The 72,089-nt window shown below is 45.1% G+C and overlaps 2 protein-coding genes across 2 annotated transcripts; both read left to right on the top strand.

Moving 5' to 3' along the window:
- The first annotated feature begins 21,148 nt into the window (after positions 1-21,148).
- uqcc1 (ubiquinol-cytochrome c reductase complex assembly factor 1) lies at positions 21,149-32,458 on the top strand. The gene is made up of 9 exons (XM_020612217.1): positions 21,149-21,581; positions 22,922-23,029; positions 23,465-23,572; positions 25,403-25,475; positions 26,225-26,282; positions 26,705-26,813; positions 29,450-29,527; positions 29,775-29,888; positions 31,543-32,458. The coding sequence occupies exons 1-9, from the start codon at positions 21,507-21,509 to the stop codon at positions 31,675-31,677; spliced, it is 858 nt and encodes a 285-aa protein (XP_020467873.1). The 5' UTR covers positions 21,149-21,506; the 3' UTR covers positions 31,678-32,458.
- A 16,933-nt stretch (positions 32,459-49,391) lies between these two features.
- On the top strand, positions 49,392-67,672 carry fam83c (family with sequence similarity 83 member C). The gene is made up of 5 exons (XM_020612170.1): positions 49,392-50,352; positions 54,235-54,402; positions 57,911-58,035; positions 63,350-63,598; positions 64,225-67,672. Exons 1-5 carry the CDS (start codon positions 49,843-49,845, stop codon positions 64,991-64,993), a joined length of 1,821 nt encoding a protein of 606 aa, XP_020467826.1. The 5' UTR covers positions 49,392-49,842; the 3' UTR covers positions 64,994-67,672.
- The last annotated feature ends 4,417 nt before the right edge of the window (positions 67,673-72,089 follow it).

The following is a 72,089-nucleotide window of genomic DNA, read 5'->3' as shown; positions in this document are numbered from 1 at the left end:
TGAGTTCTGAATCTCCAGTGGCAACACCGTGTGCTTCCTTGTGACTCTCGACGAGGTAATTAGCACAGACACGATGGAGCTAGCTTTAGCGAATCAGGAGAGCAGGAGGATGAGGACGGACAAGTGAAAAAGGGTAGCAAAACAAAAACCGAAAATCAACAGCACAGGGACTGTCAGCGTTGATATATCGATACGTATTGCGAAGTGATAAGGTCAAGTGAAATCTACAGCACAGAAACTGTCAGCATGGAAATCCAAAAGATGTATCTGTATACATAGTTAGTTATGTAGTTATTTCAGTAATGCTCCAGCGATGATGAAGCATCTGCCAGAGGTATAAATAAGGAAGGAGTCAATCATCGGGATGCACCCCAGCTGTGTGCACCGACAAACGAGTTGCTAATTACCAAATGCGGCACAGCTGAGGAGCAGATCCCGCAGGTCGAGAAAACAGAGGAGAGAAAGGCGGAGGAGAGGCAGGTCGCGCCGAGCGGACCTGACAGGGACGTCGGGACTTACTGATCCTGCTGGCGCTGTGACCTGACCCTGGGTAAGTGGAAGGTAATGAATGGATGGATGATGGAAGAGAATATTAGGAAAAGTCATGGTATCATCAAGGTCAGTGGGATTCATCCTCTGGGGACTATGAGTGTCTATAGAAAATTACCTTACACTCATTCAGTAGTTGTGGGCACAGAACTAGTATCAGAGGGGCCAAACCGCCACCCAGCGCCCAGCAGGGACTCGTTAGGGCCGAGTCTCCAGAGCAGCATCAGGTCTCCTCTGTCGGAGGAGGAAACCTCCTCCTTCCAAACCAGATCCCCTCACTGTGTCCAACCCACTGTTTCGCCCTCATGAAGCCATTCAGTGACCTAGAGCTGCAGCCATGAGTCAGTTCACTGGTAGATGAATATAAGCATGAATGTGCATGTTAAATTTAAAATAGTGTGTTGACAGAAACTGTGACATGCAGCAAAGGTTTCCATCTCAGACGACTGACGTACGTGACACGCTCCATAACCTGCTGAGTCACTGGGAGACTCCTAATCATGGTCTTATTTAAAAGGGGACAATCACTCCTATAATTATCGCTTCTATATTCAGGCCATCTGGGGTGTGGGCCGCGGTGGCACAGTCCTACACACTACCACAGTTTATTTCAGGCTTTTTCCTTGTTTAACCAGGGCAATGAAGTGTGCACACAGATCAAAAGGCCGTGTCCACTATCCTGAGGTTTCCATAGACAGGTCAGGATTAGACTGCTCCCCTGCCAGCACATGTTTTATACACACAGACATACATTAAATAGATGCACACATAACTTTATTCTGTACCGTTTCCCTGACTTCAAACACTAACACTGAAATAAGTCCAGCAGATTCTAACACACCTTCCTGGTCTGTCTTTCTTGGTCCTCGTGCAAAAACATCTTTGTATTTTCATCCTAAATCTCTCTGAACGTTTTTCTGAGATTTGCTCGTGCAAGTATTGCAACAGGGCTGCAACTCTTGATTGTGTAAACTGCACGTTTCAACCTGATGAGCACCGCTTGTGGGTGTGGAGGTGCACGTTCCTTAGCTAATCAGTGACTGCTGTTGTGCCTCCTTTCTGGACAAGCTGTGTTCATAAAAATGTTTCCAGTAGCATAAAGGTGATTTTTACAGCACAAAGCTTCATCAACAGACAAAAATGGAACAGTGTCAGATGTTGTGTTAGGGGACCTGGAAGTGTCAGACATAAACAGAGGGCTGGTTTACATGAAGTCAGGTGGCAGGACACAGTCAAGGAGAGTCACAGAGGTGGACAAGATAATATGAAGTAGGTGATGTTACACAGTTCACCTGGACAGACACCTGCATGTAAAAATGTATCATGCACATCACACTGGTACAGTCAGTAATTATTCATTTAACATTATGTCAGTAATTTATCTCTTTGTTGTTTTGTTGTTGTAACATATTTAAACTTGTTGCCTGCGGTGGCAGGACTCATTCAACAGGTGGGAAAGAACCAAAGAATCGAGTTTGGGTGTTTAACACTTTAGACTTCATCTGACAGAACAGAACCGCTACAGTGTGTAAGCGTAAACAGCCTGAGGAGAAGTGACGGTAACCAGAGGGCGCCAGCAGCCCCTCCCAGCATCTATACACTGCATATCGTTGAAGGTAAGGCTTCAGAACCAACATGACATAGCTCTGATAGCAGCACTGTACTGAGAGTGACTCCACGTTCAGCTCAGACCTCCAGGTTTATACATCTGACAGCAGAGACAGCCAAGTGCTCCGACCACATGACAGGACACTAGATTTTAACTAGACTTTATGAGTTTCCTTTATCATTTACTGCAGCAGGACGGCATGGTGATGCAGTGGTTAGCACTGTCACCTTGCAGGAAGAAGGTTCTGGGTTCGACTCTGTGTGGAGTCCACATGTTCTCCCTGTGCCTGTGTGGGTTCTCTCCAGCTTCTTCCCACAGTACAGCGACATGCAGCTCAGGTTGACTGGAGACTCTAAACTGCCCATAGGAGTGAGTGTGTGTGGATGTTTGTCTACATGTCAGCCCTGTGATGGACTGGCGACCTGTCCAAGGTGGACCCCGCCTCTTGCCCAGTGTCAGCTGGGATCAGCTCCAGCCCGACCCTCTTCAGGGTTAAGTGGTATAGAGATGTTCGCTGGTTAACCATCTGTGTCCTACTGTCACTGGTAGCTGTGGTTCACAACCAGTTTTAGGTCTGACTCACCTGAGACTTTCTGGAGTACAAGTACTAAAAACCTGGTGAATGCCCCAAGTTTTCTTTATCACTCCTATGTGCCATGATCTGTTCATATAAATGACATAGACTTCTCCTAAGTAGAGACTAGAACACCAACAAACAGATTCAGAGACACACACAAAGCCTCAGCATGGCACTTTTTATTTTCCAGACTCCTACTCTCCGCTGATTGTGTAACATCGACCACTGAATACAAAATGAAACAGAGTGTTCTGGTTACATCTACCCACACAGCGTCTTCGTTAGTGGACCTTTAACCTCACTGAAGAATTCCATCTCTGGTTTGTGTAACTAAACCACAGCTGTTTTGTCTCTCTCAGCTGAAATGTGACCAATTTCTGATAATGTAATTTTGTAAAAATGTTTTCCAGCCTTTTATTTAAACCCATATTGTATGGATCCTCTTTGCTCATTGCTCAGCTTTTATAACCCTTAATCCTCCCAAAACCATCCAACAATAAGTTGTATAACATCAAACGTTCTTTGGTGACATGAGAAGATTTTTTCTGCAGCGACAAACATACTACGACGTACATGTGAAGTCACTTAAATGTGGAGTCTCACAATATTTTAAATTAACTACTGTGTGTATGATGACAGTAGTGTCATTGTGACACAAGTGGACTAGAGAAATTAAAGAACGAAATTCAGGATGGAAGAAAGAGTTTTTAAACATTTGCCAATGAAACAGCTGAGAGTGTAAGTAACAGATGAATTAAGACAGAGACATGGTAACAGCTGAGAGTGTAAGTAACAGATGAGTTAAGACAGAGACATGGTTGCTGCTCTAAGTGTTTATAACTTTAAAATCATCATCAGGAACAAGTATAAAGAGACAGATAACCAGTTCCAGGTGTGTCAGCTGTTAGGCCGAAAACATCACAACGGACTCACCTGAGGAGCGAGGACACGTGACATTAACGTCCAGAGGGTGACGTCCAGCCCGCACTGTGCTCTCCTGTATATTGACCATCATTACCATTAAATCCACTGAAAGACTGGCAGCATATATTTCATTTATATCACTTAATTATGCTAAATTCTCTTTTCACCTGTCTGTGTCACTGGGGATCACCCTAGGTGCCAGCACAGGGAGCTGTATTACACATGACACCCCAGCACTTTGAGAAAAGGGAGCGTCTGCAGCAGGATCAGCTGTTGAATGAACTCTGGTGCTGCTTGAATCGGGACTTGAACTAAAATGTTTTGTTAAATTTTATTGCATGTGGCCCTCGAATAAAACCTAAGCTCAGTTGGTAAATAGGCAGTTTATGGCATTTTCAACAATGTCCTCCCATTACTGGCTGAATAACTGCCCAAAGCCATGTGCATAATCATGTGACTTCCTGCCGATGTGCCTACGTGCCCTCGAGCCTCACAGTTCAACTGAGTCAACGAAACACTGACGAACGTCTTTGACTTCACCGTGTGGCAACAATGGCAGGAGATCGTTTTCTGGAGCTACAGTGGCTTTAAAGCGTCAGGAAGCAGCTGAAGGGTAAAAGTTCAGCACAAAGCAAACAACTGAGAGCAAGCGGAGGTCTGCAGCAGGTACACCAGCATCCAAACAGACTATTCCTGCAACTGTGACTGTTCACATTTATATGCAAAGCAGAACCAATCGAGCAACAATAACTCAGATCTGAGGGAATGTTGTTTAAACTGAATGAACTCTGGCCTAAGGAAACGCCAGGAAAGATGGTGGACTGTGGGAAAAGCTTTTCAAACCCCATGAAAACTAAATTTCCTGACGTTTAGGAATATGCGAGTATCACTGCTCTCAAGTGAACCGAGACAAACCTGTCTGTTATTTACTGTGAGATAATGTGATTTATGGCTTCAAACGTTTGGAGAGGAAAAGGAATGAATTACACAAGTAAACACATCCACCTACACACACACAGGTATAATGAAAAGCCAGTATGGACACACACACTCAGAGTTGGAGCATGTGTTTCCTGGCGAGGAGCCTTCAGCCATTTACTGGCTCCATGTGGTCTGTGGAGAACCTGCGATGAACCCGTAACTTTTCAGAGAGCACTGTGGCGATCCTTCACGTCCAACAGTAAAGTGAAATGGCTGTTGTTATGAAGGGGAGACCTGAGCCCACCCACCAGGGGGTAACAGTTAAAGTGCAGGGTAAGTATGTTTCTATCTGCTCATCTGAACTCTGGCTGCAGCTGCTGTTCCTCAGAGCCTTAGCCCAGCAAAGCTCGCTCTAATCCTTTCCTGTCAACCTTTCCTCCTTGTTGCCCCGTTTCAATAACATAATGTTGTATTGTTGATTTCAGACCTCCGACATCGCGGCTGTTAAGTAGGGTGAACACGGTGTTACACCTGCTCTCACTCACTGGTTCACAGACTGGTTAATGTCACATTTTGATGTCTTCCTAAAGTCATTTTGTGTTTGTCCTGACTGTGCTGGCAGATCTAACAAAGCCCACTCTCTCCTTCACCATCAACCGGTGTGTCCAGGCACTGGTTCTCTTCTCTGCCCGCTCCATGGGTCCCTCTATCTAGGTTTATGGTCAGGGAAAGTTGGACTGATGCTTGTTATTTGTCAGCACTGACAAAATATGAGACAGACACAGAGAAGGACTGAGACTGGACTGAGGTTTGTTACTTGACAGCTTGTTTGAGTTTAGCGGATGTTGCCACATTTGAACAGCGATCACGGCTGCCTCTTTAAAGAGCCACGAAGGTTCTCAACATGACTTCAAGTGCAACAGCAGATGAGCTTGAGCTTCCAGCAGTCTCCGACCTCTTGTTTTCTAGCAGTGTGCTACTACAGGGCAACATTGCATTTTCAATGTGGTCACAGAGCCTGTTGCTTAGAGGCTCAGTGGTTAACGCTGCTGCACCAGTTTGAGTTTGCTTCATCGTGTCCATTTCAAGAGCGTTGTCTCCTGCTCTTTGATGAACCTGCAACATGTCCATCATCTGTCTGATCCATGACTCTAAAAGCAACTGGACACAAAAAGGTGATTTTTTGCCCTGAACTGCAGGTTTATTGATAAGCTGCTGCATTAAGCTTTGCTCTAAAGCCGGCTGGTTGTTTTCCACAGGGTATCAACAGGGAATCAAACTACAGACTGTCCAATAACAGACAGTATCAAACGGTTGTTGAGTCTTATGCTAAATTCATCTGCACTGTACCACGGTGTAATAATGTCTGTGGCTGGATAAACAACTGCTAAGATCTAAGTAAGGTTGCCTGGTTGTTGCTAAGCCACCCTGCCAAACACACACCATCATCACAGGCCGCCCTGCCGAGTGCATGCACTCTCACACACACTAACAAAACCCAATGAAGACAGATGTTCGGGTTTGGTTTGCTGTATCGTTCCCCGGGGATGCCTTGCACCTGTTTGTCCACTACGGTGACGTCTACATCCTGGTCATCGGTCATCACCAGCTACACTTTGCCCTCGCCATGGCAACACAAGACCCCCAAAGCAACTCACAGAAATCACAACAGACCAACAAAAACAACAAGAGTCAGCCTGAGTCATGGCTGCATAATGTGACCAGAGCCTAGTGCAGCGGTCTCCAGCAGTGACTCCCTTAGACGCTGGGTGACAGTCCACATACATACAGACCAACCTAACGCCCACTGATTACCCACTGTCACATCCACTGTCAGTCTTAAGCTGAGCAGAAATGTGTCCTCACTCTCCCGGTAATGTTGGCCTGCCTGTCCTCAGATGTGAAACATTCTCTGTTGTTGCTTCCTACTGAACATGACCCCTCGACTTTTACCCAAACCAAACACAGCGGTTTGTTTCCAATGAAAACACAAGCGGAACAATTCAAAACAGAGCTTTTCTTTGGTTTCATGAATAAGATGAAACGAGGCTGCGCTCCATCGGTTTCCACAGAAATCCCTGTTTCTGTTTCTCTCCTCTGTGTCTCAGCAGCGTAGATACACAAAAGACAGGGGGAACAAACTGAACATGTATCTGTGCACTGTATATCCTCCATTATCACAACACATTACTGCTAGTAACACATGGAGCTGTTTTATATGATGTCATTAATTGTATTAATTCTATCTTATTTACAGTATATTTTTTAGTCCTGACTTGTTTGTCTCATGTAATTGCATGAGGTTGCACATGCATGAGGTAATAAAGAAAGCAGCAATGAAGGCGAATACTGCAAGTTCATAAACATGGATGTTAACGATGCTGGAAGTGAAGCCCAGCTGAGATCACATGTAGTCCTCCCTACTTACAGTCTACAAACAGCTGCAGGGGCCTGTGCTGCAGGACTGTGTGAGCTGAGTCGCACGTTGGTGCTGAACAAAATGCTGTGTGAATGAGGCTCAGACTGTGTGTACATGCATGTACATGCATGTGTGTGTCTGTTCTAGTGTTCTGATAAAAGGGTCCCCATATTACTATGGGATGGAAATGCTCTCCTGTCAAACACACTTCAGTATGTTCAGTATGCCGTCCCAGAGCCACTGCCATCCTTCTCAGCAGCAGCACTGGAAGACACAAAGCGCATGTCTGTGTGTGCACATTGTTTGTATCAAGCTCAGCTGAGAGCTGGATAGGCAGATGAGAGGAATCAAACTTCAGCTGTAATGAGTTCAAGACTGACCGCTTGTGCCTGTTCATGCACATAAACAAAGTGCCCATCAAGCTCAACTTCTGCAGACAACATGTGCAGGAAGGTTCCTAAATATAAGGAGGCACTCTTATTTCTGCTGATACTTTTCTGGGACTTGTATGTTTTTGAGAACATTGTGAAGCAAGTAAATCAGCTCCTTAAACCCCGAAGCTGTAGTTGTACCATTTCTGTTAAGTTCTGGTGATGTGAAGGATGCATCTGTCACATGTGACTGGACGCCTGTGGTGGCTTCAACACGTTTCCAGGTTCTTAGCGTGTGTTCAGGAAGAATGCAAGGCAGGTACAATTGTATATAAAGTCAATGAAAAGTCACAAATGGGCATAACTTCTCTCGGTACAGCAGACACAGTGTGAACATCTGAAAATTCCCTTAATTGTACCCTCATTTCCCACATATGTCTTTTCCTTATGAAAAGAAGGAATAGAAAAGATGCAAGAAGAGAGGAATCAAGGAAACACTTTTATAGAGACATCCTTTCCTCCGATCCCTCATCTGAAGCATCCACTCTCCTACTGATTTCTGATAAAGGGGCGTGTTGGTCAATGAAAGACCTCTGTGAAGGATGCTCTCATGTGTCCTCACTATTTCAGTTCAACCCTGGAACCAGTCAGTGTTATCACTACCATCCGTGATGGTCCATGTCTGCTGTGACAAAGGTTTCTACAGCAACATTTCAATATGGACAATGAAACCTGTTAGAGGAAGCAGTCACAGTGTTGTATGCAGACTGAACGAGGCTACAAGGCTCCATAACAGCCAGTTCCCCCTTTTCTATCTCTTTTTCTTCCTTCTGATCAACCTGTCTCTCCTTTCCCCTTGTTTAGTTTGCCCTCCTCCTCCTGCTCCTCTTCCTCCTCCTCCTCCTTCATGGTAGAGAGAGTAAGCTTTTGCTCTGGCAAAGGAAAGCAGGCATCGCTGCCCTGTAGCTGTCATGATGTCACAGAGACCCTCTGCTCAGCCTCAGTTATCTGCAGTTATGACTGTTTGAGCACAGAGTGTGCGAAAGGAGAGAGCTGATGTTTTTGTGTGTTTTACGACAGGCCGGGGGCTCAGGGTGCTTACCTAACCTAATAAATCCTGACAAGCTCTCTACAATAATTTGGATGAGGTTTCTCTTCTCTCTCACTCACACACTGCTTCGCCTGACGGCCGGGCTGACCTCTGTGCTCCGCTGCATATTATACCTGCCACCAAGTGTTTCCTCAACTTCTGGACAGGAGAACACACACACACACACACACACTACACGTTATGTTGACATTCGACATGCTTAAGTGTTCTCACGTGCACTTTACTGCACAAAAACACACCCACAAACACCTATACATTAGTACACACATTTAGACAGCCATAAATATGTATGACAGGACAGGTGTTTACTGACTGAATGGGATTGAGCCTGCTCTCCTCTGCTCACAGCCAGCGCTGACTTTAATCACCAGACCTGGAGGAATACCACTGTGTGTAGACAGTGACTGATCCCCACTGTGGAGTTTTAACGTGTCAGACAGGCTGAATCATGTCGTCAGAATGCGCCACGATGCTCACGCTGTGTGCAGCTTTTGGCTCAGAAAGGCCCCATCAGTCAGTTGTACTGCAGCAGGCTGCTGCTGCAGCTGTGGAGCTGCTGAGTCAGACATATTTTATCACATATAGCTTGTAATAGAGAGCAGAGGAATGAGGTGGTCGGTCAATCAGCCTCCACTTTGGTCCAGACTGAAATATCCCAACAGCTACTGGATGGATTGTGATGAAATGTGGTCCAGACATTCACATTCCCCTCAGGATGAAATGTAGTAACTTTGGTGATCCTCTGACATTTTACTTACCTCAATCATCAGCTCACATTTCCAGTGCTTTGGGTTATGACCTGTAACCTGCAAACCTGATAACATTCGGCTTCAGTTGGACCCTGCGTTACTGCACATTGTTCTTTTTTTATGTCCCGGTAACTCATTAAAGGCACATTTTAGAGAGTTGGAAAGCCAGAAACCGAGACAATCGGCTTTTCCTCCATTTTATTTAAAGATTAAAAGTTTTAAAATTTCCTTTGTGTAGTGAATAGTCCTAAACAAGAGTAGTTAAACACCTGTGTGCTTCAGTTTCTGCTGCAATCAAGAGGATTGTGATTGGCCGTCGTGTGGCCGAGGAGACCGAGGACACTGGGCATATCTCCACAGAGCTAAACCTTTCCCACCCTCACCTGTAATGTAGCTGGGTGTGATTTGAGTCTGTTGCCTCCTGTTCTACTTCTGTAAAGCCACAAGCCTGATGCTGTTGATGAAGATGATGATGAGGAAGAGGATGAAGTAGCAGCCAGTATTTGTCAGACTGGCAGCCCTTCATCCTCTACATTATACCGTAGAACCGTCACGTTTGCCAGAACCAGCCAGTGTGTCCATAAGCAACATAAGGAAACACACAGTACTAGAAAGGAAGATGAAAGTCTTCCTTGTTGCTCAAAGTGTCCACTGAACTCCCAGTGGAAAGTGGGGTTTCAGACTGAGGTGTTCACTGCTGAGTCATCTGACACTGTTCATCATGAATGAATGAACAGATAAATACAAAGCAGTGCTGCGCCCAACCTTGTTCTCATCCTTCTCTAACATTTGGTCCTCTCCTCTGTCACGCTTCCTGTTTCTGCCTCACCCCTCTGAGTTTTCATCCATCTCACAAACAAACTCTTGTGCGCCCTCTGGACACAACCGCACAGAAAAGCAGAGGGATGAAGTCATTATCAGCTCTAATAGGTGACGTGTTGGCTGTTTCCACTGCACTGCAGGGAAATAACATGACGGCTAAACAAACGATGCCATTAGTCATACTTAACACCACCTGTAAATCAACTCTCTGCGTTTAAGTGTGTTTTACTGGGAGGGGTGGGGGGGTCAAGTAGTGAGTGTGTGTGTCTCACTAGTTATTTGCTCCACATCTGCAACCAGTGGAAAATGTGAAGCCTACAAACGACTGACAATGAATGATAAATGCAAACCTCTCCAGCACTTACAGCCATACACAAACCAATAGTGTCTGTGAGCTTTGCTGAACATTATTCACCCACTGTGACCAGTCCATGTTAATATATTCCACTACAGGACTAGACAAGCCTGGCCGAGGCTCGTTCAGCTGCTAATTTGTCATAGCTAGGGCCCACGTCGCCCACTGAACATACATTATGAGCTTAGGGCCAAACATCGTCTGCTGGTCATCTTGTTTATTACCAGCCCGGCACCGTGGCCACTACAGTGGGCAGCTGTTTAAAAGCTGGTTTCTTGTATGTGCATGGATTTGGACTGTATTTGCATATCACCCACTACAGTGGACGCTAGTGTGTCATCCCGTACTCTGCCACCCTTTCCATGCCCAAAACACCAAGGAAGGAAATCCTGACTGTGGCTTTCTTATTTCCTGAGTGAAAGGGCCAAAGAGTCAAACTGATCATCTTCTATTCTCTTACTGATGAACCCAGCTCCAGCTTACATCCCTAAATCCTGGCTAAAAACAGTCGAATACCCTAACAGCTTCAGGTTTTCCAAAAAAAAAATCTTTTAAGAAAACAAGATGTACAGTAAATGGGAACCCACTTCACTCAGTGGGGACATTACGACTGCAGGGTTACGTTGTTGTGTGGTTCTAAAAAAGGTCCTTTGGCAAAATGTGTCGGGTGAGTAAAGCGCTCTGTCCTCCACTAAGTCACTTCGTTCTGATATCTGATCTGTCAAGATCAACTGTGAAGTACACTGATGGCACAAAACCGGTGCATTTAATGAGATCTGGACAAAACAGCCGATTGTTTGCAACACACCTACTGTTAGCTGAGAAGTGGATGACGCTGCAGCACTTGATTTAAAGGTGATGGATAAATAAAGCTGCCACTGTGAAAAAAGTGTATATACAGTATAAATTGGTTTATAACGTGATGTGAAGTGTTTCTTAGTCAAAGGACTCAGGGTACAACAGTGTTACCAGAAGACCTCTTATCCATCAGATACAGTGTCTCTGGTCCTGTGCAGCTGGTGTTTAGAAATACATACAAAGTTACACACTTTGTTTTGATCAAAAACATCCAGTGGAAGTGACGTCCAAAACCATTTGTCATATCACTAACTAGCTCTACAGTTTTTGCATATCCACTGTGTAGTACTTCAGTATTTCTCCAGTCTGTAGGTCTGGATGCTCAATAACAACCAAAGACTTTGTAAAACCTTACAGCAGAGGATCACAGATCTCCTCCCGTAAACCTCATCGTGCACAGAGGCTCCCAGTGGTTGTGGAGCTCCTGTGAGCGTTACCCTGTGTAGCCGAACCTGCATGTGCACAAACATACTGTGAAACTGAGAGCTGCTTCGGTGTAAAGAGCCTGATGGGACTGTCAGTGAAAACCGGGCTGAAGTAATAAAGTAGCAACAAGGAGCCACGCAGACACACACACACCACGCTACACCCAGCTAAACAACAAAAACTAAAACAACACCATTGTCTTAATGTTGTTCGCTGGTGTCTTAACTTGGCAGTATTAACAATAGAAAGGACAGACGTGTTGTTTTACAGCGTAGACGATTTGTCACAGTCTGACAAGTCAAAAATAAAGAGATTCAGTGACAGCTGATTTTAAAGTGAAGAAGAAGAATGTGTCTGAGCCAAGGAGACAGAGAAGGAAGGAAACAGTTCTCAGCCAAAACACAGCAAATCATCGCAGACACACACGCCTCTGACACAACGATTTGAACTAGGTGAGGTTCAGACATCCAGTGTCCAAACTCTGTCTTCACACTGTGGCCACCAAGATAAACCTCAGTCTGAGAGTTTGAGTCCAAGAATAAAGTCTTAAAGTCTCAGTGTTACCAGAGAAGGAGCCATATTTGGAGAATAAAGTTCTCACTTTGGAAGGTAACAGTTTACTAGTTTGGAACAAAAGTCAATATTTTGAAAATAGAGTAATTTTACAAGAAAGTGTGTTTGATGGTTTGGTAATAAAGTTATCACATTATGGAATAAGCCACATTATTTTATTTACACTCATAAGAAATCATGAAAAAAGGGTTTAAAATTTAAAACACAAAGTCACAAGTTTACAGGAAAAGGTTTGTAATATTTCAGAAACATGGTTATAATATTTGGACAATAAAGTCACAATTTCAGCCTGATCCATCTCAAAGCTTTTCTTGTTTTCCATCACACCTGTTCTTTTTTTTATTAATATTTTATCTTATGTTATATTGCATGCACAACAATAGCAGAGGCTGACAGCATGTTGGTTGCAGGCTCCACTGTGGAGGGGTCCTTTTCACCCAAACGACAACTTGTGTGGAAGCAAACCTCGACATGCTACAACTGTCATCCAGAACCTGACACTGACCTCGAGTCGCTCGGGACTCGATTCAGCCCCGATGGCACGACGCTGTGGGTTCGAGCTGCAGTAGTTAATCACATTAGGCTCCACGTGTTTCTACATATCATAGGACTGGAGTCATTAAGGAGGAAGTTCTTAGACACTGTAGTTATGATTTGTAACAAGAACTAGATGAATGCAGCATACGTGCTGTTTTAGTGGCACAGTTACACATTTCCAACACTGCTGCAACGGTGTTGACAAGTAGCCAGAGCTGCCAGTCAGCTCTATGTTATGTCTGCTGGAGTTAAATAAATGTGACTTCATGAAACTGTGCAACTACATGTGAAAAACGTGGTTTCCAGATGATCACCAGAAAACCTTAGCGCAGCACTGATTCACCTCCAGACCTGCTGTTTGTGTTTAGTTCGCAGTAATTTGAGTTTGTGAAGTCATAAAGCTCCAGGTGATCCCTCACGTCTATAGGACAATAAAACATGTTTGTTGTTCTTGTTGTATGTGTGTGTGCTGTGCAGAAATGACAAGGCTCAGTAAATTCTAATGACCATCAGTCAGATTATGTGGCTGATGTAATGGCTGATTACAGGGTTGCTTTGGACATGCTGTTTTACTGCTCCCTCTGCTTTGTTGTGTGGTTGTCCTGCAAGCTGATTAATTCTTTCTTTCCCAGAGGACATTTGTGATTTGCATGTTTGCTGCCTTTTTATTTTTCCTGAATACAAAACTAGTGTTTGACCATGAAGCTGCCAAGTAGAAACAAATCTATACTGGTAGAGCTGTGGGCAGAGGGGTACCACATTCAGTGGCTATTACCAGGGCTTACCACACCCATAAATATGATTGAGGAGGTGCCTCCTGCATCCCAGCAGTGATAGACCTGCTGATGAGGTGGCCATAGTAATTATGACACAAGCAAACAAGGAGGTTTGGTGTGATGTATTATATAGGATGAGGTTGGATGGATGGGAGAACATCAGACTTTCTGACTCCTGTAAGAGACCTTGTGTTGTTTTCATGACTCATGACTGGAGAAATGATGCCTCAGTCCCTTAAATCTAACTCTCCTTGCATCCACCTAAGAGTCTACAGCCGTGCCATTCCCACAGTGGTGCTTTGAGCTAAATGCTAACATTAGCATGCTAACATGCGCACAGTGACAGTGCTAACATGTTGATATTTAGCTGGTGTAATGTTTGCTAATTAGGAATAAATTTCATCCTAATCCATCTAAAGGTTGTTGAAACATTTCACGCGGGACCAAAAAAGTCATTAGGGTTCATCCTCTGGGCACCTTGGGTTTCTGTGTAAGATCTTGTCCCAGCAGATCAGTGAAAACTTTGACCTGCTGGTGCTGCTGTAGAAAAAACCATGAGATCATCAAAGTCAGAAGATTCACTCCCTGGGGACCAAGTTTCACGGCCTTCCATCACTTGTGGAGATGTGTGACTAAAAACAAGAGCGTCATGTTGGCACTAGAGGAATCACCAGAATCAGGACTCATCCAAACGTCAGGTCAGGTTGGAATATTTCATCCTGGACCAAAGTGCTGGACCAGCCGCCTGTCAGAGACACACGCCCTGAGCCCTGGCCGCCAGTGTGGCTGCACCGCTGTAAGATTCATTTTTAAGGAGTCATCTTTGTCGGAAATGGAGCGGAATTATTAAAGGTCACCGCTTTAGTCTCTTCTCGTCCCTGTCTGCCACGTTTTCATTTTAGAGCTGCCTTCATTGGTTTCTGGACCGTCAGTGTGACCACGACAAAACGCACGCTCACACGTTCTCCATGTGTTTAGTTTACAACTAGGGTCGTCACAGATTTTGTTTTTCTTCTTCACACTGGCGCCCTCAGATCCCTTTGTTACTGAGCCTCACACTTCAGATGCTTTTAGTTCCCAGGCACTGACACACATGCACCCACACACACACTTTAACTATGAGTTTGTTGTGTGTATGTGCGTGCGTATGAGTTTTGGCTGTGATCCCATAGTGGCTATAATCAGGGGTGTCTTTGACATGTCACAGTTTCCCCTTCTAGGCATGACCTGCCCTCAGCCAGGAAACACTGAACAAACCAACTCTGCCCAGACGTGTGCGTGTGCGTGCATGTGCCTCTGTGTGTGCATGTTTCAGGGCAGACATGTTAGAATGTGGTCTCTGTGCATGAAGCCCTCAGGTTAGTGTGTGTCTGTGTGTGCGGTACTCTTGTGAGGAGATCGTTTTTGGTCATCACATGTTCACATGACAAGAGCTGCTGAAGTTTCAGAATAAGGTCGAAGCAAAGGTCAGGATGAAGTTTGGGATTATGGTAGGTTATGAGAGAACTGTACAAACCGGACTTTACCGCTCGCACACAGACACACACAGCTGTGCTAAACAGCTGTGACATGTGGCTACTGTCATTCTTTTGTTTGTGGCTTGTCCCCACTTTCTTCTTCTACAGCAGCCTTTCTGTGTGCTGGTCCAGGTCCACAGCATCTACTGTAGTGTCAGAGTGTCACAAGGACAAGGATACAACTCGCATGAGTACGTGCACATGAATTGCTGCAAACACACCTACAGAGGCAAGCCTGTGTATGTTTCCACGCTGTCCATGCTCAGTGGTGCCGGAGACAGACAGTCCATTAATAGCCACGTTTCTATCAAAATAAGCTCCTTCTGATGGCGCCGCTGAAACACTGTGACTGCATAAGTAAAGGAGCACCAGTCAAACCCACCTGCTTCTCAGTCAGTAGGACCCTACTTCACCTTCTAGTCAGCACAGTAGGTTATGTGCCAGACCTTTGTCATCGCGGTTACACTTATGATCACGGACAATGTTTAGACACAATAACTACTTGGGTGGGTTCAGGGAAGGATCCTGGGTAATGAGATACTAAGGTAACAACACAGACTATCACTTTGAAACAGGAAACCAACAGCTGTCTTCTGTTTCCTGTTGTGTTTTGTCTTCCACCATCCACCATTAAAAAATGTCACATTTATACAGTTTTTATGTGCCAATTGAAAATACACATACAAACCGGTTGGATGACAACACACCTACAGAGACTCCTGGCAAAAAACCAAAGTATATGTGTGTGTTTGTGACGCCTGTGGCTCAGGGAGACCTGAGCGTAGGCCAGTGAACATGTTGATATTCATAACTTCATAATTCACATCATGTCTCAGAAGGGTTAATCGTGTAGAGAACTCTACAAGCCTCCAGTGAAAATGTTTTACATAAGAATTCAGATTCAGTCGTTTGTCTTGGCCTAAGGTTTGTTATATGTGCGAGCGACAATGCCAGCTGTTGATTAGACTCAAAGCAGACTTCCTGCTTCTCGTCACTTGAGAGTCCTGCTGGTCTTGTACAATTTGGCCTTAAGTACATTTGATATTTCTCACTTCATGATGTAGCAGTAAAATATAAAAACCTACATTATGAAACCTACTCTTACTCCTGACATCATGCTCAGATGTATCTCCAGCACCTAGAAACCTAAATCATTAAGCTATAAATCACAAACCGTAGCCAAGATAAAATGCTACAATGAATAATAATTCATTTTATTCTCAGTGCTGATGTACAGATACAGTAAAACACTGAGTTGAAAACCAGTTTTTGTTTCTCTGTGCCACCGTCACGGAGCAGAGAGCTTTTCACTGACAGAAGCCGCCACAGTTCAGCTGTGCTTCGCTGTTCCTACGTTTTTTCACAGTTTGAGCTTTGATCGCAGCTTTTTGTGCTACATCATCCTTTTGCACCGTCTGTGGCACCCGACTAGAAAATCTGCACCACCCGCTGTTTATCTGGACAAACCAACTTCTACAATTAGCTGAATAGTAGTGGATGGAAAAACACATAAATTAGCATTTTATTTAGCTGATTTTCTTGAAATTTGGTTAAAATTTGTACTCCCCCCTTTCTCATCACACAGATGGAAGCGTTTCCAAAGCTTACTTTCAGCACGTTATGGCCACTACCTGTGTGCTGCTCCAAACATTCTAGTGTTTCCTCTGGTCTGTGTTTTCTTAACTAAGTGCTCACAAAGTATAAAATATCAGAGCAACTGCAGCCATGGTTTAGTGCAGGGGGGTTGTGAACTGCATGACATAAAGAGCTGATTATAGCCCAGATTTGGGGACGATGGCCGATCTGCAAAAAACAGTGCAGCTCAGCTCTGACCAGCCAGAACCGGACAGGGGGCACAGTCCAAAGACAAAATATGCCTGTGGTTGGCTGCATTAAGGGAACACCAGGCTCCAGTGTTTTTCAAGCTCCACAGCACAATGACTTTTTGAGAAACATGCCCATTTTGTTTCTTTCATGAGGACAAACAAGCATACATGACATGGGTGCTGCAGTTCACAGCCAGCTGCTGTTTTCATGCCATTTAGCTGAGAGCTGGTTGCAATAACATACAAAGATATGCAGCAATGAAGTGCACAAGGAGACTGAAGGTTAGCAAAAGTGTATGAAAACCAGTTCAGGATTTAAACTATTGAAAGTGTTTTCATATTAACAGTGAAAACAGTGTTCAGGCATCTCTGGTAGTGATGAAAGCTACAGAGAAGGATCTGCTGACCCCGCTCTCCTCGGCTCTTTGTGTCCACACCGCAACTTTGGTTCACTCTCATCACTTTCACAGAGTCCACGACAGGTCCACGACCTGCTCGGCAGCAGACAGAGCCAGTCAGAGACCAGCTGGGGAACACAATGGAGCGCTGAGCAGCTCCAGAACCAGAGGTTTCCCTCAGCAGGTGGTGCTGCTCTGGAAATAAGCAGCTGTTTGCTCAACATATTCAAGTTAAAGAGTGGTGGCAGGCCAGTGTTGAGTTCACAACTTGTCTTATGACCAAAAAATCTGTTATTGCAGGTTTAAGAAACAACTTTGCAAACTTCATGTAACAGGTTAGTTCACTCTAAACGAGGAACTCTACAGGGGACTTCATCACTCACACTTTCACTTGTGACGACTCCTCTGTCACTGCCTCCCTAAATAGCAGAAAGCATATTGTGTTTCGTGAATATACCTCCCCTCACATACAACATGCACAAGCACACACACACACACACACACGGAGCTGGGCTTGAACACACTCGCAGAGCAGCTGTGGCCGTTAGATCATCAGTTTAAACAGCAGGCTGGTACCCTGGCCTGTGTCAGTAGGTGTTACTGGTAGCATTAGCCCCTGGGGTGAAGGAAGAGCCAAGGCCTGGAGGAGGAGGAGGAGGAGGAGGATGGAGGGAGTCAGGGAGAAACAGAAAGTGAGGGAGAGGCAGTGTTAGCATAACCTAAGGCTTACACGTGTTATTTCTGTTGTTGTTTTAGCCCCACCACTTAAACGCTCAGGAAATCATGGTGTCTTAGCAGGAGACCTGCTCTGTCATCACACACTCACACACCCTGTCCTCTCCTCTTATATTTCAATGTCAAATTTTTCACCCTGTTCAGTCTGCATCCAGCTACTTATCCACTTTTCACCTGTTTTCTAATGTGTTGCTCTTGCTTCTCTTCTCCTCTCTTTGATTCATTTTGAAATAAGCGACAACATAGTGTGAAGACACCACCTGACACGACAGGACGCAGACAGGGTTGACCACGCCAGACCCTAGGATTAGTGGTTGAGTTTGGCGTCTGTCTTGACTTGGTTTGACGGTGAGTCTGGAAAGCGCTTCAGTGTGGCGGCTGCGTTTTCATCCAGTTACACCATGTTTGGCAGGTCACTAGGAATGTCTGTGCTCATGCCATTGGTCAGTGTTATTACATATGTAGGAGCTGAACTCTGAAGCTGCATGAGCTGACTTCGTTTGCTTCAACGTGTCAATAAATGTTCTGCACAAGCTGCAGAATTTAGCCTGAAGCAACCTTAGCCTTGTTTTTGTTGCATTCGCATTCCTTTACTGACACACACGCACCTTTTCTGCTGTGCACCTCTTTCCTGTTTGAGGGCCTGTCGCCAACCCTGTCTCCAAGGTCATTCTTCCATTTTGTTTTCATTTGCAGTGAGAAATGTGTTCTGAGGGAAACATGAGGCTACCTGGATTATGTTTTCAGTCAGCTAATTACAAAAGATTGCTAATTATCAGCTAAGTTGTAAAATGTTGATAGTGAACATATCAGTAAAAAGTGCATCCAAGGATAATGTGTGTTGCTGCCAACAGACAGTAGTTATATTACCAGTAATCAGAAATGAAAACTGGAGTTAAAACGTTATTTGAATATGAGGAGGGTCTGAAGACAATAAGAGGCCTGTGTTCCACCATCATTTATGAACTTCTGAATCTAATCTGAGTGCACTTTTATTGTTTTCAGGGTCCCATTAGTGTAAGAGCAGCATGAGGTGAATGCAGCCAGTTTCATTATGAGGTAAACTGCCTCTGAATCTAATCCGAAGCTGCGATAATCAGTTACAGGTCAATTTAAGGGCTTCGTGCCCCCGGAAACAGCTCTTTCACCATGTGGAAACAAGGTGCTTAACCAGTGTGGTGAGACATTTGCTGGCTCTTTGCCCTGTGGACGGAGCAGACGATTCAGCAGTCACACATAAAATACACACTTTAGTACTGTATGTGTCTTTGAGGAGAGACAGGGCCATCGCTCGTGTGTGTGCATGGGTGGTAAAATACATCCTTGACCTTTGTTTTCTTTGCACTTTTTCTCCTATGGGAGAAAAACAGAGACACACAGAGTGCAGTATTACGGGCAGGATGGTGGGGTGGCAGCCGTTATTTATGTCTGCTTTCTTTAGCGAGGTTTCTCACAGGAACAGGAGCAGCGCAGGAATCCAACGCTTCCTCTGAACACGCCATTTATCACGCTTTATTAATACAGCAACACACACACACACACAATGGAGATGAAAAACTCTTAAGAGATATCCACATAGTCAAAGGAGAAGTAGCTCACTTACATTTGTGTAGAGAGCTGGTGAAATTCAACAGGATATCCCTCAAACACTGATGAATCAAAGCAGTCAGAAAGGATAACTCCCTGCAGCATACATTCTGTTATATTCTTGTATATTTTTTTACTATATTGCTGCATCTGCGCTGCTTAAAGTGCCTTAGATTTTGTGTTACTTATTTATCTACTTTATATTTCATCTGTATTTTGTGGCATTCATGTGGACGGCAAAGTAAGAATTTCATTGTACAGGGAAACACGTTTCCTCACTGTGCATATGACTAATAAACACTTTGAACTACTTTCTATTATTGAATGAATTCTTCATTCTGGCGCCAGAGATGCCTGAGTTTGACCGTCAGCCTTATGGGCTCAAACATTTCTAATACTAATGACTACAGCCATTTTGGGGGATGTCAAGGTCGCAGGTGGGACACAGTGTGTGTTGTCAGGTGACTGACCGCTGAGGAAACAGCAGTGGCTAGATATGACATTACTCTTTGCCCCACTCATCTTTCACTCACTTCTCCAGTCATTAGTCCTCACCTTTTCTTCTTTTCATTAATCAGCTGTGACTGATTGAGTTGACAAGCTGTGACTCAGGAGTCACAGGGCTATGCAGGTCAAAACAGAAAAACACAATATAAAGCAGGAACATTTACTTCTGCGTGCACTGGATCTTCTTTCATTCATGGCGGGAAAGTTACATTTGATGTAATTTGAAAATGAGAGAAAATAGGTGAATTTTAGTAAGTCAGAATATATGAACTGCTTTTCAATGTCAGTAAGCATAAGAACAACATCAAGCTTTATCTTTAACAAGAAACTCACTTACTTGGACAGTGAGAGTAATACTAGTTGTGTATGTTCAAGATATGTTACAGTTAATGATGGCGACCTTTCTGACACGACTCTGAACTGGGAAAACATGTCACCTTGACACACACAAATGTACACTTTCTAAATGAGACACATGAAAAACAGAAAGCGATGCCGAGGTAACTTAAACATTACCTCACCTGTTCTGTTCAATCAAGAAAATACATCCATTAAAAACAGGCTGGTCCTGCTTTTAGTGCTTCTTCTTTATCAAGCTCTAAAGTGTTTGCATGTGTGTGTGCTTGTATGGTTTTACACTGTGAGGACTAGTTTGAGTTTCAGAACTTGCCAGGACATACATTCTTGTCTGGTCCTCACATTTTCAAATGGCTGTTTGAGGGTTCAGACTTGGTTTCAGGGTTCCAATTAGGTGTGACATGACAACCACTCACACTCACAGTGTGGCCTGTGGTAGGACGCCGGAGTAGGCTACTGGAGGAAACTGGAGAACATGCAAACTTCGCACAGAAAGGTCCTGGTCGGCTGCAAAGTTCAAAACCCCAAACTACTTGCTAAGGCAACAGTGCCACCTCCTTACAAATTAATGCTACATGTAAATGAGATTAAATTCAGGACAGGGCCAGTGATCATTTACTAATTATCACTAAACACAGACTGAGGCTGATGGGAATATCTGTAGTTATGCAGTGTAATTGAACAGTCCTGGAGGCATATTATTATTTTGTCCAGAGCTGCAGATTACATGAACGTTAGGGTTCTTGGTTTTAAATCTTGACAATATATAATGCGTTTGCAATAGATAATTAAGAAAACGTAGAAATTAGAACATATTTAAAATACCCAGGATAGCACCCGGAACCTTTTCTTCGCTGAGGCGTTTTTCCGGCCGACAGGATTGTGTGTCGGACAGATCCATTGACATTGCCGTGGAACAGGACTGGAGTTACCGAACCAGAAGGGAGGCCCAGTGCCGTGGCAGCCCGCTCCTCAGCTCTCGGTTTAGTGCATCACGGAGCCATGTATCGGCGGATGCTGCAGTTTTCCGCCAGAAGCTTTCTAAACGTGACGGCGCCCAGAGCCGCCTACATAGAGGTACCTGTGTTTCGGCTAACGTTAGCTTAGCTGCTAATAGGATTCACGCTAAGTTAACACGCCGCTTTACGGCCAACACAGACACAGAGGAGAAATGAAAGACAGGAAAGTTGTCTGTTTTGTGAAATGTATGTATGTGTGTGTTTGTTATATCATCAAAACGGCGTGCTATTAGTTTAATAAGACGAACTAACGCTAGTTAGCTGTGGGTTGGCAGGTGGACCGCTAACTGACGTTAATGCTGGTCTCTGGTGGACACATCACTGACCCAGCTCTGCTCAAACATCACACAAACCGCTTCTGTAGTAAGAGTTAAAACCTAGAACCTATTTAACAGAGTTGTCACTGATCTCCACAGATTAACGTAGTCCCTAAATCCCTATGTTGATCCACATAAAACTAACATGAAACCAATTAATCATCAGTATTTTTCAGTCAATCATGCAAAAAAGATGTGAGAATTTGTTGTTGTTTGACATTAAACCGACTATTTTGAGGTTTTGGTCTGATGATTAGACCAGAGAAGTGAACCGAAGCCATCACTGTGGACATTCTTCCACTTTTAAAAAACATTCATAGACTAAATGAAGACTTGGATAATCAGCAGATGAACTGTTTATGAATGACTATGACATGATCATTTGATGTATTGTTTTGTTGAAAAGGTACAAAAGTCATGCACGTTAAAGAAGAACTGAAAATAGAAATGTTGCCAGATCTTCTGATCTCAGACTGGTCTGCCTTGGCCTTTATCCTCCAGCTTCCTTTATGAACTGTGGAGGATCAGCCACAAAACTAAATCTTGGTTAGCAGCCATCTTTAAGCTCTCAGGGCCTTAATGGCCGTCACAGAATAAACATCAGTAACTGTCCCATGTACATATGCAAGTGTGTTAAAAACATCCAGACAGGACCAGACATGGCTGTGGGTGCTTGGGTCACACCCACAACTTAAACAGTTCTCACCTATTCCTTGAAACGGTTTTCAGGAGATGCACATGCATGAATGACCTTGGAATCAACACTACACCCTTGTACAAAGTGTTTTTTTCCAAGTTTCTGTCTATCCACCTGTTGTGTGGGGCTTCAGGAGACGAATCATAGCCTGCAGGTGAATCAGGGAATGTCAGGGAAAACTGTGCCCACTTTTTAAATTACCTGTCAGACATCATGGCTGTTTAATACTCTATGAAAGTATTTCTAATCTGTGCCAGGACAGCATTAGAGCTACAGTGATTCTGTCTGCTTAAGGCTTTGGGATTTTGCGCATGTTGTTCTCTCAGTGTTTGACCTCTCACCCCCGTCTTGTCTCTGTTTTCATCCTTCTCTGGCTCCATCCAGGCGTCAGGTCATGAAGCCTGCCTCACCAGAGCTTTAGTAGCCTGCCAGGTGACCAGAGTCACCCCTCCCAGTTTAACACCATGTCGGGCTCTGCACAGCAGCACACAGGTAACATGGCATGCACAGAAACACACACATACACTTTGACAGGGAAACAAATTTAAAACCCATGTGTAGGGTTGTGTTTGAACATGCAATGCTTTTACTCTGCATGCATCCAGATACATCATGACAAAGCTATCGGTGTTTGCTTATCAACAAAACGTTAATGATGTAAGATAACAACAGAGTGAGGGCTCCCCTCTGTCGTGTTTATTATAGCTTCAAGGGTGAGACAATGGGCAAATATAGTGTAAAGAGGTTTGAGTTTGCAGAGTCTGTAGAAAAGAGCTGTATAAGTGTAAGTTAATTTCCTTCTTTTCCTTCCTTGTTGTCACCTCTCACACTCCCTCTTTCATTCCTGTTTCCATCCTCCTCTCACTGTTTGTGTCCATCTTGTCCATCAGCTCTGCACATCCTCCTCTCACTGTTTGTGTCCATCAGCTCTGCGCCGTGAAGGAGACGCCCCAGCACACGGAGGAAGAAGTCGGGGCCTTCACAAAGCTCATTGAGGCCATGGGTTTCACAGGACCACTCAAATACAACAAATGGGTGAGTGATGGAGGGAAGCAGGAGGTCAGCGGGCAGGAAAATGATGGCAGATAAAGTGGAGTGTGTGGAAGCAAGGTTATACAATTAGGAACTCAACCAACAGGTTGTTGCGTACAGACATGTCAACAACACCCTGGGGAAACATTGCAGGGAGGGGAGAGAATAAAGATGAAGCTGAGAGATGTCAGCTTTAGTAATCACTGATGTGTAAGTGTCCTTTTAAAGAGAAATGTCTTAGCTAATACGGTGGTTGTTGGTTTAACACTCTGGTTACTAAGGCAGCCAGAGTGTTGGGTTTTCTGTGTGAGGACAGTGATATAATGATGGTCTCAGACGGGCAGAAGGGCTCTGACCCCTCATCGCCAGGACTGTTCCTCACAGCGCAGACTTGAACCCAGCCCAACAAATCTCCACTGTGGCACGCATGGCTTTAAAATGCAGAGACACAGGTGTGGTTGTAGGTGCCAACTGAAACACACAGTCTACTTACTGCCAGCCATTCAGAGGGTAGGTACATTTTTTTTCAGCTCTGTATCTCAGTCTTTTTCGTGCCAGATTCCCTCTTTGTGTTGGTATCCTTCTAATGTGACTCAGCAGGGAAACACTGACTCACTTGGTTTGGCTAACTCTCACTGCTGAAACCTAGAACGTATTTGGACACAGAGACCTGTGGATTTGTACCTCAGCACTCACACTGGAGTCGTTTTTGGAAGGGGTCTCTCTACAGCCAGTGTGGACAGGAGGAGCAGTGTGTACATGTGCACATGTACTGGACTCAAGGATGTGCAAACTGGCACAGTGACCGGCTGCTGGCTGAGAAGATGATGGGCATTACTGTCGCTAGAGGGAGCTGATGGTAGTGCTCTGTTGTTGCTGCCCCTCCCAGCGACTGAGAAACTGCATGAAGAGCATTGGCCAAAAAGAACAAGTGCTGGTACTGGAAAAAAAACAACCCAATCCCAGTATCACCATTAGGATTGGGCACTGAGAACTGGTTCAGCCTTTAACTGAGGATCTCTCAGGAAATGTGTCAGTTATTGATTCCTGAAAACAAAGTGTGGATTATTGATCGAGTTCAAGTTCGCCTCCAGGTACAAATGTGCTGTTGGTTGCATCGCAGCCATGGCAAAGTCTGGTCACATGGGCACTTTAGATCAAAGAGTGAAGCAGGTGTCAGTGTGCAGAGCAGTGTGGGTTGTGTTGGCCTAGTTTGGTGTGAGCGGTCACACATCACTGAGCCTGTGCCCTGTTTCTTTCTTTCTGTCCTCTCAGCCTTGTATTGATTACTTGCCCACTGCTGCCTTACATAAGGATATGTACATGCACACTGAGAGCTGCTGTACCAGAGTCAAATTCCTTGTGTGTCCGACACACCTGGCCAATAAAGCAGATTCTGATTCTGATTTCTGCTCAGATGTTGTTGCAGTTAACTTGGTTCATCATATAGGACACCTGTCAGTCATAAATGTAAAAAGACGTACTGTTCAAACCCTGGAAGGAGATGTGCAAAACGTACTGGGGGTTGAAACGTGGACGCGTTTTCCATCCTGGTGTTGAGCACATTCAGCCAATTGCTTTTGTGTTTGAAAGTTGCTCGACATATAAAGTCACCTCAATTTTCCAAGAACATTCATTCATTTGAATACTGTTGGGGTGTGACAGTGTTGGGCGCTCGCTAGTTTCCTATGACAGTTGTTGGTGTAGCAGCAGTGGCCCAGAGGAGAACTGCATGTCAGCACAATACGATGTTTATCTCAAGCACTTTAGCTGCATGCTAATGTGGTTTATTGGCTCAGGTTGTTACTGATGCTTTCCTCCTTGTCTTCCCAGAAAATCAAGATAGCTGCCTTGCGGATGTACACGTGCTGTGTAGAGAGGATCAATTATGACGAGTTCTTTGAAAGTAAGTACAGATCAAATCGGTAAACAAACTGTAAAAGCAACTAACCTTGTTGACAGGTCCTTTTGTTTTCACTGAGAGTTTGACTGACTGTTGTCGAAGCCTCAGACTCATTAGCTTCATTGTTGGTGCAGCTGTAAACAGCTGCTTCACTCTGGACATCTTCATGTGTTTGTTCCTGCTCTTCAGGTCGTTTCCTGTCCCCCAGCATCAAGACTTTTATTGTCATTCAGTTTGTGTAAGCACATGAAAAGGATGACATCAGGTTCTCAGGTCCTGGTGGCTACAAAGAAAAACCTAATAAAATCACCTAAAACAGTAACTTATCAATGCTAATAAATAGTCATTAAATAATAAAAACCACTGTTTTCATAAATAAGATGTCTGACAGTTTCATTTTCTGTGCATCATAAAAGCTCAATAAAATGAAGCTGCTTGTAAAAACCACTAACTCCTGCAAACACTGGTTCAGTGAAATAAATGGAATTGTGCGACGTGTTGTGGATCTAAACTTGACACTGTTCAGTATCTGTGTGGTTCCTGTTGATTGTGTGTTGGCTCGGCCGTTGACGTTCCTGTCATCCGGTTCCAAAGTTTGCTCAGATCAGTCCACGTGGTGGCGGCAGACAGGGTTGTTGATGTAGAACCTTTGGGCTTTGGTTCCCACATCAGTGCTGCTGCTTCTGTAAGTGAAGTGTGACTGTGACGCTCACTGTTTATTTTGTCTAAGTGGGTTCATGTGCTTGTTTCAGGGTGCTCCCTCCCTGACACGCTCAACTCTTGGTTCCTGATAGCGCAGCTGCACGTGTGGTGAGTCGCACACAAGCACCTATGTTGTGTTTTCCTGTAAAGTGTCACCTGCTGTCTTGTTGTTCACTCCTTCACTTGTTTATCTCCTGCCTTCATTGTGGTGCGGGACATTATGTTGTCATGCTGGTGTCTGTTACTGTGCGACTGTGTAGACGCTTTGTTTTGAACACAATAACTCAAGAACATTACATAATAGAAGCTTCACGCTTACGGCCGATATGGAGAAGATGTGATGTGCCTTACACATGTGTGTACTGTATAATGAGGTAAACACTTTTTGACTTTAAGTGTCTGACATTCTTGGGCACACGCTGTGACTTCTGTCAACATGCATGTTATTTTGTCATGGAGGTCTTGGCCGGACAGAACTCAGTCCAGGGGCCTTTTGCTGCCTCCTCACGTCTGATGCTCTCCTGTGTTAGGATGTGTTTGGTGCGGATGCGTCAGGAGGGCAGATCGGGAAAGTACATGTGCCAGTACATCGTCCACTCCATGTGGGAGGATGTGGAGCAGAGGAGCAGAATGATGGGGGTAGGTTCTGTGTGTGTGTGTGTGTGTGTGTGCGCACACGCAGCAGGATTAATGCCACAAGATCATTCAGCAGCATGAACACACACTGTATAGACATTTGACTGCACCTACAGCCTGGTGCCTGTGGTCTCACACACGGTTTCCTAGTTATAGAGTCTTTAGACCAGTGATGTCATGTGACAATAATTCCACCTTGTGTGGCATCACCAGCACAATGCGCAGAGTTAGGAACTCAGGTGTTGCAGCAGTGGATGTAATCAGAAATGCTTGTTGCTCTGGTGGTTAGAATGTTCTGAGTTTAAATGTTCAGTCTGTCTTTGGGTTTGTAACCAAACATTTCATTCATGGTTTGGTTTTTGCTTGGTCAAATCCTCGTCAGGCGTTCAGATTGAATGACGTAGAACCTCGGCTCCAGTTATTTTTATGACCAGTTCAACAATCAAGGGGCCTCTTGGGTATTGTACACATGGGCCTGTGTGGTGTTAATTGATTCTTTACTACGGTTTGTTAGTTTTATGTTCAGATCAGCAGGATGAAAAGGTCTTAAATCAATTTGGTGAACAGTGGAGAAAGTGTTTTCATTTGAAAAATGACCAGAACTATCAGTCACGTTTCTCTTTAAGACGCCGTGCGACTGCAGCCACAGCAGCTCAGTTTTCTCTTTGAAAAGTCACAAATCTGCTCAAATATAAAACCACAAACCTCCAAACTGTTTCTCTGCCTGAAAACAACAAAATGTCATTCTGCAGAATAAGTACTGACTATTTCAGCTGATGCCGTGTTGCACTAAGTTCTAGTCGTGCCCCTGCATGCTGCATAGGATGCAGGTTTTGTTTATTTAAACTTTTACATCAGCATAATTGTGCCAACAGTCCTCAATCAGAAAGTGGAGCTAAATCCCAGGAGAGCGTTTTTTTTTGTCCACAGAGTCGTTCTCTATTCTTCGTCAGTGGAGCAGCTCCAGGAAGTGTCGCTCGTTGACATCACATGCTCTGCTCTCACGCTCGGTATTACACTGCCGTCATCTCTCCAGGTTCATAGAGGGAAAACATACCGTCATGCGTTGTGTACTGTCATGTTTTACAGTTGCTAAACAGGAGTGAACAAATATATCGGCACCAATATATCTGTAGTCGTTTTTACTGACTCCAGCAAACGCCGTACTCGGTCGTGCTCTGCCAGTTACTGTGGCAGGTTACAGACAAACAGCAGCGCGTGACGGACTGTGGCTGACATCAGCTAAACACCAGTGAAATCACACTCGGTGAGGCTGCGTAGGACGGTTGAAGCGCAGACGGGGTTTAGCTCTGGGGCTTTAGCTCGTTTCGCTGTGTGTGACAGAAGGAGGTCAGAGATGAGGAATTACAGTGTGGTTTGTGAGGTCACTCCTGGTGTGTGCATGCATGCATTGGGCACAGCACGGTGATGTGTGTGTGCATGCTGCAGGTGTTTTCACAGCTGCATTTGTTAACTTTGGTCAGCGTGTGTACATACATGCACTGTCACAAGACGCGACTGAGAATTAACATCTCAATGAGTTTGACCCCAATTCAAAACCTAAACTTTCACTTAATCTGAAATTTAATCTGCACCAACTTTTGTTATATTGGACCGTAGGAAACTTTCCAACGCAGGAACCATCTGTTCGTCTCGGCACCACCAGTACAGACTGTGACCTCTGACCTCAGTGTGAAGCAGCCAACACATCATTTTCAGGGACCTTTACAGCTTCTTTAAGCCACAGAGGAGCGTTACACACCAGTTGTGTGTAGTTGGTCTCAAAGATGCCTCAAAACTAAAGACTTTTTCTTCCCTTCACTACAACAGACAGCGGCGTGCCCAGGTTCACATCCTTGTGCGTGCACACTGAAGTAGAGCTGCAGCGATAAGCAGCAAGAATCCTGCAGCTGTGACTTGTACGGCGTCTTCAGCAGATGCCCGCTCCTGCTTTGTGCGTTCAGCCAGATGTACTACAAACATCATGTATTAGTATCTTCTCTGTTGGGGATGTGTGTGTGCAGCACAGTGTTCCTAATTGAGCTCAACGTCAGCAGCACACAGGGGTTATTACACCAGGACCAGTGATTGCAGTTGCTCTTAGGTTTCATGCTGATTGTGCTAAGGTGCAGTAAAAACATTGGTCATTTTCTCCAGGTTCATAATTACTGCTGCATTCACTTGAAACCAACCCAGCTCTCCAGCGACCTGGCTGTCCTCCTCTTCCCCATGTGCTCACTGAACCACTGCTGCACTTCGCCTCCATCCTCAGCTCACATGGTCACAGGGCATCCGTTAGGTTCTACTGTAGCGTGGGCAAATTTACCTCGGTCTGCTTTGGTCGGTGGTGTGCAGCTCTGAGCACAACGTTACAAGTTAAACAAGTAGACTGAAGTTAAGGTATAGCTTTTAACAACAGAGGTGATTTTGTCCACGTTTGCAGCCGGTGCCAACGTGGCTGTAGGCTCAGGCTCGTGTTAATAAGACCTCACAGATAAAACACTGATGAATGTCTGCTCATCTGTATTACTGCCCAGACCACAGCTGGTGTTTGCTGGGTAGACGGTGTCCTGAAACCAGTGTTACATGTGTTTCTGCTGTGCTTCACATTGGTTCCTCTGTCTCTTCCTCTGCTGCAGATTGAAGCCTTTCGTAGAAAGGAAGTAATGAAAACAATGACAGAGACTTTCTATGCTTCAATATTTGGATACGATGAGGTGAGTTATTTGTTTTCCACAGGTCACAGACTTGGGTTTTTCAATGTAAAGACTGAGGACGTGGTGTTAATTAGACGAGTGAGTCTCGTGTTGGCCAGACGGATCCTGTAGATGTTCAGTCAACGTAAAAAAGACATTTGCTGTTTTAAAGAAGCTGTTGGTAGACTTGTTTCTCATCTCTGCAGTCAAACACAAACAGCTACATTTCAGCCTTGAGCCCTGTGTGATCTCTGGTCTGTGTCTGCAGGGGATCCTGTCTGACGACTGCGTGCTGGCTGCAGCTCTGTGGAGGAACCTGTTCTGCCGTCAGTGTGAGGACCCCAGACAGCTGGAGCTCATGGTGGAGTACGTACGTAAACAGGTGTGTTTCCGTCTTCAGCCTCGGTGCGCTCACCTCTCACACTTTCATCTGGATTTGTGTGTATGAAGTCCACTGAATTTTTCATCTGGATTTGTGTGTATGAAGTCCTGCTGTCTTCTGCACATACATGTGATCCACTGAATTCTTCTTTTGTGAACTTTATTTAAACCATTTACTGCTTTATTTGGGCTGGTTCACGTAGCTTTTACTACATCACCGCTCCTCCTCCTCCTCCTCTGCTGTCTGTGGAGGACGAGCCCGTCAGGTTCCAGCGTGGTGAAACCTGTGTGAGAGGAGAAGGCATGGAGGTAAAGCTGCAACGAGCGGGGCAAGAAAAAACAAACTAAATCCAAAATTCGTTCAAGGATCAAAAAAAACCTCTAAGACTAAACATGTTCCACTTCTCTGATGGTGAAACTGTCCTCGCTGTACTTCAGGACAGTCTTCAGGTATTTGGACGTGGTCTTTCCATTCTCTGCTCTTTGTACTTACATTATTTGACAGGTACAGAGTGAAGTCGTACATTAACGACACAACGCTGCCGCCGTTCACCCACACAGCTGTTTCCACTTAATCTGTCTGATTAGCACGTTTCTCCGGACGCAGCCAGCGTGCGCACGCTCTGCTTGATTGACACCTCCTTATTCTGGTTAGTGTTCTGTAACAGTGGGACAAATGACACCTTTGGCTGTTTATTTTATTAGTTAATCGACCGTGTGTGGGTTGTCACAGTGGTTCAGTGGTTAGCACTGTTCCATTTCAGTAAGAAGGCTCTGGGTTCAAACCTTGTGGCTGACCGGGGCCTTTCTGTGTGGAGTCGGCGTGGGTTTCCTCCGTGTACTCCGGCTTCCTCCCACAGTTCAGAGACATGCAGGTTAGGTTGGTTTCAGCCCTGTGATAGACAGGTGACCTGTCCAGGTGTACTCCGCTGATCGCCCCCCACCCACTGTGACCTCCACAGGACCAGTGGTGCAGATGGTCGATGGATGGATATTGACTGCTCATCCTGGGCCAATATTTCCACCTCGCCCACCCCCACTGAGCACTTTCCTTCCTTCCTCACCTCCTCCTCTCTCTCCTGTGTTTTCTTTCCCTCACACTCCTGGTTTGAGAAGCACCTGCAGGCTTCCTTCTGCTGTCAGGGCCCACATGGTCCACGGCCGCCTCTCTCCCTCCTTTCAGCTTCGCTTTCTTTCATCCCCTCCCTTTCTTGTAATGCCTCCTGCTCATGGTTTCTCAGCTTCACTGCTCCCTTTCCTTTCCACATATTTTCATCCAAAGTTCTACCCTACCCTGTCCAGTCTTGCATCTTTTTTGTCACTTATCTTGTCATGAGCTCAAACCAGTCCTGACTGCCCCCCCCACACACATAGATGCAGGTGGGGATCCTCTGGACTAAAGTAACACTATATAAGGTAAAACTGGCTCTACCTCGAGCAGCTACAACAACGTTACCAGTCTAATAATGGATTTCATAGCCATAGATCAGTCACATGACCCATATTACTGCAGAACGAGCACTTTTACTACAGAGTCTTTAAGTTTGGTTTGCTGAGAATACTCCTTAACTTTGACCTTATTACCATTATGAATGCAGGACTTGTGATCCGGTTGTACTGGTACTCGACTAAAGTAAAAGTTCTGTTGTGTGCAGATGCAGTACATCGACACCCTGGACGGGGAGGACCTGCTGCTGACAGGAGAGGTGACGTGGCGTCCCCTGGTGGAGGAGAACGCACAGAGCATCGTGAAGGTGGTCACGCCCACGTACAACGACACCGGACTGTGAGGCGAAGACGTGGACTCCTGTTTCCTCTTCGTTTCCTTGTCCCTGTCTTGTTTCCTGTCTCCTACCTTTAATTATGCAACATTCTCTCACTCCTTCCTCTTTGCTCTTGTCTCCTGTCCTGATTTTAAACAAGCTGTCGTTTCCCCATCGGCTCCTTTTGGTTCCGTCTCCTCTTGTGTCTGTAACTTCTTCCTTCTCTCCCAAATCAGTTTTCCACCAGAGGTCTGTTTCTGGAGGTGCAGTGCACGCAGGATAGTCAGCAGTGATGTTTCTGCTTCCACATTCACCCATCACCAAACCAACCAGTCCAAAACCAGAAAAGGTCACTCATCATCACCCTCATCATCATCCTGTTGGTTTGGAGAGCTTCTGCCACGTCCTCTCTGTAAACTGAGCAAACAAGGCACTCTGTACTTATATTTTTGTAGCTTTTTCCACAAATGCTTCACTGTATTTATAAAAAGTTTAGTCTACCTCCTTGTTTGCACCTTCCTTCCGCAGAGGTCTTAGCTATTACTTCTCTTACTGCTCCTTCATTCTGCATTCAAGTTTCACTCTACAGTGAATAGGTGGAGTTAGGTGACATGGAAATAATGAAAACAAGACTTCACATGCTAATGGACCTTGTTTTTGTCAGTGGTCAGTCGTCCTGTGAGGCTGCAGCTCTGTCCAGCTCCCATGATGTTCTGAACCAGGGATGAAGCTGAGCTGTCGAACACTTTGACATCATCACTGTAATACAAACAGAATAAATAAGATGTTCTCTGGATGTATAAAACTACTGAGCTTTGTTTTATTCATGCTCCACTTTCTGCCAAAACAGGAGAAATAAAAGCAGGTTAGCTTCACCTGCTCACTTCACTGTGCCAGAGAAGACTCCTCCCTGATGGGTAGATGTTGGTTTGGTTGCAGGGTTCAAGTCACTACTGTCCAAAATGCTGCGGCCTCCAGCACAAACCCACCTGAGTTCCCTCATTCAGGTGTTTGAGATCTCCCCATGTCCATCCAGAGTTCTGGTCAGTGTCGCAGTAATCCACTGACGGTTGTCTGACCATCCAGGGCTCCACCGTGCACGCGGACTGGTCCCTTCTACTTCTGCACACTTTTAATTTGATCAGTTTTGCTAAACAAAATCAGACTCCAAAGAAAATAACGGCTCCCATCTGTGAGCTGTACATGCTGGTGTGTTGTGTGTTTCTTGCCTGTGGATATTCTTGACCTTCTGGTTGTTAGATTCTGGGTAACTGGAAGTTTGTACTGGTGCATTGTAAGGTTTGCTGGTGTGAGCTGATCGGCACGACATTGTTAATCACTGCATTGTGGCTGCCAGCAGAACATTTGATGAGCATTTACAGGGTTCTCAGAGTATTGGCATGTTTTCATTTATCAAATACAAAATAAAGGGCATAGTCCCAGACAGGGTCGAAACGGGTAAGCAGTGTTAAAATCACGCCGCCTGTGTGTTTTTCAGTGTAACTGGCTCCACAGACTTGGATTTGCTCTCATACTATTTATCCTGCTGCTGATGTTTCCTCACTGACTGAGGGAGACCATGTAAAAATCCACTCAGTCACTTGGTCTGTAACTGTTTTAGTCGTGCATCTCTTTACTATATAGAAAGAGCTGTAGGATGGACTGAATATCCAACTGCTTCCTGTTTGGTCTTTGACCTGCAGAGGGCGCCACACTCCACCTTATTAATGCTGACTACACCAACCAGCTGATCCTGATGCTGTGTCTGCAACGTTTTGTACATGTTTGGCCCACGATCACACTGGAGAAGTGGGAACGGTCCTGAATAGCTGACAAAGCAGAGGAGTCTGTGTGGAGGGACCCTGCAGTGGAGCCTCTCCAGTGACGGGACCAAGCTTTGGCTGGATGTGTTTCTACTGCAGTGTCTAGAAATATTCACCCTTCGTTGGAAGTTTACATTTTGTTGTTTTAATAAAAGTGGATCTAATATGGCTTTAAGAAAAGACCCTTATTAATATAGATTAAGTGTTTTTATTGCAGCATTAAAGGGTCTGTGCTCATCGGTGTCAGACAAGTACCTTTGATTCAGTGGGAATGTGTGATAACACAACACAAAGTCGGCTGTGAGGAATGCTGACAATATGGAAAGGATTTATTTTTAAGAATGACTATTTGTATAAAAAGTGCTATAAATTTCTTAGGGATTGAGATTTAAAATGTGTGTTTTTGTGTTTAATATTAAAAGGTGAGGATTTCGTTTCCCTTCTGTGTGAAGCTGTAAATCCTGGGTTGGTTTTATTGTGTGGATTTCGTTTCCCTTCTGTGTGAAGCTATAAATCCTGGGTTGGTTTTGTTGTGTTGATGTGGTCATAGTGATGGTGGTGGAACAACAGCTTAAGCTGGAGCTTATGAGGATCCTCATGAAGCACGAAGGTGCTGTGACACAGTAAAACACTTCCAAGGGAGCGAATGCCTGTTATGTCCACTGGAAGATGTCTTCATGCACAGACGCTGGCCCGTCTACAGGATGGCCTGGTGTTTGACTCCAGCTGTAATTCCTGCAGCAGGGCCTCTAACTTGTACATGTGACAGCCTGTCGTTTGTAGCTCATGGAAATCTTTTCCACCGTCTGAAGCTCAACATGAAAATGGCACCAAGAAACAAAGTTTAAAAGAAAAACACTGACTCTCTGCCTCAGTGATTTTCACAAACCTCTGACCTTCATCGGTGTCTCAGGACGTTAGAAGCTCCTCCGTCCACTGTTACCAGCAGCAGTGTCCAGTCAGTGGTCAGCCTTAGTCACAAGACGAGGTGTCAGAGAGAAGCTTCTTGGTTTTTACATTCACTGGTCCCATCTCTCTGGTCCCAGCCTCTTGTGTCCTTTTCTTTACTCACCTCTCACGAGGCTGTTTTCACTCTGAATCTCTGTAGATCTGCACTTGGCTGTGCTTAGCAGCTGTGTTTACTCTGTTCACCATTGTAGTGTTTGTACGAATTTGCTAATTATCACAATGTAAAGTCCAGCTGAGGCTAATGGGAATGTCATTATTTTTGCAGGTATTTGGTCATAAACCAAAATAACGGGCAAATTAAAACTGTAACCTGATGGTGGCACAAGAAGAAAAGTCAGATTATCACCAGAGTAATTACAATTCAGCCTGAGGGGAACAGCGGTACATGGCAATCTGTCCAGTCAGTTTGGACTGACACGCCGGTATCATGGTTCAGAGCGCTGAGGGAATCATTTGTACTCAGCGGGGCAGACCTGAGTCGGTGTAGCTGTTGGTTTGTTTGTCTCAGCTCATGTGGTTCTGCAGTTTATTCAAAAAAGGCACAGAGAAGCACTGAGGAAGCACTTGGCTTGTTTTCATCTCCTCACACTGACCAAAAATCTCAGAGTTCTGCAGAGGACGCAGTGCTCCTGTAAAAAACACGCCCGTATGTTCACGGTGTGAGCAGCTTAGGGCTCCATGTGTTTTCTAAGGGACAAACGATGTATTATTGTCTAGGAGGACGTCCGTTGCTGCTGCAGAGGAGCTAAACGTGCAGTCTTTACTCCACATGCATGTATGGACATTCACACAGAGAGACATTTGAAGCATGTTGGTACATTTTCACATGGACAGGAGGTCTGCAGTGACAGTATCTCAGTGACAGAAGACGAAGGTGCAAAATAGCTGAATTTGCATCAGACAGTCTGGTGGTGTTGTATTTGGAAACTTCTGTTGCTCTGAGATCTACTTTCACATCGTTTGTGATGCAGAAACATGCACAGGCGTTTCTAGGTAAACTCATCTTACTGGTTTCATTTGACTGACTTAGAGTTTGATGTTCATTGGGTCATTTTACTGAACCACAGGGACTTTATGGCCATTTTATTTCTTCTATTCTCTCCTCTGTGCATGAAGTGTTGTGAAAGGAGGATGATCCTGTGAACCACTGTAGTCATTCAGAAAGAAACCAGTTTTTCCAAAGTGGCAGTGTTGTTCCCAGCCTTGCTCCTGTGTGTGTGTGTGTGTGTGTGTGTGTGTGTCAGTGTCAGCACGTCTCCGGATTCAGGTCTGTGACATCAAGTGTCAAACATAAGCTTTGATCTGAGAACCTTTCCAGTTCCTGCCTCAGCTCAGATCAGGTCTAAACCCATCAGAGCAACAAATGCCCCTGCAAATCATTATCACGCACGCAGTACACACACACATACACACACATACACACACTGACATTAGTTCAACATGTCATTATCACGCACGCAGTACACACACACACAGACACACACTGACATTAGTTCAACATGTTGACTTTCCTTTGCTGGTCACAGTCACACTGAGCCACAGACGGAGCTGCAGGAGCAGTTTTTCATTGGCTTCCAGGTTTTTGAGCTGATTTTCATGCCCCCACGTGTCGAAGTGTCCTTGGGCAAGACACGGAACCCCCCGTTTCCCTGATGGTTAGAGCCATCGGTTCAGTTGGCGCCGTAGATGGCTGCCATCGGTTCTGTACTGGAAACAAATTCCTTGTGTGGAACATACTTGGCCAATAAAGGTGGTGATCTTTATTTCTGCTCAGAGCTCAGGTCTGACACACAGGAATCAGATGTTTTATGTCAGAGCCGTTTCTTTGAGCATAACTTCCAACACCTTCGCTGTGTCTGTATGGTCGCACACCAGGGACAAGCTGTTTTTGTAATTTGGCCCAACTTGCTCATAAAATTACTTATGAAAACTGTGTTTTTCTCACAGCTGTGGTCAGTCTAAAGACCAGTGTCCTGGACACTTGAATACTTTCCAAGTGCCAGGTCTGAATGTAAGAAATAATGAAAGTAAAGAAGGCTGCACTGAGCCAGCCATCTGCCGAATGGCATTATGAAATATTATACAACTACATCTCGAATACAGGTTCTTATTTGACATGGCAGCTGCTGGGATGGCACTGTTTGCTTACAGAGCAATAACTGGTTTAATATTCTGATCATATTCACACTGCTGGAACATTTTTTAGCCCACAGTGTTTTTATAAAGCAGCTCATGACTCAGACGGCGCATCATGAATTTTTTCCACAGAGCTCCGCGCTCGTGTTTTCTGTTCAGTTTGTGGAAATGAGACTTTGTGCAGTTTTAATATCTCTCCCTGTTTATTTTATGCTCTGGTGTGTCTTCCTTCCTTCCTTGCTTCCTTCCGTCCTTCCTCCCTTGCTTTCTGATCTGCCTCAGTACTTCTGGTCCATATTAAAACTGGGACTGGGGTCTTTAGGTCAGTTTCCTTCCATTCATTTTTCTTGTTTCTTCTTTTACTGTGGCTGTATTTCACCTGAGCTTGGCCTCCGTTAGCCCCAGTGTTTGTGCGCTAGCTCAGGTCTACAACCTCTGTGGGGCTGGAGTATGGACAGGACCTGAAGCCCTTTCTCTGTCTTTCACATCTTCCACTGTCATGTCTTCATCTCTGTCTTTTCTTTTTTATGTTTCCTCACTGCTTTGTTGGATAAGTGTCTTTACTTTCTCACTTCGGCGCACACACCTCAGACATCCTCGTTCATCGCAGCTCATTGGACGATTCTGCAGCAGACTATGTCCAGTGGCAGTGCTCAGTGCTGGTGCAGGCATTTGTGCCTGTTACGTAGCGAGGTGGACAGTTGGGGCGTGGATGTGAGTGCATGTGTGCCTGAATATCAGACTGGAGACCAACAGTGGATGGGAGCTGTTTTCAGCATACCACCCACTCTGTCCTTAGACTAAGGTTCATCACCTTGGTCCAGAAACATCTCATCAAATGTTGGACAGGCTGCTAAGGTCTCCTCAAACCTCTGCTATAGCGCCACCTGCAGGTCAGAGTTTTCTCCCATCCTGTAAAATGCAACATCTTCTCAGTAATATCTGAGAATCAGGTTCCAAAATACTGATTAGCTTAAATCTTGTAGGCGACTGATTTTCTTCTAATACAGCCTTACAGTAGATCCACTAAGGTACTGGACCTGCTACAGGAAAACCAGCCCCGACCCGATTAGACTGAGCAGAATTTGGATGTGACTTGACTCAGTGCACGTGTGAAAACCTCTAGTCAGCGTGTCATGTTGGAGTACAAGTCCCACTGGTGATGTTACTGAAGGAATGAACGTAAACAGAGGTGAGTGGTCTGTTACACAGCTGATCACTCAGGACTCAGTGAATATAACATGGACAACACTACATCTCACTGCTCTGTGACACTGTGACTCCCTGTGGGCCAAAGGGGGCTTTAATCAAACACAGAAAAAACTAGATAGTGGTTTGAATCATTCATGAGGTTGATGTGAAGTTTACTGTTTCTCCGTTGTTCATGTTGTACACTCTCTTTATGCTTGTGTCTGTCACTACCCACACCATCACGAATAACAACGACACTAACTGAAACTTAATGTGTGATGCTCTAGAATTCATTGAGGAGCTTGGACAAGTTCTGCTGTGTCAGTCTCCTGAGTCGCTCTCTTGTTTCAGAGCTGCACTGTAAGTTGTATTGAGCCCCTCCTCTGGGCCTGCAGATCCCAACAACAGTTCCTTTGTCAGGCTTATTTTGGCCTTTTTCTTTGGTCAGAGAGAACACATTGTCTTTTGACAATACTTGAGTATGAGCTGTAACATTTAGCTGCTAAGCAGCACCACTTTATCAATGCTGTTCTGTCAGAGTGTCGGAGCTGTGGGTGGAGAGTGACTGTGAAAGTCTGTGTGTGCTCGGCAAGAGGCTCTTAGCTGCAAACTAAAGAAGTTACAGTGGCATGTGGAACAGATCAGATCACGCACTGTTACAAAATTCTGGTAGTCAGTATTTTTGGAAATGTGCTTTGTGCCCAAGAGTTAGATGAGAAGACTGATACAGTTCCCAGAGCTATGAGATGAATGTGGAGCTATAGCCAGCAGAACATTATCTTAGCTTAGCATAAAGACAGGAAACAGGAAGTTAGCTCAAAGGCTAAGTATTCACCTGTAAAGCTCCTTAATGAGCATGTTGTTTGCTTAATCCTTACAAAACTACAGTGTATTTCAGCACCACAGTGTTAACGTACTGTCAGGGTTTTCAACAGAAAGTAGCTAAAGCCTGATTGAAACGTCAGTAGGTGACATGTTAGTGATGCCCAAGCTCCAACCTGACAGACCGACAGTTACCTGAACGGCCACTAGAGGCTCCAAAAGGGAGTCAGTCCCCATAGACTCCCGTGTTAAAGTGTTTACAGCAGAAATAAACATATTTACAGCCTGTGTTTAATGTCCTTCTCCATGACAACTGTAGGGAGGGTGGATTTTTATATAACTCTCCTGTTTGAGACAAAAAGTCACACATTAATTAAGGGTGTGGCTGTTTGACAGGCCTAACAACTGTATTTACACTTATCCCCATTTCTTTTACTTAAGCTTGAAATGAAGTGAAACTCTAACTGCTGTAAACTGTAAAAAACACCACCGAGGGGGATAAATATCTCTGGCTCAACACCAGTCAGTTAGAACTGATGAAGCCTCTTGGATGAGAGGTGAAACGTCTTCCACCTAGAAACCTAGTCCAGTTGATATTTCTAAGGTTTTTCAGCTTACTATGACCTGGATGACTGAGAATCTGCACAGACATCTAACTACTGTAGCGTAATCACTGGGTATCATTATTATTTTTAAACCGATATTATGACAACACTATGCACCTCTAATTTCACAAGCTGTTTATGTAGATGTTTATGAATGCAAACAGTGGGGCTTGGTGACTGGCCAGCGTCTTGCATGTGTTAGCAGTCCTTCTCCAGAATTAAAGCTAACACGGCTCAGGTCTGGATGTCATGTTACTGTCACAGGGTTGTGTATCTCAGCGAGAACACTGCTTTCAGTACAGCTGTAGTATGTTAATCTTCCAGGTTGCTGTCTCTCAGGGTTATGGAGGTCACACCGTCAGCCCTGTGGGTGTTAATGGCTGTTCCCAACTCTCCTTCCCCCCTCTGCAACAGGACAGGAATAATATCCTTCCCTGAGGGAGAAATACAGTCCATTGGCAACAACAGCATCTGTCCTCTATGAATTTGTTACTAACTGGTGAGCGAGCTGGTGTTTGTCCTCAGATATGACTTGTACCGTGTCTGTTATTTGAAGGAAAATGGAGGTTGACTCAGCAGCATGTTGGGTGATACTCAAGAGTATTAAAACTGGTTGTTTTAGAGTGTTAGACAGGGCAGAAAACAGCAGCGACTGGATGTGTAGGGTTTATTTGTTACATATGCAAAAATATGACGCCTAAGAACAAAAATCGGAGACATTAGGACTGATCTCCTGCTGTGAGACATTTGATAAATATGGGCCCAGATTTACTTTTGTGTCTGCTGTTGTTTCTTCTTGTCGCCCATGTCGCTGCCCTCACTGACATTATTACCCTCACTCAGGTGTTTCTCACTGACCTGTTTCTTTTAGACGCCATGTTTGTTATGAAAGCGCCAATCCTCAGGCTGAAATGCTTCCGTTTGTTTCTAACAAAGGCATTGTTCAAAACTCTGCTGCCTTCACAGTCCACAATTGTTTCCTGTTTGCCACAGACAAAGGACAGAGATGAGTGTTGCCTTTGTGAAGAGCAGCCTTTCACAGCGCAGCCGGTTGGCTCACGTTCACACTGTTTCAGGGCCAACACGAGAGTCGCCGCCTTGATCTTCACTATGTTACAAACTCATTCACTTCATGATGACGTCTGTGTGTTGTGCACAAACCCTGCATACCTGCTCTTCAGCAACAACATCAACAACAACAACACTCACACACACTCTTGGCCAAATAGCCTGTTTATTTTTCAAGGATGCACAATATTCCCATTTACCAGCAGAATAGAGTTGCAGAGCCTGAACAGGAGGCTGACAGAGAGAGACACTGTGTGTGTCTGTGTGTGAGAGAGAGGTCACTGGTGGCAGGTTAAACCTGATCTGTCAGGTACCAAAGGAGGACATTACTCTGCAGGCAGCATGTCTCACACACACACACGCACACACATTTTTATCATGCAATGCAACAAGCAGTCATAAAGCCAGACTCATCCTGGATCCTGTGAGAGATTCAGGGGAGTTTGTGGAGTTCACACGTCCCTTGAACTGTACTTAGAAATTTCTCTGCATCATTCTGTAAATGTCCTGTATCCATGTTCAGTGTTTTCTCTTTTGTTGCAATAAAAAAAGAAATTTCTCTTACATATGAATGAAATGCATTTGAATGGTCCCAGCAGCTTCAACATCATCAGGAAACCAGTCTGGTTCTGCGGCTGCCCCAGGCTCCGTGTACAGGTAGATAGCTGGACCAACAGATAAAACTTTATTACTCCCCAGGAGGGACGCTTGTTTGGACACCATTTACACAGTAGACTACAACACACAAACAACAAACAGGGAAGAACAAAACACCCAATAACAATTAACCAAAGGACATAGTGGAGTTCAACTGGTCCAGTTTTACCCCTCAGTTACATTATATAGATCACATGTTACGGTGGCATCCTAACCCGCTCCCTCATCACGCTTCTAGGACCATTAGAAACACAGAGGATGGTCCTCAATCTGAATTATTCTGAGCTTCCTTTTTAGTTCTTTTCTCAAACAGTTTCCCACCATAATAGCACCTGTTTTTGTTTTTTGGATAAGCTGTTCATTTTGTTCCTGTCATTGGCAGTAATGCTGCTGCCCCAACATACAACAGCATAGAACTAGGTTTAGCCACAAAACTCTGATAAATAGCATTTAAAAACTGCTTACTAATCTCAAAAGACTTAATTTTTCCTTTTTAAAAACAGCCGAAGCCTTTACAGACCAGTTCAGTTTGTGTCCAGTATCATATTATGAGTGTTGATGATGCGTTTACGCATGTTTGTCAAGAAGGAGAGAAGGTCTGCTACCGGAACATTTGAAAAAATCTCCATCCATCCATCCATCCATCCATTTTCTAAACCGCTTAGTCCCAAACGGTCACGGGGGGCTGGAGCCAATCCCAGCCAGCTGCGGGCGAGAGGCAGGGTTCACCCTGGACAGGTCGCCAGTCCATCGCAGGGCTTGAACAAATCTCTAAGGTTGTATTTTTAGTTTAAAAGAGGCCCTCTCCTGAGGTCACAAGCTCTGAGTAGTGACTGATTGTGAAAATGTTCCTCTGTACGCCAGCCTTAGAGATAGGGTGCAGAGGTCGGACATCCTGAAGGAGCTGAGGTGACCTGGAAGCCTACTGGTCGCCTTTCACTGAAAGGTATTTCAGGCACATCCAACTGATAGGAGGCCCTGGGGTAGACCCAGAATACACTGGAGCGATTATGTATCTCACCTGGGAACCTCAGGGTCTCTCAGGGGGATGTTGCTGGGAAGAGGGACATCTAGACTGCCCTACTGAACTGGCTGCCCCCACAACCTGCCCTGAGTAAGAGGTTGGATAGATGGAACAACAAACCATTTAAAAATGTGAGATTTCAAATATGTGGTGGTGCACGTCTCAGTGGGTCTGCCAAAGTTTTCTTATCCCAAAATGTAAATCTAACCTCAGCTTTTTGGGCACATCAAAACAACAATCTCACCTATGAATAATGTTTAATGCTTTCAGTATTTATAAAAGGTACACGAGTGCAGCAGGGAAAGGAGAAGGAACACACAGAGACCTTTGTGCTGATGTTTTTACTGTATAGTCTGATGTGGAGACTGACAGTTGGCTTTTCAAGTTCCAGAAAGTGGGTGTTGCTGTGCCTGTTACCATGCCTGTCTTTCCTCAACTTACTGAGATGCAGCTCAGAGTAGAAACATGGTTTATGATCAGGGCAAGGTTTAAAGTAAGATACTACTCTTCTTATTCACAATGCATTAAACATGATGGTGCATGTCTGTCGTATAGTAGATTTCCATAGATAGACCAGCTTTGGGTTATTGTTCTTCAACCTACCAGGTAGTTAACCGCATACACCGGGTGCAAACGATCTTGATTTGTTATTGTGACCAGGTGTGACGACTGTGGTAGAAAACTGCTCCAGTACTAAAGCAGAAACAACAAGCTGCTTGTGTAAGACACCCTGACGTATCTACGCTTACATAATACTGTTGTGTATTTTTGCAACCTTTCCAGTGGTGGGTAGAAGACTGGAATGAGGTTTATCTACACCTGAAAATTCTTCATTCAGTGCCAACTGAAATGGTTTTGAGAACAATGCAGTAATGCTGGTTCACTGTCAAACGGTTGCTCACACACCTGGTTTAATATACTGACTTAAAGTTGAAACCTTTCCAAAGCTGCAGATTCACATTTCTTTATGGATCAGTCAGGCATGCAGGTGTGTCAGGAGCCCGTCAGTGTGCTTGTACTGGCTTTACTTTGTTTTCATATCACATCCTTATCTATGTTATTTGAGTCACACATGTAACTTTCATAACTGTTGATAGTTCTCTGTGCTGTTCCCTTTGAGCTGTGTTAGGTATTTTTAGTCAGATAGAAATTGGATAGATACTTTATGTATTAGAAATGTTTAGTGGAGATAGGATGTCTAGTTAGACTGTTAAATGCTTAGTCATGCTTATGAGTTTCTACAGGGTACATCTGGTCAAGGATAACTAGAGAAAAGTTGATGACTGTCAGCAGACAGGGTGTTAATATTATTATAATGACGTGTATAACTGTAGCCTTAGCCATAATATGTTCTTATGTTTAAGACACGACATGTTACTAGAGGTCGTGTGAGAATGTTTTTAGGTCTCGGTTGACGTTTCTGTGTAGTATGGGGCTAGCCCAACCGAGGGGCTATAATGTATAGGCCTGGTGGGTTCAGGGTCTTTCATCTTACATCTGCCTGCGAGCAGTTTGGAGGTGCAAGATACCTGAGCGTGTAATGTTAATTTTACCTGTGATCCTTTGAATAAATCAGCACTGTTTTGAAGTTACTTGGACTGTCTCGTCTCTCAGAGTTAGCAATGGTAATAAGAACCATATCCTGCAGCTGGCTCCAAACAAAGGAGCCTTCCAGCTGTCAAAGATCAGTTGTTAAGGAAATAATTGCTACCAGTAACTCTATTGGTGCCCCTTTTTTCTCTCTCTAGAATGTCCGCTCTCTCCTATTGCATTGTTCTCTAAATCATCTCAGTTGTCCACATGCTTTTGTCTGATTTTCCATGGTCTGGGCTGCAGGCTCCTTAATTAGAAATATGGCTTAAAGTTCCAGCCTGATATTCCGATTAGTAGCACGCTTCCAGCTTTGTCAGCAGTTTGCTGAAGGCCTGTTCCTGTTTCACGGTAACAGCCTTTGACCAAAGTCATTTTCATAAAGAAGCCATTTTCCCCACTTTGTTATGGCGTGGGAGGACCTCAACCCCCTCCAGCACCTTTGGGGTGAAGTGAAACACGTTTGCTTGGTGCCGTGGTCACATGTGAAGGTAAGAAGCAGAGTTTGAAATTTGAAAGACTTTTTGTCAGAGTTTGATTCCAAGTCTTTGGGACAGGAGTTTAATTTTTTTACTTAGACCTCTAGTGCTGAAAGTAACGTCACTATATGGATGTAATATTGTCAAGGCGACAGGCAGGAGCAGTGTGTAACTGCTGGATGTGAACTTTAAAACCAGTCCTCCCACTCCTCCTGCCTTATTAATGCTTTCAGCATAAAGTCTTACTTTCGTTGTACTTATCTGTCACCTGTGTACACTTTAGTTGTTTGCTTTTTGTAGCCTCAGGACTTTGTTTCTCCTCGTCTGTTCTCCCAGCTTCTGTCGTTTCTGCCTGTCCTCGGTCATGTTGTTGGAAGTCCTGGCTGCTCATCCTCTCAGCTGGACCACAGCTGTGACTCACTGGTTTCAACCAACCAGTTATTTATGCTTATAAGTCTGGAGGTTGTTTCCATTATGACAGCAGCCAACAGTGACTAATCACGGTGACTTCCCCTGAGCATGACGAGCTGAATCACCTCAGGCATGTGACCATGAATATACTGTATATTACACTTGTAAACAGGAAGTTGTCTAATAAGGCCCCTTTCTTCAATTACTTCTTGATTAATAATTGAGTTTGTCCATTGTGGGCCTATGTATAAATTGTTGGCACTAGAGAGTGGCAGAGAGTGACTCCTTCTCCAAAAACTGAAAATAATGAGTGACGGGCAGGTGTTCAAGAAAAATCTTGTCTTAAAACACCTGAGTAGTTCATCTGAGCAGCTTTGACTGATGTGTTCTACAGACACATGACAGAGATGTGTGCTGGCACTGACGCTGTCATCAAAATATAAAAAAAAAAGAATCACCAGATGGAGTGATTCCTACGGACCTGACAATGAAGCATCACATGTGAATGAGCAGATAAAACATTGAAACAGCTATTTAAATGAAACCTTTTGTGGCAGCCCAGTCAACTAGAAAGTATATGTTATCTTCTCCTTCAGTGCCACTTCTACCCAGCTGTGTCTGTGGCACAGTGCCAACACCAGGGTTGTCGCCTTATCACTCTGTATTTAGACCAGGTTAACCTGCCGATCCAGTGTGGCTGCTTCTTCGTGCACCCACCACATGACCTACACAGAGCGCATGTAAATGAAACTCTTCTACAGTAAGTGTCAGCCTCTTCCCGGCACCAAGCGGCCTATTTATTTATTCAAATGCCACAGAGTAGTGATGTCAAACTGGAGCACTGGCAGTGCAGGGATGTCTGGTCTGAGCACTGACACCTCACCCTGTTGAGCAAATATGAAGTCATATACTCTATTACAACATGAGCTCCTCACGGATGTTTACTACCACATGTGGGCATGGAGTACATTCATCTTCCGTTTGTAAAGTGAAGTCATGCCTGTGGAGAACTGTGGCAGGAGTTTGTAAAGGTTTGTTAGATCTGATAGTTGGTTTTACAAAAGGTTAGTAAGTCATTTCCTAAAGCTTCAAGACCCATGAATAAAACCAACTTTTGGCTTCCAGGTGGTGTAAAAGCAGGTCTTTGTCTCTGCAGCTCCTTATCCATCGGGGCCGGCTCCCTGCTCGACCACTGGGCTTCTGGAAAGCAGCTCCAGAACATCTGGACCAAATCTATAACTGTTGATAAACCATTAATAAAAACTTGGGCTTGTACACATTCTCTGAAGTCATCGGGTTTGTGGTTGGGAGTCTTAGTCTGATGCTAATAAAGGGCCCTGGGCTTCTTGGCTTCTAAAGAGCAGTTAGCAAAACTTAATCACCTGAGGTTATGAATGCTAATAAATCCATCATCTGCAGCTGTAAGTGTTAATGAACAGTTAATAGATGGATTTTGGTCAAACAGTCAGTAGAAGAAATGTCCCTGATGAATAAAGTTACAATGAATGGCCCATAACTTACCTTTAAAACATCAGTAAATTAAATACATTTGCTTTCAGCTTATAAACATTTTAAAATGGACTTATCAGAAAGTTTCTTCTCTTCTTTCTTTTCTATTCAGAACTGAAAGTCCAGTATAATGTATTGTAATGTCGGCTGGAAGGAACCAGAGGACTAGACTGCCTTTTTATTTAAAACATACACACAAGGCGCCTGCACTGGAGCCAAGGCGGCTCAGGGGGCTCATGGGCAACGGTGGAGGGGGGTGCAGTCCAACTCTACCCCCTCAGGTGAAGCCAAGGGCCAGTATGGTGTGAGTCTGTCCCTGTGAAGTACCACCCGGTTCTGCTTACTCTGTCCCACCTGATGCCCGACATCTGACCGTTTTTTCACCGCAGTACAAGGTCTGACCCACTGACTGTGGGGACGAGCCCTGCCTTCGACCAGGGCGGTAACACCCGCAGCAGCCCTTATAAGAAAACATGCCCGTTTGTCTGTTTGGTGATTGTATTTGAGACAACACGTTTAACAAACCTCTTCACATCCAGTGACAAAGCTGCTGGCATTAACCTGAAAGTGCAGACCACACATTGTTAAATAAGTTAAAGATGAAACCAGGCACTTCAGTCTTTTCCCTATTTTATCATGATTTTAATAAGTAACATGTATAATTGTCATAAACTGTGCTAACTAAACATTCCCATTCACAGTGACGGTGTGTGAATGGGAACCTTTTGCATGAATGACCAGTTAAACAGCACCTGCCACCACCCTTCAGATTGCTCTGTCACTGAGGTAAGGACCAGGACATGATGTCTGTGCCATGTAGCCTACTCCACCATTAAGCCAGTGATGACTGAAGCTGTCTAAATAAGAAGCACAGCTGCTTCAACCGCTCTGTTTTGCAATGACACCCTTATATTAAGCACCAAGTGCAGGCGACAGTGAAACGAGCGAATACCCAGGAGCAAATGTGCTGAATGCTTGCACAGCTACAAACACCAATTCAATGATTAAGGTCACAAAACTAGAGAGAAAAGGTGAAAACTCATCTCAGGTGCATCCTGTTGGCTCTAAGGTGTTTGCGTGTAGTCTACCCCCAGCGCTTTGCTGACTTCAGTTCCCTCTGACCATCCTGTGTGGTGCATTGTGTAAGATCTCTGGGGAGTTCGTCCATCCAAAATAGAGGCCAGGATGTGGAACAAGAGAACTCGGAAGTCTCTGATACTCTCGTGCTGGACCAGCTCGCCTCAGACGTGTTGGTCACCTCCACGTGACTGGTTGTTAGACAATGCAGTAGCAGTCTGCTGGTGCACCGCTCTGAAATACATTCAGACAATTCAAATGTGGTTCACACATTCATGATCGCCTCAGGATTGATTATAATAACTTTGGTGATCCTCTGACTCAACTGTGCTTTTAAATATCGAATCACATTTGTCCTCACACTCTCACTGTGGATTGTTTAGCTTTAAAACCGTTGTGTATGGATCCTGGACTGGGATGTGTTTTGGTTGTAAAGCACAACACTGTTTGAACATATTTGACTGAATATGACTCTGACGATACTGCACATGTCCAGTCTATAGACAATGTTGTCACGTCGTGTTGAATTTTAGGTAAATGCACCATTTTAGAAGATCCCACTCATTATCCATCATAGAGATATCCACTACATACATCTAGAAGTTAATTTAGAAAAATACTGTCCCATACAGCTACAGAGTAGGGTTAGGGTCACTTTAGTGTTCAGTTTGAGGCAAGGCCACTTCATTTATGTAGCACATTTTCATACACAATGACAATTCAAAGTGCTTAACACAATGCACACAGCTGGATACAACATTAAAAAGCACACAGTAAATATAAAGCAGAATGCAAACTAGATAATACATGACAACACAAGTCGCAGGATCCATGAGCACCTAGTACTTTTAGTACAGCTGTGGCAGACTGTGGAGTCTCACCCTTCTCATAGTTTGTACCCCTTTATTAAAGCCAAGACAAACCTCTGAGTACTTTAACGTCAGGTCAATACAGTCAACTGAACTGTCCAAACCAAAAGCTGAACAGAGTCATGATCAGGGTGCAGAGTCATTTTTCAATCTGCTGCTCTCGTCGACGAGATCTCCAGGTCTGCTACAAGTTAGCCACAGTCAGCTAAGGAGATCTGTTCTGAATTCTCACCAAGTTAGCCACAGTCAGCTAAGGAGATCCGTTCTGAATTCTCACCGCCTGTAAAGTGAGATCTAAATGATTTAAACAACTTTTTAGCCAAACAAAACAAGAATGTAGGCAGGTCACTACAGCAAGTATCTCCCAAAATGGTGTCCCCGTCCCTACATTCTCTATATTCAGAAATGGTGATTTATTTATGTGTAAATCTAACCCTTTCATTTTATTGAGTATAGTTTTGACTATTGTTGATCTGTGACCTTTAGTGTTACGTTTACACAATAAATTATCATGAAGTATATGTTTATATCAGGGCTGATGTCTTTCTATTGCAGCAAATTGTTTTTATTATAATGTAAGTAAAGTCACATCAGAATGAGGAGACAAGACAGAAATATAGTGATGTATAGGATGTAATTATGGGGATTATAGTGAAAAGGAAAAGGAAGTCCTGCCAATAAGACCAGGACTAAGTCCATCAAAATAAAAGCATGTTGTTGCATTCTAGAAAAACAGATCAATAAATAAGTATTGATGCTGAATTATTATAAATGGATTGAAATGACGTCATTACATGTATTAATTGTTATAAATTATGATGAAAGCAGCTGCAGACTATAAAAGTGCATCTTGAGTCATTCAACCTTTTCTACATGCAACATTTCTGGGTCATTTGATGGATGATTATGACCTTTAATAATTGATTATGTTGTGTTTGTACCGACAACCTGCCTTCAAAACATTTTGTGAATTATGCATTTGTTTGTTAATCTGGAACCTGTAAACTTTCACCTGAATTTCATCAATTCAGTAAAGTCTAATAACTGTAACTCTAACAATAACTTAAGTTCAAAGACTATTAATGATGTAAAATTTCGTGATAGTGCTTCATTTAATGGATCTGAATTCTTCATAGTTTCATGTTGTTGTTATTATAGAGAAATCAGGCCAAAGAAAGAAAGAAAGATGAAATCTCTCCACTGGGAAGGAACAATCAACATTATGGAGAATAACAATGAGGACAGATAATGGATGGAGGGTGGATTTAGTAAAGCTGCCTAAAAAGTGCCAGGAAGTAGAAACACTCGACTAAAGGTCTGTGTGATCTGGACTGTGTTACCCTCCACCGCTGGTTCACGCCAGATGCCAACAGGTGTACGCGCTCATTTCTGGACCTTTATTTTGAAAACTCCCACCAGAAGGAGCTACTTACCTGCTGGGAGCTGGTTGGCTTGACAACGGAAAGACGAGACGGGGAGGCGGGAGGAGCAGACCAATGGCAGGACAGGTAGCGACAGGTGCGCAGAAGAGGAGAGAGGAACGGAGGTGTCTCCTGGGACTGAGGATCCGGTCTGACATGACGGGGAACTAGAGAAGCCAGGACCATTTCACCGCGGAGGAAGGCGAACTGCTCTTCATCGGGATTATCGCCGCGGGACAACTTGACGTATTCCTGTAGCAAAGAGTTTGTGGTGTGTCGGCGGAGAGTTAGTGCGACTTTGGTGCTTTCTGGTTGTTAGTTGCAGGTCGTGTGGTGTCTTCCTCTGTGTTTGGCCTCATTATTGATCCGCTGTCATGTTTCCACAGCACTGAAAGTGGAGGAAGCTCCGCGGCTGTGCTCGGTGTGTTAGTGTCCGTGTCCGTGTCCGAGCACTTGGAGGACTGCTGTGCTTGTTTCTGTGAGGCTTTATTAAACAGGGACTTACCGAATTAATCCGCCAACTGCTGACTACACCAGCACCATGATCAGCTCGGACGGCCTGCGGCCGACCACGAACGGCAGGAAGCCCCTGGGCAAGCTCGCCTCCCGCCTGGAGGAGGTGAAGAACCCGTGGCGGCAGGTCTCCACGCTGGAGCTGAGCCACAATGAGGCGGCTCGGCTGGCGACGGACGCCCTGCTGGAGCTCGGGGAGAAGGAGTACCGCCGGGTCCTGACCGAGGAGCGGGAGGTCAGCTTCCTCTCCCCGCAGGAGATCCACTACATCACCCAGCATGCGGCCAAAGCGGGCGGCCCCGAAAGCAACGGAACCGGCCCCAACGACCGGGACTTCGGGGACGGAGACGCCGTTTCCGAGCTCACCTCCGGGACTTACTTCCCTATGATGTCCGACGAGGAGCCTCCGATGCTGGAGCTCGGCTGGCCGGAGACCCCGGTGCGGTACGGACCGTCGGAGACGCAGATCTACTTCCAGAGGGACAAGTCTCACAACGTCAAAGACCTGATCAGGTCCCTGATCAACAAGGCCAAAAAGGTAAGAAGTCTCTGACCTCGGGTCCCCGAAACAGCAGCAGCTTGTTTCTGTGTCATTTCACGAAAGATAAAGCAACAAGATGCTGTTTTAAGAGTCAAGTTTTAGGCTGTTGAGGAAATAAAAGGCTGCATGTACAGGGGAGGGTGGAAGAACCGATACCTGCCCGTCTCGGTTCTGGTCTGTAACCACAGGAATAAATAACCTTGTTGAGCATTTCCTATTTGTCTGTTTAAAAACCGGTGCTGGCTTTGCACGTTGCAACTTGTAGCGGGAATGGACGGAACCGGCAGGTGTGTAGTGGGATGAAGGTCCAGGTCGGGGCAGCCTGGTCTCCACAGGTCTGGGCAGCAGGTCCAGGTCTGGGCAGCCTGGTCTCCCCAGGTCTAGGCAGCAGGTCCAGGTCTGGGCAGCCTGGTCTCCACAGGTCTGGGCAGCCTGGTCTCCACAGGTCAGGTAAAAGACAAATACCTGGAGTCAATAAGATATGGCTGACTAGGTGTCAGACCAGTTCCAGGTTACATCAGTGTGACTGTGTAAACCAAAGCCAGTGTAAATTCACTGGCCTCCTTCATGTTAACTCCTTTTTCCACTGCCTTCACTGTTGGAGCTGGATCAGCTCCGTCACCATTTAGCACAAAAAGCAGGTTTCTCTGTGCACACTTTAAATCTGACTTTGGGACACAGCAGCTGGTTGGGAAGCTGATCCTGCTCTATGTTCAGTGTGTGTGTGTGTGTGTGTGTGTGGTGTGTAAAGGTCCAGCCTGTGGTGCACGCACATGCACACACTGAGAGTCAAATCACCTTTATCAGTGCAGCACCTTTCACCTCCCAGTGCTGTGCAGGCCACTACACTAGGTACAAACTAGTCAAATGAATAAAAACCACCATGATGGTGGCTCCTGATGTCAGATTGGTGTCTTTCCTTTGAGTCACTGGGGCCGAGCACAGTCATGGCTCCTGCAGTGTTTTCCACTTGTTTGCCAACAAACACATGCAGCAGGCCTGGGGGGGGGGGGCCGGCCCCCTCGGGGGGGGGGGCCCCCCCCCTGCCTGCTGCCATGTTTGGTTAGAACTCATCTCCCTCTGTCTCCGAGGCCAAAGTTTCATTCTCTGATCACTGGGGATCACGAGACCTGGGCACAGACGTGCAAAGGCCCCCACGCCTCCAATTTAGCCTGTCTGTAGTTGTTTAGTGTCTCTGTTTAGTCGTCCAGAGGCAGCGTTGCATGTCTTTGTGGTTTTGTCTCTATAGTTGTAATGTAATTTTGTCTCTCTCTAGTTCATTTCTGTCTGTATCTGTTTTCTCTTTCTCTTTTGTTTGTGTCTCTGTAGTTTTGTGTCTCTCTGTAGTTGGTTTGTGTCTCTCTGTAGTTGGGTGTCTCTCTGTAGTTGGTTTGTGTCTCTCTGTAGTTGGTTTGTGTCTCTGTAGTTTTGACTCTAGTTGTTTTGTGTCAGATGAATCATGCTGTGTGTCTGTGGTAGTTTGGCGTCTCTGTAGTTTGGCTCTCCCACCACACACAGTCGCTTCAGACCCTTGTTGTGAGCTCTGACTTGTTACTTAAAGTTATGAACACTGAATCCTGATCATGCAACAGTCTGACAAGAGAGGCATTCAGTTTGTTGGCAGACAGTCCAGCACACGTTGCATATGCGTCACCTCTCCACAGACACTTCCTTCTCCTCTGTGTATAAATAGACCTGTTTTACTTGCACGATCACTGATTCTGATGCTAATACAAGCTCAAACTGTCCGTGCATGAAGTGTCCTACACAGTAGAAGCCGTTTCCCCTCAGATATGGCGGTAAACACTGACCTCTTTCTCACATTGTGCGGAGTCAGCAGCGTGGCCATCAAATGATAGCAGCCAGCAGATGCAGCTCCTCTGTTTGTTCCACTTATCTTATCTGAGTTCAGTTGCTGCCATTAACAAGATCAGAACAAATGACCTTCGACCTCGTCTGCACTGTTGGGATATGAGTGCAGCAGAGGAGACTGTGTGTTTTAATAGCTTCATTTGTCTGCGTTAGACAGTTAGACATTGTGTGGCTCTCATACCAGATGAGATTCTCCTCACGTTGTGTAGATAAAGTCCATGTTTTAATCAGCCTGGCTCCCGTGCGGCTGATGGCAGCTGCGACAAATAGTTTTTCTGTTTCCTGGTTCACACACTTCAGATAGAAACATCATTAATGATCATTATTGTGTAAGAAAACTGGGCCTCAAGGGCTTTCAGCCATTTTAAGTATGTGTTTTTCATTCGCACGCATATGTGCACATACGCCTGAGGGCATGACAAGTCTGTACACGTCTGTGTGTTTGTATCTGCACACTCTTCATGGTGTGTGTGTGTGTGTGTGTGTGTGTGTGTGTACATTAGCACGTACAGATAAGGGCCTTGTTATTTGTTTTCAAAGTGCATGAAGAGTTCATAAAGTGACATTCTCACTATTTCAGTTAAATTAACGTCTAGATAACGGTCGGGAAGTTTTAATGTGTGTCAGCTGCTTCTTGGTCATTTGATGAGTTGTAAATGTGTCTTGTACCTATAAAGTGCTGCTCAGGGGGATGTTGGCTTTTTCTCTGTAGTAATAATAATAATAATTAATAATAATTAATAATAAGGTGTAGACCCTACTTTGTAAAGTGTCCTGAAACGACTGACACTCTACAAATAAACCCTTAGTCTGAGGACAGAGGTTGTCTAATGCCGTACAGATTTAATAATAATAATTAATATTGAGCTATAGACTATAAAACAAATTGATTTAAAATATCGGTAGTCTCACGACCTTGTGGCCCCGTCCTGTGAAGCGGTTCTCCTCTGCTTCTCTGTGCTCACCGAGGCCAGACACCTTCCAGTAGAGGAGCACCGGCGGGTCACTGGCGTCTCCTGTATAGTGTGCTGTGTGCACAGCTGTCGATGGGAACACGAAGGCACATGTAGGCCCCGGGGCCCCAGAACAGGTTAATCCAATCATGCTGTCAGACTCCGTGAATGTGTTCCACATAAACCAGCTGTAGTTTCTGAAGCTTTAATATAATTAATTTAATTAAATTAACCCTTTTCTTAATAACTGAGTCACATATTCACAGCAGCCTTCTTTTTACAGAGCTGTAATTAAACCCCCATCTGTTATTGTCTTCTAGTCCTGTGGGGGCCCCTGGGGCCATTTTCCTTTTCCCAAAGACTCTTGTCCACCAGTCAGTCAAACTTTATTTGTGTAGCACATTTTATACTTGGTGCTGTAACCAATAAAAGATCATGACACGTCGGTTTGGTTTGAGCTTAACAGGTGTTTTGGTTGAAACTACTGAATCAACTATAAAACAAAACGTGTTCCTGTGGCTGCAGCTTCAGATTCTTTTCATTAGCACTTCACTTTGTTGTATCTTTGGGTCATTGATTTGTCTGTTAAATGCCAGAAAACTGCAGAACAAGCTGTAGTTGACATCGTCAGAATGCTGTGTTTTATCCAAATGACCCCCAGTGTTCGGTGACAAAAAGCAGAGAAAAGTAGAAACTCCTCACATTCAGGAAACTGGGAGCAGTGTTGTTTAAAAATGACTTGAATAACAAGTGAAATGTCAACTAGTTCAATCAGTTCATCATTTCCGTCCACACATTACAGCTCCTTTCCCCCTTCAGACTGTTTTCTTAATTATTTTTCTCACCAGTTGTAAATATTCCCCCAGTGAGTTGCTCCCGTTTCCACAGGGGCCCATTAAGACATTTACCACAGTGAAGTTTTTCCTGTAAAGTTGCTGTAGAGCGAACCTGTGAGCCTGACGGTGCCTCTGCTTTGTCATGAAGAGGCCCACACTCATAAAACCTTTATGCAGCGCTGCATGTTAACGTCTCTCATGTGTCCCCACTACTCCAGGTGATAGCGCTGGTGATGGACATGTTTACAGACGTGGATCTGCTGTGTGATCTCATGGAGGCATCCAACAAGCGCAGGGTGCCCGTCTATATCCTGCTGGACGAGAAAAACCTGGACTACTTCACAGATATGTGCTCCGCACTCGATGTCCAGAACTCACACCTGAGTGTAAGTACTGAAGTTTAACCCTACAGACATTTCCTCTTCAGGCAGAAAGTCAGACTAGAGCAAACGTTCAGAGTGACACTGTCGACTGAATGACTCTAGGCTGAAGATCATCCATCCGCTATCTACACCGCTTATTCCTGAATAGGTTCATGGGAGGCTGGAGCCAATCCCAGCTGACACTGGGTGAGAGGTGGGGTCCACCTTGGACAGGTCGTTCGTCTATCACAGGGCTGACATGTAGACAAACAACCACACTCACTCTTAGGGGCAACTTAGAGTCAGACACCAACCTAAGCTGCAGGTCTTTGGACTGTGGGAGGAAGCCGGAGTACCCAGAGAGAACCCACACAGACACAGGGAGAACATGCAGACTCCACACAGAAAGGCCCCGGGTTGGACCGGGGCTCGAACCCAGAACCTTCTTACTGTGAGGTGACGGTGCTAACCACTGATTGGTGGACGTTAAAATGACTTGCCACCATTGGTAACTAGTTAGGACCAGTTAGCTACACTACTAATCTACACTTTAGCTTTCAGCTTGCCAGCTTTACTTTTAATCAGGTTCCTAGGTTGCGTCAAATTCAGACCAGCAGCTAAACGGAGTTTTAACCCAGTTACATCTGTAAAACCATCTTTCTCTCCGTCGACTGGAGAAACACCACGGTTATATCGCTACTCCCTGCTTGATCCATTGTGAAATGACAAAAATCAAACAACTGTCATGAGCTCAGCTGCACAGCAACACCGAGGAATGAACAGAGGTTTAACCGGTGTGTCGTCTGTGCGTTCAGTCAGCTGTGACTCTGTGTGATCCCTCTTTGTAAACATCACACAGCTGATGATGGAGCGTTAACCTGTGTTTGTTGATTTTGTCAGATGACAACTTGACCTTAAAGTTTAGTTCAGCCATGCTGTTTGTCCCGCTCTGTGGAGGTGGAGGCCACAGGCAAACGAAGCGGAAACACTGCGCAGACACAAGTCGTCTTCACACAAAATGGATTAATGTAGCTGGAATTAAAGAATCCTGTGCTTCAGCAGCACCGACGTCTTCACACTCAGCTTCTGGAAGTGACATTGGAGTGTTGGAGAGGACAGACAGGTTGTCACAAAACGTCATGCACAGTATATACTGTATATGTACCGCCTGTGTGTGTTAGGGTGGGATGATCCCTTAGTTTGCCTACTCTATACTGTATATGTACCGCCTGTGTGTGTGTGTTAGGGTGGGACGATCCCTTAGTTTGCCTACTCCGTTGTTTACCTTCATTGATTAACGATCACCAGCCCTACAAACTACAATCTGTTCTGTGCAGGTGACCACAAGAGAAAAGGTCCCACATTTTCATTTAAATGCTCCAACACTGTTACCAACAAATGTTCTGGTGTCTGCGAGGGAGAACAAAAGACTCTTTAAACTCACCAACAAGGAGAGTGTAAGAACCATGTCTGCACAGCACGGCAGTGTTCCTGACAAAACGTGGAGATGACTCATTAACAGCGAGGATCGTCTGCCACATAAGTATTAAGTGTCTGCAAGTTGGTTTTATTGTGCTCTGAGAGTAACTGGAGCTAACGTCTGACTGAGAGGAAGGAGAGAAATATGCAAAGCACCAGTGTGGTGGTTATTACAAAACCCTTTGCTGAACATGAGAATGAAAAATACTGGAACGTGGCTGTTGGAGAGGAAGGCACAAACGTATTTGCCCATCTGTCGCACTGACCTTCACGCTCATTTCCCACCTCGCTGTTTTTTAGAACATTGCCTGTCTTTAGTTTTGTTAATGCGGGAAAAAAACCCTCCACAGTGAAGAATTACAATCATCTTCATCACGACTTTGTAAAATAGCATTTCACAAAACTAAGGCAGTGGTAGCCTGTTTTCTACGTCACTGATCAGGGTGATCCAGTGATTACTTTTATAACAGACTTATCTGCTGCTTGATAAAGTAAATAATCGGTTTGGTCCATAACTAAGTCAGTAAGTACATTTATTTATACAGCACCTATCGACATGAATAGTCACAAAGTGCTTCACACAAATGTAAAAATCAATGCACTATTCTATAAACTACAACAGAATAAGAACATGGGTCTTGAGCTGCTTTTTAAAAACGTCCACAGGTCTTCAGTCCATTGGCAGAGAGTTTAGGAGCCACAGCTTCGAAGGCACAGTCTCCTTGAGTTTTAAGTCTGGGCCAAGGGGCAGCCTCCAGACTCCTGTCCCACGACCTTACACCTGCTAGTTACATAAAGAAGACCTCTGATCCAGGCAGATACCCGGCCATGCAAGACTGAATGCGAGTATGAGGATCTTGAAATGAATTCTGAATTTGATGGGGAGCCAATGTAGAGAGATCAACGTAGGTGGAACACGTTCCCACCGAGACGACTTCCTCAAAAGGTTGTAGCATTTGGATCCAAAGATGTTTTACTGAAAAATGTGCAGAAGGAGTTACAGTTGTCTAATCGGGATGAGACGCCAGCATGAAGGATCATTTTCATCTTGATTTAGGACACCATGGGTCTGAGTTTAGCGATAGTCCTCAACTGAAAAAAACAAGTCAGACACTTCACATGTTGCTCCAGGGTCAATGCTTGGTCAGTGGTGGCCACAAGACGTCTGGCTGCAGGTTTCCTGCACCTTAGGAACAAAACCAGGAGGGGCACAAATAGGAACCTTTGCTTGATCATTATTAAGCTGTAAAAAGTTGTCAGCCATCCACTTTTTATTGCTGTTACACAGTAATTTAATGAGAAAAGCTTGGTCATATTTTGACGGTTAAAGGAGATGTGTAGCTGGATATCTTCAGCATAACAGAGATGGGATATCCCTTTAAACCCCCTTATTATATGCCCAAGGGGAAACATGGACAGGGAAAACAGGATGGGACCCAAAACAGAACCATGTGGTACACCGTACAGCTGAGGTGCAGATGAAGAGGTGTGGTTACCAGCAGTAGCTGAAAAAGTCCTATTGGAAAGGGAGGGAGCAAACCACTGTGGTGCTGACCCAGAGATGCCCACCCCCTAAGTCTGTCAGTTAGGAGACTGTGGCCCAATGTGTCAGAAGCTACACTGAGATCCAGCAGGACCAGAACCGAGCATGCTCTGAGGTTGTTGCTGGTTCAGCTGGTGGGACTGAGTGTTGTACGGAGCCCTGTGAGGTTTTTACAGAGGCAGGTCTGAGGACGCCTCTGGTCCCAGGTAACCCCCTGGTCCACCTGTTGGAGGTCAGTTGACTGACACTCAGTGCTGGTGACAAGTGAAAAGGTTTGAACGTGGAACTGAAGACAGCCGAGCTGAAGTGTGACGGACTGAACGAAATAACGTGGTTGTGTGACCGCTCCTCTTGTTACCTTTTGTTCCTGGTGGAGTGTGATGGTTTTAACTCTGTTACATAACGTTTCCATTTTTCAAAGTTCTTTATCCTGGTGCAGAGTTTCTCTTGGGAGTACACACGTGTGTGTGTGTTTGTATCTAAGTGTGTGCGTTTGTGTGTCCTGTGCAGAACATGCGTATTCGCACTGTGTGTGGTGACACATACTGCACCAAGAGCGGCAAGAAATTCACCGGCCAGGTCCTGGAGAAGTTCATGATCATCGACTGTGAAGAGGTCATCGCCGGCTCATACAGGTGAGGAAGGAACGCACGCACAAGTACACACATGCCAACAATCACCAACCACTGCTCCCGACCCCCATCGTCATTCACTCACGGCCGTTACGTTGGACTTTAATAGGAAAATGTTCTGTGCAGACTGCGGGTCAGTCGGGAGGCTGAGGGAAGAAGAAGTAAACAGCAATGTTTTGAGTTCTGCTTTTAAGCATCTCACGCCGGGCGACCGTACAATACTGTTACACAAACAGCTGATGCTGTGCAGTGATCATGTAGGTTAGACGTAGAGGAAAGGAAGAGAATTCCAGAAACAAACCCGCTCCGTGCACTTCGCTACCTGATGTGTCAGCGTAGACTTATTGATGAAGGCCCATAAAATGACCTGAAAGTCCTGCGTCGAGTGCCTTGGTTCTACCAACCTGAACGTTTATGGTGATTTTAAACAGGATTGTTGTTCGTTCTCACTGATTTTAAATGCCACGACATGCTGTAAGTGCAGACACAAGTTGTCTTTCTGTGCATCAGTCAGAGCTTCATATCCAAATGTGATGACAGCTGTGCTTGTGTTGGCAGCATTGTCAGTCATATCTGATCTGACCACACCCACACAGTCCTGATAAAGCAGAACTGATGAGGTTTGAAGGAAAGCTGTTAAAAAAATAATACCTTCAGCTGAATGTCAACTTGAACCTTTCTATCTTGACATTGTTAATATTAGAACAAAGTTTTCAGGGGCCTTAAAAGGCAGCACACATGCGTATCAGTGCGACTAGCATGTTATTTAAAATAAAGCTGCTGCAGTAAGAAGCCTTAAATAAAGGCCAGGATGAAAACCAGATCACAGATTGAGGATCTGTGGCTGTAAAACGTGTGGGTGGACTCTCCTTCATAACAAAGCACATGAATAAAGAGACTTTCAGACCTAACACAGTCAACACAACACATAGGGACATAAAAATAGGTGTTGGGCCTGTGAACTGCTCACGCTCACTACTTTGACATTTGCTTTGCATCCTTCCTGATAAGCAGGACTAGCAGTGGGTTAAGAGGAGGCCGGCCAAGCTCAGACGTCACAGCGAGTTTGAGAACGTCTGTGTGTGGATAAGCCGTGCGACAGTGCTTGTGTTGTGCGTTTGGGTTTGAAACTGTTATGAGAATACCTGAGCAACACCTGTAATTACAGCTGCACTCAACATGTGAGTGAACAACCGGCACCGCGGGGCCGTGTGTAGTCAGGCAGGTTTCAGTGCTCAGTAAAAGAAACGCACTTTAATTTGATTCTCATTTATTTCATGGAAAGTTTGCTTTTTTTTCCACTTGTCTTGTAGTTTGTCACCTTTTCATATTCTGGTTCCTTTTGATTCTGGTTCCTTTGGTCGTCATGTCCAGGGTCTGAAACTAACACCAGCCAGGTGCCGAGTGCGGGTAGAGTTTCCACTTGGCGAGTAAATCTCAGAAGGCGGGTAAATGTTTGTAGTGAAATAGTCGTGTAATAAACAGTGTCTCCTCCCTGTGTCCAACTCTGAGACGCACACACTAAGTTAACACTGATAAAAACACATTAGATCCACTCAACTGCTGTGACTTCTCTTCATCGTCAGTTCATCTGCTGATCTGTGTTTGACTTCATCATTTTGTCCAGAGAGTGAAAACCTCTCATTATCCCACAGCCCAAGGACATGTGTTCATACTATAGTGTGGGAGTCCCAGATCGGGGGGGCACACTTCTTCCACTGTGGCTTAAAAGTTGACTACTGAGCTTGTCGGACAGATAGTTGCATCTTCAGTCCAGTGGCTCGAGGGAGAAATGTCGTCTTGAAAGTTGTGCTGTTCCTCAGCTCAGGCTCCATTTTGTTTTGCCGTTCATACTTCAGCTACACAGGAACGTGCACACACACTTGTGTGTCAGTGGGAGTGCAATGTACCAGTGAAGCTGCCAAACTGTGCTGTAAAACTCTGGGGATTATAACAAATTCCTGCCACAGAGACTGTAGTTCTTTGTCACCTTTCTCTTCACGCTGTAATAATAACTCCTCAGTCGACCAAACCTAAGGCCGTTCACCGACGGGAGAATCTGTGTTTTTGGTTCATGAAAGCTCCTCTCAAATCCCAGTAACCGACATTTTAACGTCGACTCTTCTGGTACATGTAAACATCTGGAGCTTCTTGTGGAGCCCATCTGTGCTTTCTGGCTCCAGCTGCCTGGAAACTGTCAGTGACCAGCAGGTAGAACGTGCATGGTTTCATCTCTGTGGTTTCATGGGACGGGGAAGAGAATAGCAACATCAGAGAATATCATGAAGTACAGCATCGCCACAGTGAAACCTCCAGAGTCAAACTTGGTGGGAAATACCAAAGAAAACAGGACAATGAGGAACATTTAAATAGTCAAGTTTATAATGAAGTTAACAAATGTATCAAAGCATTTTTCCATTTGGATTTAAAAAGCTCAGCGGAGTCAGCCCGGCTGATGTCGGCACATTGAGTGAAGGCCCCGTGACTTGTCATGAACTCTGGGCCAGGCCCGGCATTCTGGCAGTGGAGGACACGGGCTGGAACGTAAGGTTTCAGTAGATCAGACGGGAACAGAGCAGCAGCTCCGGGTAGGACTTTACATGTCATTAGAAGCACCTTGAAGTCGGCTGTAACGTGGCCAGGGAGCCAGTGAATCGGCGTGGGATGGTCATGCTACTGGTTACTGGTGTCTGTGTCGGGCCAGTGACCAGCTGCTCAGCCGTGTCTGGCTTTAGGAGCAGGATGTGTTCAAAGCAGGCTTCTGCTCTGCTGCTGTGAGAAGGACCATGCACCTTCACACGGACGTGCAGTGTTTGCATATGGTGGCTGCAGTGGGTTAGGTGCAGTTTCAGGTGCGTGCTCACTGAATGGGTGGGTCAGGTGAGGCATGCGGGCTGACAGGCAGCACACCGAGCTGCGAAGTGAGGAATGAAGGGCGGGGTCTGAGTGGGAGCCGGGTGGCTCAGTGGGTGTCAGTGCTGTCTTATCACCTCAGCACATCCTCCCTCCTTCAAACATCGTCGTGTTGCTCATATTTAACCCATGAAACCACTGTGCTACCCGGGGAGCGCCCAGGTCTGTAAGTCTGACACAGATTAGCTCATCTGAGAAGCAAATGGCAAACATGACTCAGTGATGTTCAGTAGATAACACTGGCATTTATGTGTTAATCTACAGGCTGTAAAGTTTCTTAATATTTTTACTAAATAATACCAGACGTGCACAGCAGCCCCACTGCTTGGCTAACACTTGTAAGCAGCATACGCTCACAGGGCACATCTGTACCACTGTGTGGTCCAGTACAACCGCCCTGACGTAACATCGGCATTTAAATGTGTTTATTATAAAAGGTCCTAGTTAAAGACGGCGTTGTACTGGGCTGCAGTCTATCCAGAGCTGTTCCTGGTGGGTACATGGGAAATACCTTTTATTAAAGTGCTTATGAATATTAAAGGGGGGTGATGGGTGTTTGGGTTGAGCTGGATATTTACCTGAAAACACTGACACAGTTGTGGTGTCTGTTACTTATTATCTGTGTATAGATATGAACTGTTACAGGAAACAGCAAATCTTATCTTGACATAATTGAGTTTCTATAGAAAATGACACGTCTATAATTGACTTCAGTGGAAAGCCATGCAGAGCAGTAAAACAATAAAGACGAACTGCTCTTTATGGTTTCCTGGTGGAGGTATCTGTTCCTCTTCAGAGCAGGAAATCAACTTCAGGTGTCCAACGCGTCAGAGCAGTGATTTATCAGAGCAAAGCCGCCCTGCAGGTTCCTCTCACACTGTCTGTCTCTGCGGTGGCTTCACAGCTCTGCACATTCAGAGAGGAATTTGTTTTGTAACTACCAACCGTTGATTTGCGCAGCCTCCCGTATCGTCTCTACACAGATCATTCGTAGTGAGTTTTCATGGTGTGGTTATAAAACACTCTGGGGAATAGAGCCGTGTTTTGTAGTTCACAGTGAGCTGGTGAAACCGAAGAACACCTGCTGAGGAGAGACACTCAGGGACAAGTTAATGCAAGTCCTGCAAACTGACAAACCGATATCTGTCATTTTAAGACTGCTCCCAAATGAAAACTAGTCAGCAGCTAAAGTTGAACAAGTCAGGAATATTTTCCTGTTCTGTTACATCAGAAACCGTGGAGCAACGACGTTTGTGCGATAGGTTCACCTTTGTTCAGCTCAACAAGTACTCTATAAACAAAGTGCTCACGTGTTGACATGCACTGATACAAGTGTTGGTTATTGTTTAGTCCTGCTGCAAATGACCTGTCCCATCAACAAGCTCAAGCTTCCTGTGTTTCCACAGACGTGTTTGATTTCTGAGCTGTGGCTGAGGAACATTACCAAAAACATTTGGCACTAAAAAGAAACCTGCTTGATTTTTCTCACTGACTTCTGAAACCTTCCTTTGACTGAACTTTGGAATGAAGACTTTGGATGTAGTTCTCCATCACTTACATAGCAATGTTTTTGCAGCCAACACACAGGAGGAGCAGTCGGCGGTTATCAGTGCTTTCACTGGACTTATGGACATTTCCATGTTATTTTAAAACCCTCTGTTAAAGCTGCCTTGATGCTGGAGATGTCTGAATTCTCTCTGTGATGATATGAGGGTTGATTCTAGTGAAACCCCGGCTGAGTCACAGTGACACTGCTTAGTGACCAATCAAACACAGTCATTTTTAAAACACATGAGTGAACAAAGCTTTGTAGTGACACACTGCGATGTGAGGCAGGAGAAGTTCATGAGCACGTTGTGCACCGAATGCTGAGGGGAGCCTTTGTTAATGCATCACGTTGTCCAGCTGAGACGTGTCCTCTCTTCAGCGTGAAACATTATTTCTGCTGCTCAGCCAGACGTCTGCAGTGTTTGCTGCTGCTGTCTGCTGATGAGTCACCGTCGTGTCTCACCGTCCAGGAAACGGTTGAGGCTGAGCTGCAGATTTATCAGCTGGAGGTGGAAGAGCTCATTTACACACAAGCAACTGATAGGTACCGAGACAAAGTCACATTTTCTGTTTGTGGGTGTGGGACGCCTGCAGACTGATGTCCCTCATTAACACGTCTGAACATTCACAATGGGAGTTGAATCGTAATGAGCACATTAGCCCTCAGTTTAATTTGGTTCCAACATTTCTTGATGCACATCGTGCAGCTGAATCATTCAGGGCCTTGACATCAAACTAGGGCTTTTAAATGCCCCACAGTGCTGTTGTGTCTCCCACAGCGCAGCTGACTGGGACCGGTTTCACACTCATCTATGATTTCTGTCTCTTTACCGGCTCCTTCCTGTCTCCTCTCCAGTTTCACCTGGCTGTCGGCTCAGGTGCACAGCAACATGGTGATGCATTTCTCAGGTCGCATCGCCGACAGCTTCGACCGGGAGTTTCGCTGTATGTATGCTGACTCTCAGATCATCGACTGTTTCTACAACCCAGAGGAGGAGGGGTTGCCCTACTACCCACCCTACCCAGGCCTGATGGCCCCCGGCATGCTGACTTCCGGCATCGGCTTCAGCAGCCCCCTCATGGGGCTGGATTTACTCTCTGACAGGTACAAAGCTGGAGTCTGCTTACTGAGACTTTTTAAAACCATGTCAAACTTCTCTTCCCGTTGATATTTGAAACTAGGATGTGTCTACACCCTGAAACACATTGTTTCTTCACATTACTTGTAGTTACTATATGTAATCACTGACTAATCGATTAGCTAGTTCATACCTACATGTCAGAAAATAGCAGAGTGTTCATCCCAGCTGAAGCCGTTCAGTAGCTTATTACAGCTGATCACTTTGTGCACTACAATAAAACCTTATGATGCTGATAATGATGATAATGATGAGGATGACGATGATGATACAAAGGGAAAACGTGCACAAAAGATTTATACCTGTACAGTATAGATGACAGATGATAAATTACGCTGCTTTACAGTTTTGGTTCTGGAATGAAATGTGCTCATTTTTATGGATTTTGTGGTGCTGGACTTAGATATGACCTTTAGAAGAGCTGATTGGCTGCAGTTTTAAAGTTATAGAATACACAGAACGTCTGTGCAGAAACTCTTCCAGACACTGCCAGTGCCGTATCTTACAAACCAGAGCCAGTCAACAGTCTTTAGAACTTCTGTTTTAAGCTCTGACCTTGAATGAGTATTTACTTTGCTGATTGATCCCCCAGCCGGCACCGGGGCTCTGAACACTCCAGCAGCCAGTCAAGTAACAGCGTCTCCAGTGTGAAGGCTGCTCCTGGGATGAACTCCAGCACCGTCTACAAGGTCACTCACGACAAGAAGGAGCCCAACCCCAGCTCCCACCTGAGCCCTGAGAGGAGACCTGGGGAACGGGTCGGAGGACAGACCACCACACCGGGACCACGGGTCTCCAACAACAGCGGAACCAATCACAGCGCGGTTCCTGAACGGCCGTTGCCGAGCTACGGTCAGCCGGTGGGCATCGAGTGGAACAAGGCCAACGCGGCGGACATCATGAGGTCAAACATTGGCGGCACTACTAACAAGTTCCAGGCACTGGGGTTGTACGACCACAAACCTAACATGTTCCACAGCGCCCCCAACTCCAGCCTGATCCCCAAGAGCCAGACCCCCGCCCCAGTCATTGACAGCAAACTCACCCCCAAACAGAGGACTCCCTCCAACCAGTTCCTCAACAAACTCTCAGACATCTTCCTGCACCCCTCAGGCAAAGACAACTTCCAGAGGTCCCCTCCCCCTCTCGGCCCCCTGCCCTGGGGGGGGCCGGACCTGTCTCAGACTGAGCCGGAGAGCCAACAGAGCCCCCCGCCACCGCCCTCGCCGGGGGTGGTGATGAACAGGCAGGACCAGAAGCGGATGACGCTGGGCCACAGTAAACTGGACCTGGTGAACCAATACAACAAGATGAAATCCAGGCAGGTGTACAGCCGCTTTGAGCTCAAGAGCAGCAATTAACAGACCGGTTTGCCGGACCAGATGCTTGACTGTCTCTCCTTCTGAATTCCTCGGCTGTCTCTTGTCTCTTTATTGCAGCCAGTGGAGAAAAGTGCTCATGTTTCTATAGGAAGTAGAATCTTCTCCCACTGGTGAAGACCACCACAGCCGTGTCACCGTCTCTACACTTTCCCTCTGGGATTCCTTACACCGTTTTGCCTCTGTCATCATGTGTGGAGCCAAGTACGGCAGGGTTGTGGCTTTTTGTTCCAAACTAACATTTACCAAATTACACATTGAAATGAAGCCGTGTGTTCGTGTTTGTAGTTGTAGACAGCGATGAACACAGTAAAATGGCAGTTGAGCACAGAGCTGTCCCTCTTGTCCTCAGTCAACTCCTCCTGTAACAAGTTTTCATGCAGTTTTTTACTTAAACACCAAACTAAAGAATCTTAAAATCTTCATAAAGTTGAACTGAAATTTGAATTCTCCACTTTTTGTGTAAAGAGATATAAACTACAGTGATGCGGCAGCTGGTTGTGCAGATGTTTACAAGGTGTTTTTCTGCAAACACAGAGCTGGACATGTACATCTCATGAAGATTAGAGCTTTGGTTCATGTGCACAGGGAGCAGCTGGCATTCAGGTGGACTTTGGAACCTGGCCTCCTGTTTACTATATATATATTACATCCCTGGTTCAGACACAGTGAAGGCAAATGACCAGACCGTCAGAAGTCAGAGTGCAGCTCGTCCTCCGTCGTTATCCTGTTATTTGACTCGTGACGCTGAACAGCAGCGGCAGTGCTCAGACTCACTAACTACTCAGTTAGGTTTCATTTGATTTGATGGTTTATTTAACCGGGACCTGCACATTAATAACTAGTAACAACCAGTCTGAGACGGGTCCTGGTTACTTTTTAATGTACCTTGAATTTTTACAGTTCTGGGGAAAACTGCATTTTCCTACTATGCACAGAATAACTTGCAGAAAGATCTGAAGTTGGTTATTGGAGAATGTAATGACATCATAAATGTGGTGAAGGAGACAGTCCGTTGTCTTTATCTCGTGATCTTAACATGTTGTGGATTTGTATGGCTGCCATCTCGGCCAGGTCTTCCTTGAAAAAGAGATGTAGATCTCAGCGGGACTTCCTGGTAAAATAAAGGTTAAATAAATATACAATAAATCAACATTACTGTAAATGTGCCAGAATTAACCAGAAGGCCGTTTATCATTGGTAGCCCCTCGGCAGATGTTACACACATAAAAATAAAACTAATAAATAAAATGAAAGAACAAGGCTACAGAATATTTGGGATCAGGAATAAACATAAGGAAAATGAAGAAACAGATTAACATTAGTAGAAGTCATCAGCCAGTGTGAAGCAGGAGACAAACAGCTGGCGCCTCCACAGTCCTGTTTCGTCGCCCACTCGTCCACCCCACTAACAACTGATAAAGGCCATTCAATGGGCTGATAACATCAGACTGGCTGTCACATCACAGAGGAGATGCAGCGACAGGTAACACTGTCCGCCCCCAGTAGCTTCTGAAATGTGGTGGTGCTGTCACCTGCGGTTGGTGCCTGCCCACACAAATGAATACACCAGTCAGATTATGTACTGTACCAATGTTAGTTCCAGTTCAACTTCAGCATCTAAATCGGCTTCGGTTTCCAGATTTTTACTTTGTCATTTGATACAAACAAGTCAGAAATATGGTTCTGCAGTTACAGACCTGTCAACGCCTCCACGAGTGTAAAGGAAAACCTCTTCACTCTCTTCTTCCTTTTGACTCTGATGGGTTTTCGGTATTACAATGTCATGATCAAACCCCTGTATTGTAGTGTGTAACAACAAGTGCCTTGATCTTCTTGCCTTAAGGTTTACAGTGACATTTTAGACCAACATCATATCTTAGTGTTGTTTACAGTATGGCACACACTTTGCTGGTTTACTGCAGGGAGCAAACTTTGCTGTAAATAGTAGCAGCGCGACAACATGCCTGCTACTCGATCGCATTACTCTTCTCAGAAATAGGTGTAAGTGTAGAAACTGAGACACGCAGATGAAAACTGTTCTCAGCCGAGGTGGCGAGAGCAGAGGACACAGAGACGCCGGTGTGAGAAGAAGCTGCTCGTCTGATCACACACAACTCGCATCATTAGTTCATCATCACATTCACTGTACAGTTTTTACAATCACCTGCACTTTGTTCAGCAATGTAGATTTGTATATAGACCTTTCATTAGATATAGTAACTAATATTAACGGTATTATTTTTGTGATGATTTTGCTGATGTACAGTAGGTTTTCATCACTTTCCTAATAATCCCTCCTCAGCGAGGAGCAGCAGTGGAGAACTGACCTTCGCTGTGTCACTGAAGCAATAACGATTGGCAGTGAGCAGTTTGACAAACGTGTTCTCAGTGTGTGTGTTTTTGTTTACTACTCCTGGCTTTTCTTTTTTTGTCCTTGACCAGAGCAGCGGGGCAGTCTACGGGTTCACCCACAGTACTGTATGTCCTGCGTTTGACTAGTGGACACTGTACATAGAGCAGGAAGGGGCTGTCAGGAATCGGGGGTATTGTTAAAGAAACTTTTTTGTTATTTACTGGTGAATGTGAATGTTTGAGTGTAAATTGGTTTGAATCTGTAACATGAACATTTAAAGATAATAAAATGAGAACGCTGAAGTGAAGAGCTGATGTGTGTGCATGTTTTTTTTCCAGAGATGAGAAAATCCAGATTTAAACAAACTGAAAACAAATGTCTCTACTTATTGAGCAGTCGTTTTGTAAATGGTGAAGTATGTGGTGCTGACACATTCAGTGTAGTCCTGTGGTTCCAGTGGCTGTTGAGCTTCTAACTGGTTCACAATGACCTCTAGTGTGTGTCATGTGTGTTGTTCATCAAAGAATCCCCCTGTGGAGAGACGTGACCGTACAACCAAGGAGATTATCTAAAAACTGAAGCGTTTTTTCCACCACATTGGTGCGTCTGCTAGAGGACCTACGGACTCTGGAGTTAATTGAACCAGGTGGGTTTTGGTCCAACTGCATCATAAGTAGGCTACAGCCTCACAGACCTACAGGCGTCACTGTGGACTCCCAGACTTGTTGCACTTTAAATGTATTTTTGAGGCAGCACAGTGATGTGGTTAGCCCTGTCACCTCACAGCAAGAAGGTTCCACGTTCAAGCCCAGTCCAACCCAGGGCCTTTCTGTCTTTCTGTGTGGAGTCTGCATGTTCTCCCTGTGTGGGTTCTCGCCAGGTGCTCCAGCTTCCTCCCACAGGCCAACGACATGCAGCTTATGTTGACTGGTGACTAAACTGCCCGTAGCAGTGTGTGTGAGTGGTTGTCTGTCTATATGTCACTCCTGTGATAGACTGGTGACCTGTCCAGGGTGGACCCTGCCTCTCACCCAGTGTCAGATGTCATTGGCTCCAGCCCCGCTGCGACCCCATTTAGGAATAAGCAGTGTAGATAATGGGACTTGCACTATAAAGAAATGTCAGGTATCTAGAAATGGACATTTATCTGGCTCTAAATCAACACAGTGCAAAATGTGCTGCACTAATTAATGTAAAATCAATGTATGGAGAGACTGAACCTTCATGGTGAGCTCTCAACACCCTCAGTTTTCTACCCCTGTGCTCAGAGTTGCTGATCCTACTTACATCTTGTTAGATATGAGTGATGCTAAGATCATTTTGCAGCAGGTCAGAGGAGTGAGCATGTTCGGACCATACTCAGACCAGTGTGTGTCTGGCACCTTAGCAGTGGTGATCGCCCTGCTGAGCCTCTATACAGTGTTTCTTCCTGTCAGGAAATCCCACCCAGGACCGGGTCACAAGCCACAGCACGAACAATGTGACGGAACAAAAGCTCAGACAGAAATATGAACGGAGGAGCATCCAACAAACTGGGCCCCGACAGTCCCAGAACTGGACTAGACAATGATATCGCCACACCCAGGAGCCCCCATGACAAAAACCCTGAGACAAAAATATCCCTCTGTGTGAAGGAAACAGATTTTAACTGCTCCCACTGGGCCATGACCAGCTACTGTGTGTTTATGTGAATGCTGAGTTCTGCTCTTAGGCTCAACATTAACCAGGGATTCTGCTTTACACACATGTAAAATGACAATTAAAACATCTGTACCTCAGTAACCAGGTTATTCTCCTATGCAGAGTTTGTTTGGTCCTGCAAACATTTCCAGTTAAAAAACCTCAAAATCCTGAAGGTCATGTTTCTCCTGTGTTGTGTGGAGCCCTGTTACACTGATCCACAGGTGGCAGTAGTGCACTGAGCGGTGCCAACAAAGGGAGCAAGGAAGAAAAGTGCACGCTGGCTGAAAACAATACTGGATGTGAAATACTTTCAATGTCAGTTCTGCAAATGTTTTATAAGGGACAAAATGCAGTCAATGCATGGTAGAGCTCAGGAACACCGTCCAGATGTTGCTGAGTAACAATGGAAACACAACTTTTGTTTAGATCAAAACTCCTCAGGGCACCTTTCATCTTTATCAGAGGCCTCCATGGGCCCATAAAGCTGCTGCCATTTCCTTTTACCTTGACACTGATGCCTTCCAAGAAAAGCTCTGTAGCATTGTTTTACTGTAGGAGGTTGACCAGTCAATCAGTTCTGTTTTATTTGTTTAGCTGCTTGGATCAAGTCTTTATCTGGTCCAGATATCAGAGATATTGTGCTTCAGTCGTTCGATACCTAATGCACAAAGAGGATGTAGTGGAGGCTGTTCTGTTCTGTTCTGTTCTGTTCTGTTCTGTCTGTGCAGTGTCCGGTAAACAGCGTTGGACAGAATCCTCAGATCATCTGTTTGTGTGTTCAGCGCCGTACTGTCACAGCAGGTAAAGATGGAGCTTGTTTTAATGACTTCATGTGCTGCTGGGCGGCTTGTGAGGCCTCAGGTACGTCATACAACACCTGACCATTGCACCCAAGTAAAAACCTTTATTTAATGTGAAGAGAATTACAAACCTCTGTCTGGTCCTGCATCGGTTCCCTCAACATTTGCACCCAGAAATCACAGATTTTGGTGAGAAGCTGTAAATCTGTGAGTGGTCAGTGGGTTTCACTTCTAATGGTCATGTGTAGAAAGCACACGCTGGTTACTGGTTTACCAGTAGAGCTTGTTGGTGACTTGCCTTAGTTACAGGATCCCTGGCTGTTGTTTTTTTGTGTGGGAGAGGGGGGTTATGGGTTGTCTCTTGGTGTCTTCAGGGCATGTGCTGCCTTCACAGCCCACAGTTTGTTTTGTCAAGTCCGGGGCTGGACGGTCAGTGGATTTACAGAATCACTGCTCTGAAATGTGCAGGTCCTGTAGGAAGCTACTGCACCAGTGCTAAAGATGAACAGGAAGTCAAAAACCGTAACGGATGTAATTGTCAGGAATCACATTGTTGTTACTCACATAGTAAAAACTTTAACAAATGAACATAGTTCAGCTCTGATTTGGTTGGTTCTTTCTTTACATGTGAGGTGAAGGCATGCAAACATAAAATGTTACGTATTTTCAATCTACACTATGAAAAGATAAGTCTGGTGTTCATTTAAGCCATGCCCTGGTCAGAGTGATGTCTGTACAGGCACAAGCCATATGAAAACATCAGGGTCTGTTCCCTAAACGTGGCTTAACTAATTCAGACTATCACGCTGTTATCAGACTGATGTAACTGTTTATTGTAGTGCAGCTGCTGTGACTTGGTTCTGTAGGCGCAGGCTGATGACTGACATGCTCATACTTCAGATAAACAAAGAGTTGAAACCATGATAAGTATTTACACGACTGGCTGAGTACTGATCATGTGATTGCAGGTGCATGAGGCAGGTGTGTTGGGAGCCTCCCAGAATGCATCTTCTTTTCTGTGTGTTTCTACCTTATTGCTGCTGTGATAACTAACCCTAACGCCGCATGGAGAGGATTTGGTGGTGTTGACACGTTTCAGAGACACAAGGATTCGTCTGTCCTTGTGTCTGAGGGACACACAGGCCAGTGACAGCGCTCAGGTCTGAAACGTGACCAGAGAAGCTCGTCTCACCTCGTCTGCTCTACAAACCACCTGCAGATGCTGAGAAGTGTAATCCCACAGAGGTTATGCTTTTCTTGTGTCACTCTTGTTAACACTGGCTCAGTGTAAACATTACGAGCAGCAGCATTTCCTGTAGCCGCACACTGGGACTGACTGTTGTGCATGGTGATGTTATCTTCAGGATGCAGTGCTCTTCCTGCTCCTCAGGGCCGTTTCTGCTGAGTGAGCTTGTGTACACCCAGTATCAGACCTCCAAGGTGGGTGTGCGTGCTCTTGGGAGTGGGTGCATGCAGGTGCAACAATGAGCATGTCCTGATATCTGCGGGTGTCCTTGACGCTGTGTTTCTGACTGTTTGTCCTTGAACAGAGATGATATTTGTATGTGCAGAGAAAGCCTGGTGAGTCTGTGTGTCAGCCAGCTGCTCCAGTTTCACAACAGAACAGACAACCAGCAGTTTTATAACAACAGTTGTCACATAAGTGATGCAGCACAGTGCTGTTAATCACTTCACCTATGATTGTGTGCAGCAGACATTTCCAGAAGTACAACCTGCTAACCAACAGACGTATGTACAGAGGCTACAGAAACCAGACAAGACTGACAGCATCAAGAAGCTCATATAACATTTAATCAGCTAAAATCAAAGTCTGGACTCAGCGGCTGTTTCGAGCGCTGTCGTACCGTTTGTTCCCCATTGTTTCCATTGGAAGAACGTTAGGAATCTGTCTTCTAATGGTCAGCAGGAGGAATGATCACTGCAAGAAAAAGCTGTTTGAGCACATGACTGTTGTCTCATGGCAGACTTGAAAAACTGTGAACCTGTCCTTTAATTTAAAAAACCTCCTTGCCATTTGTCATGTTGGCAGACAGAGACGAAACCCTGGGAATGTGTCGGCGAGTTCGCCCTGTTGTCTTGATGCCAGTGGTGGTTGGAGCCGGACTCTGCAGGCTGCAGGTGCGACTAACTGGGTAGTGGTTGTGGGTGAGAGGAGTCGGTGGCTTTGTCCAAATCACTCCCTTGTTTGTTCACTCTGTGCACCCAACAGTTTGCTCTG

The sequence above is a fragment of the Monopterus albus genome, unplaced genomic scaffold (genome assembly GCF_001952655.1).
Source record: "Monopterus albus unplaced genomic scaffold, M_albus_1.0 scaffold121.1, whole genome shotgun sequence".
Lineage (NCBI taxonomy): Eukaryota > Metazoa > Chordata > Actinopteri > Synbranchiformes > Synbranchidae > Monopterus > Monopterus albus.
Note: the sequence above shows the minus strand (reverse complement) of the source record. Positions and strands in the feature narration are given on the sequence as shown.

What these genes read in the sequence shown, in the direction of transcription:
- uqcc1 (XM_020612217.1), top strand. Translation starts at nt 21,507, where the DNA reads ATGTATCGGCGGATGCTGCAGTTTTCCGCCAGAAGCTTTCTAAACGTG. An exon ending in CTCTGCACAGCAGCACACAG is followed by an intron (nt 23,030 to 23,464) that starts GTAACATGGCAT and finishes TGTGTCCATCAG; the next exon opens with CTCTGCGCCGTGAAGGAGAC. An exon ending in AGAGGAGCAGAATGATGGGG is followed by an intron (nt 26,814 to 29,449) that starts GTAGGTTCTGTG and finishes CCTCTGCTGCAG; the next exon opens with ATTGAAGCCTTTCGTAGAAA.
- fam83c (XM_020612170.1), top strand. Translation starts at nt 49,843, where the DNA reads ATGATCAGCTCGGACGGCCTGCGGCCGACCACGAACGGCAGGAAGCCC. An exon ending in TGATCAACAAGGCCAAAAAG is followed by an intron (nt 50,353 to 54,234) that starts GTAAGAAGTCTC and finishes CCACTACTCCAG; the next exon opens with GTGATAGCGCTGGTGATGGA. An exon ending in TCCAGAACTCACACCTGAGT is followed by an intron (nt 54,403 to 57,910) that starts GTAAGTACTGAA and finishes TGTCCTGTGCAG; the next exon opens with AACATGCGTATTCGCACTGT.